The sequence below is a fragment of the Manihot esculenta genome, chromosome 8 (genome assembly GCF_001659605.2).
Source record: "Manihot esculenta cultivar AM560-2 chromosome 8, M.esculenta_v8, whole genome shotgun sequence".
Classification (NCBI taxonomy): domain Eukaryota; kingdom Viridiplantae; phylum Streptophyta; class Magnoliopsida; order Malpighiales; family Euphorbiaceae; genus Manihot; species Manihot esculenta.
This window is the reverse complement of record NC_035168.2, coordinates 11,704,372-11,776,460: the sequence shown is the minus strand read 5'-3', so window position 1 is coordinate 11,776,460 and position 72,089 is coordinate 11,704,372. Positions and strand designations below refer to the sequence as shown.

At 32.1% G+C, this 72,089-nt stretch overlaps 5 protein-coding genes and 1 pseudogene across 5 annotated transcripts; 3 read left to right on the top strand and 3 right to left on the bottom strand.

The window, feature by feature from the left end:
- Positions 1-7,118: 7,118 nt before the first annotated feature.
- LOC110621363 (CASP-like protein 2B1) lies at positions 7,119-8,909 on the top strand. The gene is made up of 3 exons (XM_021765622.2): positions 7,119-7,433; positions 7,531-7,663; positions 8,564-8,909. The coding sequence occupies exons 1-3, from the start codon at positions 7,210-7,212 to the stop codon at positions 8,813-8,815; spliced, it is 609 nt and encodes a 202-aa protein (XP_021621314.1). The 5' UTR covers positions 7,119-7,209; the 3' UTR covers positions 8,816-8,909.
- A 12,748-nt stretch (positions 8,910-21,657) lies between these two features.
- On the bottom strand, positions 21,658-22,275 carry LOC110621456. The gene has a single exon (XM_021765738.2). The coding sequence runs from the start codon at positions 22,225-22,227 to the stop codon at positions 21,898-21,900; it is 330 nt and encodes a 109-aa protein (XP_021621430.1). The 5' UTR covers positions 22,228-22,275; the 3' UTR covers positions 21,658-21,897.
- Positions 22,276-28,864: 6,589 nt separating this feature from the next.
- LOC110621288 lies at positions 28,865-29,537 on the bottom strand. The gene has a single exon (XM_021765514.2). It carries the CDS (start codon positions 29,432-29,434, stop codon positions 28,883-28,885), a length of 552 nt encoding a protein of 183 aa, XP_021621206.1. The 5' UTR covers positions 29,435-29,537; the 3' UTR covers positions 28,865-28,882.
- Positions 29,538-33,385: 3,848 nt separating this feature from the next.
- Positions 33,386-34,889, top strand: LOC110621715 (two-pore potassium channel 1). Its single transcript, XM_021766002.2, has 2 exons — positions 33,386-34,395; positions 34,504-34,889. Exons 1-2 carry the CDS (start codon positions 33,491-33,493, stop codon positions 34,658-34,660), a joined length of 1,062 nt encoding a protein of 353 aa, XP_021621694.1. The 5' UTR covers positions 33,386-33,490; the 3' UTR covers positions 34,661-34,889.
- An 11,010-nt stretch (positions 34,890-45,899) lies between these two features.
- On the top strand, positions 45,900-49,717 carry LOC110621454 (annotated as a pseudogene).
- Positions 49,718-59,545: 9,828 nt separating this feature from the next.
- Positions 59,546-61,940, bottom strand: LOC110621164 (pentatricopeptide repeat-containing protein At4g16390, chloroplastic). The gene has a single exon (XM_021765291.2). It carries the CDS (start codon positions 61,856-61,858, stop codon positions 59,759-59,761), a length of 2,100 nt encoding a protein of 699 aa, XP_021620983.1. The 5' UTR covers positions 61,859-61,940; the 3' UTR covers positions 59,546-59,758.
- Positions 61,941-72,089: the final 10,149 nt, after the last annotated feature.

The following is a 72,089-nucleotide window of genomic DNA, read 5'->3' as shown; positions in this document are numbered from 1 at the left end:
TATTTTCCCTAGCATAGTCGTAGTTCGGATGGTCTTCCCAACCTGGACTGTATGCGTTAAGGTAGGGATCATGTCTTGGCTGTCCATAGAATCCTCCAAATGCATGTACTTGTTGGTCATCCTCATAAAGTGTAGGACATTGATCAGTTGGGTGTCCTACATATACGCAAATCCCACATGGTCTGATTCGTTGAAGTTATTGGACTTATTGAGCTCGACCTATGACAAAACATTTCATAACAAAGGTTAGTTCAGAAATCTGAGCAGTGAGAATAGATGTACTTACCTCATCCATGAATCAGTTTCTTGAGTTCAGATCTGGTCATGAAAGAAAAAAAATAAGTTAAATCAATTCCCCGGCAACGGCGTCAATTTTTGACTCGAGGTTGTCGAATCCGGTCAAAAATAACTTTTTCAGTTATCAAAAATTTTACAACTGCAAATAGTGGTGAAAGGATCGAATCCACAAGGAATTGATACTTACCTATCTTTCTTATCAAGACCAAGAAAATAAACTGAAAGCGAATAAACTGAAAGCGAAATAAACTGACAATAAAAGTAAAAGGGGATCTTGAGATTGATTTAGTTAAACTAATAAAGAAAGCAATATAGTAAGCGAATAATAAAAGTAAAGAGAAATCAATAATAAGAAAGCTCTAGTTGAAGAATTGGATCCACTTCAGTTGTTGGGATTGATCATTGACACTTAGGTTCCTTTGTTTGATTCAATAAATTAGTTATGGAGATGGAAGACGCTTCTCACCACCATATCTCTCCTTAGGCATAAATCAATTAGGGAATGTCCTCTAATTAATCACTAATCAACAAGTTGCTAAGGAGCGTCCTTGGGCCTTTGGCATCAAAACAACTGTCAATTGCATTAAGAGATAGAGAGACCTAATTCTAGCTACTCAAATGCATGGTGATATTGCTAGATTATGCAATCTCCTTAGTTTTTACACCAAGTGTTCTTATGTTTGAATAATCCAAGCAATTACGAACTTAAACTACTCAAACTAACAAATTATTAGTTTGCAATCAAGAATCAACATAGATCTAAACAACAAAGCAATAATGAAATCAAGTATGAAATTGCATAAATATTGAATAACCAAAAGATGAACAATGTATGATCAAGACTCCCAATCCATAAAACAACCAAAGTTTTACCTAATCTTCAACTAGAATTAAAGGTTTCAGCCACTCATGGCTGAAACAAAATAAAGAATAAAGAAAGAGATGAAGAAGAGATGTGGCCACTTGTAATCCCGTATATGCGTCCAAGGGGTGTAGAAAAAGCATGGGGAGACTCCTTATGTGTCTTTTTATAGTTGAAAGTGTTGCCCTAGGTCTCCTTGCTGCCCAAGTTGGTCTTCGTTGCTGCCCAAGTTGCTGCCCTTGCTGCCCAAGTGTACATTAGTGAGGTGGAGCCTCTTTTTGAATTTTGAATTTTGAATGTGCAAGACTTGGGGGGCAAGTATGTCTTCTTTGACTTTCTTGACAAGCTGAATTTTGAATTTCAAATTTTGAATGTGCATCTTCTTGAGATTTGGCTTCCTCAATAAGGAAAGAGATTCTTGAAGATTTGAATTTCAAAATGCTCTGCTGACTGCACTTTCCTTATTTGCCACTTTCCTTATTTGGCACTTTCCTTATAAGCTGAATCTTGAATTTCGAATTTTGAATGCTCTTGAAGATTTAAAATTTGAATTTCAAGTTACTTTCCTTGTTTATCTCATCTTCAGTTGCAACTTGGTATGCTTGCTCTCTTTTGTTCCATTTTAGGCAGTTTTAAGGGCATTTTTTGCAAATTACCTCTTTACACCATCTTCTGCAAAATAAGATCAAAATCACAAAACTGAACAGAAAAAGTGTAAATTAACATTAATAACATAATAATAAAATGGTCTAAATTTAGACTGATCAGGTATCTGTCAGGCTGTAATCCGGGTGTTAGTCTTATTTCAAAAAAAGTTTCCAAGGTATTTTATTCCCAGACCACAAAACGGGTATCCGCTAGGCCGAGCAACAAGTTGTTAGTCCCGTTTCATAAAAAAAGTTTTCAAGGCATTTTATGCCCAGGCCATAAGGCGAATATCTGTCAGGCCACAAGGTGGGTATCTTCCAGGCCACACGACCGAGTGATTAGCCCTGTTAACAAAAGTAAAGTTTTTCTACCGAAAAGTGCCACAAGGCAAGTAATCGCTAGGCTAGTCTTTGGGCTTCAATCCCAAAAGACAAAGGCAAGTTTTCTGTCAAAATCAACACAAGGTCGGTAACCGTTAGGTGACTTTTCAGGCATTAGTCCCAAAAGATAAAGGTGAGTTTCTACCAAAAATCGCCACAAGGCGGGTATTTGCCAGACCACATGACCAGATATTTTCCCCACTTATAAATTTCTCCCAGGCACATGCCCAGTCCACAAGGCAGGTGTCCGCCAGGCTACATGTCCAGGTGTTAATTTCCCAAGTCACTCATTTTATGACCACCAGTTAGGCCAATGACCAGGTGTTCTGTCTATTTGCGAAAGCCTGTTTTAGTCATTTTTTGGCGAAGGCAATGATTACCAAGTTCTTTTTAGCCGGATATTATCTCTCCTTAGCAATTTTTTAGAGATTGTTTAAAGTCTTTTTTGGTTGGACTTATGTTATGGTTGAGTACCAATCATACAAGTACTTGGTAAAAAATAGTAGCAAGACACGAGAGGAGATGCTTTTATTACATTATAAAAGATTACATGGGAGGAGGAATATCTTCAATTTCCTCCTCTTGAGTCTCTGTTACATTTACATTCTCTACATCTATTACATTTTCTGCAGAGACTTGGTCAATGTCTTCAATCCTCTCTTCCTCTCGCTCATCCTCGCCCTCCTTCTCTGGGAATATGTCATCTATCTAAGCAAAGTCCTCAGAAGGAAACCGCTTCAATAACTCCTTGACCGAATCTTGGCCCTCGATGAACATCTCCCCTCCCCGGGCCACTATCTCTTGAAGTTCTACTTCTAATTCAGCGATCCTAGTAGAGGTGGCTCGGTTCTCCTCAACTTGAGATTGGAACTCCTGGACTTTGCATCTGAGAGTAGCCACTTGGTCCTCAGTAGTTTTAGCCCAATTCTCAGAGGCCAATTTTAAATTATTAGCCTCATCCAGGTCTACTTGGAGTTTGTCAACAGACTCCAATGTCCCCTTCATCGTACCCTCCACTTCCTTAACCCGCGCCTTCATCCTCGAGCATTCCTCTTGCAAGAGACCTTTGTCTATCTCTTGGGCCCCAAATTCTCACCTCAGAGCCTTATTCCGCTCCTTAGCCATATATGAATAGAGAGCACTCTTCATGGTAGAGTCCTTGATGTTGTTGAAGAGGTCGTCCAGCTCAACTGCGTTCAGGCAATGATAGTCCCTAGGCCTCAAAGCATTCTTGGCTATGAGGACTGACAGGTGGGGTTCCTTAATAAGAGAGGTCATCTGAGTCAGCGCCAATACTAGGTGTTGGATGTTATGAGGCCATAGGGATTTGACACTAGCATTCTTGGTTGACAGCTCAACAGAGACAAGAATTGTTGCAGAGTCGCCCCTTGTAGAAGATTCGAGCTGAATAGGGGTCGATTCTTCTATTACAGGAGGGGATGGAGGAGGAGGAAGCATGTTAATCTCCTCAGTAAGATGAGCCCGTTTAAGAGGTGGACCGGTCATTTCAACAACTACTTTGCCCTTACGAGCGGTGCGTGCTACCTCGAAAAACTTGTTCCTCAATCTGACCTCTGCATAAAATAAAAATTAAGGCAGTTATTTTCAAAAATAAAGGGGTCAAAAAGAAAAATATCCTGCATACTAGCATGTGATGTGCTTTCCCGAATGTTCGAAAGGCTGGGCGAGTGAGAAGCCCAAGCCTGGTCAACCTGAGTAGAGCATTGCCAAGACATAAGGGCATTTCTCGTCGCGACAATGATATCAATCCTCTGTGTTGAGGCCATCCTTTGGAGGAAGTCTAAAAACTCCTCCTCATCCCATTGTGGCTAGACTCCATCCTTTTGAAGCTCCACATATATGTTCCAGTCAGTTTGGAGCCACCCAAAACCCCCGGATGCTTAGTGATGTAGGATGAAAAACTTATTTTTCTAGCGTTTGAGGGATGAGGGTATCCAGTCGAAAAGAGTTTGACGTTTTCTCCCACTAAAGTACTAGAACTCTTCGTTCTTTTGGGTTCCTAGCTGGTACAATTGGGAGAATAGAGCAACACTTGGCTCGATGTTGTTATTAAAACAAATGAATCAAAAGGCCACCAAGATCCTCCAACTGTTAGAGTGTAGTTAGGCAACTAAAAGCTTATGGAATCGAAGGAACTCAATAAAAAATGGGTCCATGGGAAACCGAAAATCCGCCTTCAGTTGCTCTTCATACACCATGATGATATCCTCCGCAGGGATTTGGTTATTTATGTGAATGCTCGGAGATGGAGCGAAGGCACGAAAGATATCTCAAGAGATATGATATTTGTCATGAAGGCATCCTATGTCTTTCTCAGTTAATATGGAAGGGATGCCGCTATTTAGGCTACCTTCAATTTCATGGACTGCCTTTAGCGGAATGATGGGAGCCGGAGCACGAATGGGATCGTCGGAGGAGGAGCTTGAGATAGAACTTCCTTCAGAGGAAGAGAAAGAAGTGTTTCTATTCATTACTATGAGAGAAAAAAGCGAACATGAGTTACCTTAAGTAAAGGAGTCTGTAAATAGAAAAAAGGAGTGGTCGAGTTTTTTTTAAAAGCATAAAAGTCAGTTGTAAGCAGAAGTGGTTTTTCGAGGAGAAGAAGAGTCTTTATATGATAGTTTCGATGGCAGGTTTTGCATGTGAGTTAAAGAACAAGATAATCATCACTTATGATTAGGGGCAGGTAAAGCAATGCAAGTGTGGAAAGCTAATATAGATATGCCACGTGTCCAAAATTGTGAAGACAATTGTCACCTTCGAATTTGAAGAATCAAAGACCAGCAGCGGACCTTTAATGTAACATGACAATCGCCCAAAGTAAGCCATGAGCTGTTACTATAAGACAGGGCCACGTTGCAAGGGTTTGATAAGCCGATACTCGGTCCCACTCGTGAAAAGGAAGATCTAGACACCATGGCACTTTGGCACCTACTTCTTCATCAAGACTCGCACTCTCCTGAATAGGTCGAGTTTTCACATAAAGTTACTGTTAATAGATACAATTCAGCAAATCCCCATTACACTTATAATTATGGGATCCTCTATCAATTAGCCGGTGATCCCACCGAATTATTAGGAAATGCGATAATTAACTCCATCTTCTTACGATATAAAAACTAATAATCGCAAAGACCAAGTTTATTGATTTAATCGATGGAATTTTTCTTACTGATTAGTCAACTGCGATACAATTTCGTTTCTGCAACATCAATATAAAAATAATAGCTAAACCAAATTGTGGAAAAATTAATAATAATTTTTATATAATTAAGAAAATGTAATTAATATAATTAAACTAATAAATTTTACATTCTCTTTTTCTAATATGCTCAAATTATTATCATAATTAATAAAATTATTTTTAATGCATATAAATAGGATATGTGATCACTCATTATGATGTATAATTTGAAATTAATGAAAAAACAAAAGGTAAATACATAATTATATTACTGAACTTTATTTAAAAAATGTTGTGATACTTGAAACTTTAATGACACATTTAAATTATTCAAAAGTGACAATCTTAATATAGTGTGGTATGAACTATAATTTTATTGATATATATCTATAAAGCTTAAATTATTATCTAATTTCAATATTAATAGTTAAGAGTCTAATAATAACAATTGAATAATGTATAAAAATTTAAAATTAAAACTCATTATATTTTTTCTATGCTCAGGTGAATTTCTTTTTAATTAAAATTAATTTAAAAATATTATACAAATTTCACGCTACTTGCTGATTGAGATTCGAGGCCATCTTAATTTCAATTTTAATTAGTTTACATATGTTACGAATACTATTAAAATTGAGGGGCGAGCAGTATTCAGTTCAAATCGAAAAAATTGATCGAATCGAATCGATTTAAAAATTTGATTAAGTTTTTTATATATTTCGGTTCGGTTTAGTTTTTAATTTCAAAAATTTCGATTATTTCGGTTTGCTTTGATTTTGATCAGAAAAAAATCAAAAAAACTGAACCGAACCGATTAGCGATAATAATACGTTTTTTCAATAATATAGAGAAATTAAATCATATTAAAATTAAAATATTTTAATTAAATTTTAAAATATTAAAAATAAAGTGTAAAAAATAAAAAAATTATTAAAAATCAAAATCGATCAAATCGAATCGAATCGAACCGAATCAGATCGGTTCAGTTCGATTAGATTTTTTACCAAAATCAATTCGGTTTGATTTTTATAAACACTAAAATTTCAATTTATAATTTATTCGATTCGGTTTGATTTTAAACCGAACCAACGGAATGATCACCCCTAATTATAATATTTTTCTAATAAAATTAAAGATGTAAATATATATTACTTAAAAAAACAAAATAACCTCAATTAATTACATTTAAAATTTCAAGAAAAATTTATGTTATTGGTGTTGGATAAATAATTAGAAAAAAGAATCGCAGTCAAAACAATCTAGCACCACCTCCTTCATTCAATTTTTCCGTAGACAAGACCTCAAATGGCCTCACCTTATCCGAGCCTTGCCTTGGGGCAAGCAACTGTTGCATCTTCCAGACAAACAAGAACGAGCTCTAAATCTAAACAACACTGGACCAGCGAGCGTCCCCCTTTTCCCTCGTCCCCAATGGGCTTTAATGCAAGATCAGACTTGCATTTAATATGCCTTGTGGTGTTCTACACGGGTCATGCTTTTGACCGTCTCATAGCAGCCTATCAATCTTCCACCAATATTTACTAAAAAATTATTGACGTGAATATAAAATTATTAATAAAAATTAAATATTTTTCCATCATTTCATAATTGCAAAACTAACACCAAAAACTGAAAACCCCAAAATGCCCAATAAAGCGAAAATGCAACACTTTTGTGGGTCGCCTATTTAAGTGGTCTGGTGGCTTGCGGTTATGTAGGCGTGAGGCTTCGTGGGTTCTAGTCTTTGAGATTTTTTGTCGCTTTTGGGGTGTTGCCCTCTTTTTTCAAGCTTTGGTTAATTTTGGGCGTGATCAAAGATGAGTTATTTGGGTGTTGGTGTTAGTCCTGGGAATGTGCCTGTGTATCACGGTACCAATTTGAAGGTTATTGATAGGAGGGTGAGGCTTGCAGAGCTGATTTTAAGGTGTTTGATATGTGGCTTAGGAATCCTTGCTGCTGTTCTTGTTGGAACAGATACTCAGGTTAAAGAAATATTTTCAATTCAAAAGAAAGCTAGATTCACCGACATGAAGGCTCTTGTGTATGATCATCAACTTCAAATTACTGGTTCCAGTATTCATATTTTAGTAAACTATGTTAGTTGATTTTCTTAAGTTTGGGTATATGGTTTTTTTCAGCTTTTTGGTGATAGCAAATGGGATAGCTGCTGCCTATTCCTTGCTTCAAGGAGTGCGTTGTGTTGTGGGTATGGTTAGAGGAAGTGTGCTCTTCAGCAAGCTCTTAGCATGGGCAATCTTCTCTGGAGATCAGGTATTGACCACTTGATCTCCTCCATGTGCTTCTTCTTTTGCTTCTTTTTCTTCTCTGGAGATCAGGGAACTTGCATACAAGCCTTGCCACTGCGGTAGGCAATTTGAGCACTTGACTTCAGGTTTTTAATAGTTTAAAATTAAATAAATCCTTGTGGTCTTGCGCTTCTTTGGAGGGAGCTGTTTGTAGATTAGGAGAACGGGTGATCGGTGCCAACCTGACCAGTATCATTAATGCCTGAAGCCTGTGTCATTCCCATTGACTGCTTTAGTCACTATTAAGTTGTGTCAGTAACTGGCCAACTACTAAGTACTTTTTAGGTGTACGTGTCAACACTAATTTTGTCATTTTTGCTGACTATATTTTAGTCATTTTTCAACATTTATTACACTAATTTTTTTTAAATGACTAATTAATTCTTCTACTATAAAAAAATTTTTTAATTAATTTTTTAATTTTAAAATCCTATATGAAATAGCGGTGAGCATATAATTTTCCTTTGGTGGGAAAGCTATGATGTTTGGTCATGATCATTAATAATTCTTTGTATTCCTTTTGGAACTATTTTGCAGCGATTTCAAATAAATTACAATTAAAATTAGAAAGTTTAAATAATTGTTTGTTTATTTACGTACAATTCTATGCGAGAGGAAAAAGATGATAAGTCGAGAAAATAAAACGAGAAAGGTGAAAAGAGAAATACAAAAGAAGAAAACCAGTGAAAATAAAATTTTTTCTGTTTCATACATTATGATAAGAAAGTGTGAAAATAGAGGCTAACCCACTCTCGAACAGTAGCTCAATGGAAGAGAAGTATCCCCCTATTTACAAGGGTCATGTTACCCACATGCCTAACTGATGCAGGATACTTGATTCTTACACAATAACCCACTTATGCAGGTGATGGCTTATCTGACAGTAGCTGCTGTTGCAGCTGCTGCACAGTCTGCAGCATTTGCGAAATTGGGAGAACCAGAGCTACAATGGATGAAGATATGCAATATGTATGGAAAATTCTGTAACCAAGTTGGGGAGGGAATAGCAAGTGCATTTTTGGTTAGTCTGAGCATGGTGGTTCTTTCATGCATCTCTGCTTTCAGCCTCTTCCGCTTGTATGGGGCCAACAAGGGCAAAGGCAGCTCAAGGTGGTAGACTTTTGTACCTTTAATCTCTACCAATTATTTCAACTATCTTGCTCTGTGTACTATCCTATGAGGTTGTGGAGGATGGTGGCTTTGTTTTGGGTGAGATGTTGAAGAAAAATTAGAGTACTTTATGACTGCCACGTTCACAATAAAATCAAGGCTTTTTTTTTGTACTGCATCTCTATATATTTAATTTTTTATTTTTTCGGTATATTTTAATTTTTAATTTTAAAAATTTTAATTATTTTAATTTAATTTTAAAAATTTTAATTATTTTAATTTAATTTTAATTTTATTAAAAGTAATTATCAAATTGAATTAAAGGGATTTGATTTAAATTAATTTTTAATTAAAATTAATTTGATTTAATTTTCACAAACTCTTGATTTAGTTTGATTTAAAATCGAATCAATCGAATGGTAGATGAAATTGAAATGAAAAATCGAATGATGTTTATAATATATTGAAATTTAAGGTTGATAAATTAATTGTGAACCTAGATTAGAATCTCTGAACCACTCTCTCAATTTTTTTTCTTTTCAAATAGGATTTTTTTAATTTAAAAAATTGAATATAAAATTATTATAATTTATGTCTATTTAAATTATTATTATTATATTATTTAAAATATTAATTAATTAAGAAAATCTAAGAACACTTAGTACTTTTTAAACTTAAACTTAGTTTTTTTTATAGCACTTTGGCTCCAAAATCCTAAATTAAAGAGTTGCTCTAATATATGTTAACCTTTTGATAGGAGAACAAATTTAACAATATAAGATATTTATATCATTATTTATGAAAAATTAAATTAAAATATAAATAATGAATGAATAAATTAATATACAAATATTTAATTTAGTGGCTGTTAAGCTAATTCTCACATAAGATTGAGCTTACCATTACTACATTTAAATTTAAAAAAAAAATTATCTCCTAAGCCACAACTGAAAAAATACTAAAATAAATGTTATTATAATTTATGGATTTCTAGTTCATTTAAATTCTTTTGAGAATCATAGTTCATTTAAATCGACAATATATATAATTTACAAAAGACTAATGTTAATTATTATTTAATAAAAGTGTGATTTATAAATTTTATGAATTATAATTGCATTATTTAAATTTTAACCACTTTATGTTTAATTATGTGTCTGCCCTTATTTAGTTTAAAGTTTTTGTTCTTATTTATTTTGAAGGCGAAATGAGTTAAATTATAAGTATATATATAATTTTAATAATTATAGTCTATTAGTATAAACTGTATTATTGTAGAGATAGTGTGTGACTCGCGGTTGTCGAAACCGGTCAAAAATAACCTTTCCAGTTATCAACAATTTTACAACTGCAGATAGTGGTAAAAGATCGAATCCACAGAAAATTGAAAACTTATCTATTTTTCTCAACAAGACCAAGAGATTCAACTGAATGAGTAACTGAAAGCAAGTAACTGAAAGCGGAACAAAAGTAAAGTGCAATAAAAGTAAAAAGGGGGAGTTTTGAGATTGGTTTGATTAGCAAACTACTGAAAGCAATTAAATGAGCAAGTAATTAAAATAAAAGAGAAATTCAATATGAGAAAGGTCTAGTTGAAGAAATGGATCCACTTTGGTTGTTTGGATTGATCATTGAAACTTATGTTCTCTTGACTGATTCAATAGATTAGTTATGGAGATGGAAAACGCTTCTCACCACCATGTCTCTCCTTATGATTAAATCAATTAGGGAATGTCCTCTAATCAATTACTAATTAACAAATTGCCAAGTAACGTCCTTGGGCCTTAGGCATCAAAACAATTGTCAATTGCATGAAGAAATAGAGAGATTCAATCCTAGCTACCCAAACGCATGGAGATGTTGCTAGATCATACAATTCCTTAGTTATTACACCAAATTGTTTTTGCAAATTAGCTTCATGCTTCCAGTTTTTGCAATCCTTTTGGTCAATCTGTGGGTGATTTGCTCAAATTGCTCTTGTCAAATTAATCTTCATCCTTTTTAAGCTATTTTTAACGAAATCTTCATTTTTCATTATTTTCTGCAAAGTATGGTTAAAATCACAAAATTAATTAGAAAATACATAATTTATTATCAATACTAATAGGAAAAATGTGCCTAATTTATACTTGATCAATAGCTTAGGTGGACCTTCAAACTCCACATAGTACTTATTGGAAGCAAGTTCATTAAACTTTTGTGTGACTTGTTCTTGAATGAATAAGCACATGGCTGCCCAAACTTCTTTGCATGGCTCCTTGTGATAGGTCTACTAGGAAGTGCCAATGGATTTTCCATGCTCCATTGAGCTCCATGAATGAGTGATGGTTAATCCGTATTATTTAAAAGAAAAAAATAAACTAAATTATATTATTAATCTTTGAGTTAGTAATAGATTTATTAATGGATTTAAAAAGAAAAATGTAGAATTCCAGAAATGAAAAGGCAACATTTTTTCCCAAAATTTAATAACGAATATAACTTGTTACTAATTTAGTTATGAATTTCAAAATCTGTTATTAAATTGCAAATAATTTTATTTTGTACAATTCAATAGTGGATTATGAAATACATTACTAAATAATAAATTTAGTAATAAATTTTGAAATTATAGACCTTCCCTCTTATCTATAAGTGATGTGAGGATTATTGTAGCGATTATATTGATGCGACTATATAATTATTATTTTACCTTTAGAATAAAAGAAGTAGATTGTTCGTATTCAATTCTTATCCCTCATGATTCTTGTGAGGCTTATAAATATATGCTACATGTTTGTAATACCCGGCTAGAATCCGGCATCGGGATTCCTGCCTTCCGGCGGAATCTAGGGTGTTGGATCTCTCTAGAAGGGGTAAAATGTGTTTTCTCAAATGTCTTTACTGATTTCATGGTTTTAAATGAAAAAGAAATGAGTTTTGAAAAGAAAAAGACCAAGGAGGCGTTTGCCAGGTTCGGCCGCCAAAAGTGAAGTTCGGCCGCCGAACATGGAAAGACTTCGGGAGTGCCTTTGGCCTCCGAAAGTCTTGTTTAAACGAGCCAAGGTTCGGCCGCCGAAAGTCAAGTTCGGCCGCCGAACATGCATGAGTTTAGGGGGCACATTAGGCTGCCGAAGGTCTTCGACCAGGCCACCTATAAAGGGCCCTCAGATCGGAAATGGGTGAGTTTTCTCCCATTCTCGAGCTCAGGTGAGTTTATGCCTTCCTTTGGTCGTTTTCGTGTTTTCTCTACCCATCTCTCAAGTTTTTCATGATTTCTACCCTTGTGTTTGAAGATTTAAAGCTTAAAAGGAGTTTTGGGAGCTTGGAGCTTTTGGAGCTTGGATTCTCCACACCTCCGAGTTAGGGGTCACACCACCCTCGATCTTCAAGAGGTAAGTGTAGATCCTTGCTTCCCTAGTGTTTTCATGAAGTTTTATGAAGTTTCTGATGGTTGAGTATGGGTAGATATGCATGTTTAGGTTTATGTGGGTTTTATACCCAATGTATGTTATGTGATGTTTGTGTTGAGGAGTTTATGTTAGTTTATGCTCCTTTATGCTTGTGGGAGTGAGTATGCATGATTTGGGAGAGAGTATGTGAGGATTTGGGTATATTTGAGTTTGGTTTTTGGCTTGGCAGAATCGGACCTGTCGTCCAGAGGGGACCAGGTTCGGCCGCCGAAAGGAGTTTCGGCCGCCGAACCTGCATGGGAGGCAGTCTTTAGGCTGCCGAATGTGCCCCCGAAGGAGGGACTTTCGTTTCTGTCCTAGGGTTTCGGCCGCCGAACCTGCCGCCGAACCTACCCGAGTTTCGTCTCTGGAAGGGACTTTCGGCCGCCGAAGGTGCCGCCGAAAGTGCCCTGTCCAGCCGTTTCTTGGGCGTTTTCCATGCATGTTTAAGTGATGTTTAGAGGGGTTTTTGGGGAGTTGTTTATGAGTTGTTAGAATGTGTTTGGCACCTCATTCGAGTCCACCTGTGTAGGATCGGACCCGAGAGACCGAGGAGGCCATCAGTGTTAGCAGTTGCAGAGTCAGTCAGCGTCTGCTAGGAGGTGAGTAGAACTAAACTTAATCTTTTATGCACAAAATCTAATGCCTAAAGCATGTTCATGCATCATGATTATATGTAGTAGGTTGATTGCACTAGTTTCACGAATATGACGCATTGCATTATTTGATGTTGATGGAGGAAGGGTGGACCGAGGCGACTTCAATAGCCCATATCTGTCACGAGTCTTGTCTTAGTCCTTTGAGAGCCGGACAAGTACATGTAGGAAAGTCCATGTGAGCTCTCTGTGGACCAGACACCATGTCATGTATGTTACAGGCCTTTGTGAGCTCCTATGGGGGAGCCGGGCACCGACAGAGGGATTTTTGATGTCATGTCCATCCTCTGAGAGGAAAGATGCATGCAAAAAGACAGACTCTCAGAAACCAGGGTCCGTGGGGAATAAATATTGCATAAGCCCCGAGGCGGACAAGATTATGTGATTTCTCTGTGTTATGATGCATTTCATGAAAGCATGTAATTAATGAACTGTTTTCTATGTTTCTACTCACTGGGCTTTTTAGCTCACCCCTCTCCCCTAACCCCAGTGTTGCAGGTTTAAGTCAGAGCTCAGAAGTCATCAGGGTAAAGATAGAGTGACGTGTGTTTTATGTAATAGTTTATGTTTATGTTCCAGCTTAGTACTTTTAGAGTGGACATGTAATATAAGTTGATGTAATGTACATTGAGATAATGTATGTAACAGCTAGTAGAGTTATGTTTATTGGATTAGTACTGTGCTTGGCCCTGAGACTTGGTTAGTCCCTGTTTAATACATGATGTATGTTATGCTAAATGTTGAGTTATGTTTGAACTAATCTTGTGGCATGTGTTGTTTACCACGTTATGTAATGGATGAGGACCCTAGAGGAGGTCTGATGTTTGTGGTTTGAGGCATGCACAGGTTAGGTTCTAGTTCTTTGGATGTAATCCCAGCTTGATGTATGTTATGTTGACCCAGCTAGAGTTTTGATGAGGGCTCTAGTAGGGGGGGTCCTTTTATGTTTCAGTTATGCTGCATACAGGTCGAGCTCGGTATTTACATCATATGTTTCAGTTTTCATGTTAAAGTTTTGATCATGTATGGGATTTGACCAGGTGATAGGAGGTATGTTTGGCTTGCTACGGGTCCCGGCGGCCTTAAGCCGATCTGGATCCTAGCGCCGGTGGCGGTTCGGGCCGTTACAGAGGGGTATCGGTTTCCGGGCTGTTACAATGTTGGCTTCATTATTGGCTTGTGTAATCTTGACTAATAGTTTGTGATCACATATTACTGAATGATTCTTAAGACTGACTTGGCTTAAGAACATTCAAAACAAGTTTCACATGGATACAGATGAATGCCTAAAACATATGTCTATGATGGTATTAAATCCAACTTAGTCTTAAAAATTACTTGATAACTTGCAATCACAAATAATCCTGTTAATCAAGATTACACAAGACAATAACAAAGTCAAGATACAACATACATTCATAAACCTCACAAGAATCACCAGGGATAGAAATTAAATATTAGAATTCACGTATAGGCTACTTCTTTTATTCTATAAATAAAATAGTAATTATATAGTCGCATTAATATAATTATTATAATAATCTTCACACCATCTATCAAATATAATTATTATAATAATCTTCACACCATTTATAGATAGAGGGATGATCTATAAGGAGTGTAGATGCAACACAATAACGTAATAGACCTACAGTTAGAGGTAAGCAGTATTCGGTTTAAATTGAAAAAATCGATCGAATCGAATTAACTTAGAAATTTGATTAGGTTTTTTATTCTTTTCAGTTCGGTTTTGGTCAAAAAAATTTGATAAAACCGAACCGATTAATGATAATAATATATTATTTTTGATAATATAGAGAGATTAGATTATAACTAAAGTTGAAATACTTCAATTAAATTTTAAAATACTAAAAATAATGTGTAAAAATAAAAAGTCTATTAAAAAATTCAACCGATCAAACCAAATCGAATTTAACTGAATTAGATCGGTAAGATTCAAATCAGTTTCTGTCCAAAATTGGTTTAACTTTCACAAATACTAAACTTTTGCTTTTCAATTTATTCAGTTCGGTTCAATTTTAAACTAAACGACCAAATACTCACCCCTATTTATAGTAGCCAGCTGGGCTTAGTTCTCGTTAGTAGCCAACTAGTCACCTCGTAAAAAATTTTAAAAACAAAATGACTTAGGTAGAAGGAGAAATCAATATGTTTCAAGAGAACTCATCCTCCAAAACAAATAAAGAAAAAAGGAATTACAAATAACTGATATGATAACTACTGAGTATCCTCCAAAATAAATAAAGAAAAAAGGAATTACAAATAACTGATATGGTAACTATTGGGGACTAGTTTTTATTGTATGATCTCTAAAAATTATATTATAAATAAAATTATAATTTTAATCCCTAAAATTTCAAATCCCTAAAGCATGAATTCTTTTTTTTTGAAAGGAGCTGCATGAATTGACTCAATTACTGCATGAAATATGTAATATCAGGACTTATAAGATATAAGTATAATACTTTATTTTTTTTAAATTTTTATCTCAACCAATTTATTTATTCTTTTAAAAAACAAAAACTGTTTCCAATGAAAATTTATTTTAAAGTTATATTTTGTTGAATATTTATAATTTTAAATAAATTGTAACTAAAATTGTATATTTATGATTATGTATCGTCAAAAGTAATTATATTAGATTATATAAATTTTATTTTTCTACTCTTCAAAAGTAATTATTCATTTAAAATGCGTTATTATAAATATATATTTTTTTTTATAAAAGTATAGACTATAATGTAAAATAATTTTTAAATAATTTTTTTTATTAATACAATACAATATGTTAACAATTAAATTATTTCGAGTTTTAGATTATATGTATTGTGCAGATCTTGGCCTAAGTTAATTTGAAACTAATTATTAAGTTTTATTAGATATTTTAATAAAATAATTAGAAAGACGAAATTGTATTAAATTGAAAACAAGTCAATAGTAAAGACCAATTTATTAACAAAACCAAATATTATACAGTAAGTTATTATAAATTAAAAAATGAGAATGATTAATTAATGGTTTTATTATATTTTGAGAGGCTGATTAGGGGTGAGCATTCGGTCGGTTCGGTTTAAAATCGAACCGAATCGAATAAATAAAAAACTGAAATTTTAGTGTTTATAAAAATCGAACCGAACTGATTTTGGTCAGAAACCTAATCGAATCGGTCTGATTCGGTTCGATTCAGTTCGGTTTGATCGATTTTAATTTTTAATAATTTTTTTACACTTTATTTTTAATATTTTAAAATTTAATTAAAATATTTTAATTTTAATATGATTTAATTTCTCTATATTATTGAAAAAACATATTATTATCACTAATCGGTTCGGTTCGGTTTTTTCGATTTTTTTCTGATCAAAACCGAACCGAACCAAAATAACTAAAATTTTTAAAATTAAAAATCGAACTGAACTGAAATATATAAAAAATAAATTAAATTTTTAAATCAGTTCAATTTGATCGATTTTTTTAATTTGAACCGAATATTGCTCATTCCTATTGTATCATGAAATTGTGGGCGTTAATTGGCGCCGCCGCAGCAATTCTCATTCTTTAAGCAATTTTTTGGCTTATAAGAATAATAACTCCTTCCCTAAGGAATCTCTGCATTTAATTTTATTAATATTTTCTTTAATCACACGTAATTACGATACAAAGCGAATTCCACAAATAAATAATATATATATATATGTATTTTTTTTACGAAAAAAAAATTAAAAGTTCATACACAAGAGGTAAAAAATAAATATAAAATATTTTTTCCAATAAAAAAATACAAATATAAAAAAAAATTAAAAATTTCTACTCAAATTTGATTTGAGGGAAACAAATAAAAATTTTCTATTTATATGTACATTTTATAGAAAATTTAATAGTTCATTCACAAGTTAGTAAAAAATAAATACAACACAATTCTTTTCAATAATGAGACAATATCAGCATAGACAATTGTCTACTTCTGTTCAAAGATGATATGAATGAATAAGAATAATTTTTTTGCGAAAATAAAATTCTGCAAAGAAAAGAAAATAAAACCCAAATTATCATGGATTTTTTTATAAGTAATTTAATAAAAATTCATTTGTAATAAATTTGTAAACAAATTTTGATCATTGACATAAAGCTCATTGACTTCCTTTTCCGCACTTTTAACATATTTAGTAAAGTTTTCGTATAAACTTTTAATAAATTTTATTTTTTAAATTAAAATTAAATAATAAAAAATAAGTTAATTCATTTTGAAAATATTTTTTATAAAAAATATTTTTTTAAAATAGTTTTTATGAAAAATATTTTTTAAATATAAATTATTTGTCATGAAACAAATAGAAATTAAATTTATTATTAAATATACTAATGAATTTGAAATTCACTGGTATTAAAATTGATTGGTAAATTAGAAATTAAATAATTAAAATATTTAATTTATTAATAAAATTATTAAAAATTCAAATCGTTGCTAAATCAGTAGATAGATTTAAAAAAATAAGATAATAAATTTTATTGTTATCTTTCAGATGAATTTAGTAAGATTAAAAATTATTTTTTATTATAAAACGTTTCTAATTTTATGTTTTGAAATACATTACACTGAATTAAAATTGTAATACCCGGCTAGACTCCGGTATCAAAATTCCTACCATCCGGTGGAATCTCGGATGTCGGAGACCTCTAGAAGGGTAAAACCATGTTTTCATGAGATGTTTTAATGTTTTTGATGATTTTGAATAAAAAGGAAATGAGTTTTTGAATAAAAACAACCTTGGAGGAAAGCTCAGGTTCGGCCGCCGAACCTCAAGTTCGGCCGCCGAACATGCATGTGTTTCGGGTGAGCCTTAGGCCCCCGAAGGCATAAGTGAGGGAAGTCCAGGTTCGGCCGCCGAACCTCAAGTTCGGCCGTCGAACATGGCATGCATGCGGAGGCACATTCGGCCCCCGAACGTGGCCTGGCCAGCCACTATAAAAGGGTCCCTTAGCAAAAAACGGGCGAGTTTTTCCCCATTTTCGGCCAAGGTGAGCTCTCCGCCGCCCCTCACCGATCTTTGATGCTTTTCCTCTACATCCTTCAAGTTTTTCACTTGTTTTAACTTTGTTTTGAAGATTTGAGCTTTTGAGCAAAGTTTTGGAGCTTTGAGGTTCAAGAACTCAAATCTCTCCCAACCCCAAGTTTGGTCGCCTCTACTCTCGATCTTTAAGAGGTAAGAGTCGATCTCTAGCTTATAGTATGTTTTAAGCAAGTTTTATGAAGTTCATGGGGGTAGAATGCATGTTTAGGTTTTAGTTATGTTTATGGGTATATATGTATGTTCATGAACAATGTGGCTTGCAAATGCTTGTGTATGTGTGTTGTAGTTGGGGTTTAAGTTAGTTTGAGACCCCTAGGAGCTTGTGTGCATGTTTTGGTTGAGCTAAATGCATGATGGTATGAGTTTGAGGCTTTTGTGCATGTTTGAACCAAGTTTCTGCCCTTTGGGAGAAACCAGGTTCGGCAGCCGAAGGGACTTTCGGCCGCCGAACCCTCTTGTGGAGGCAGCCTTCGGCTGCCAAAGCTTGCCCCCGAAAGGAGACTTTCATCTCTGTCTGGGAGTTTCGGCCGCCGAAAGTGCCGCCGAACATGCATGAGTTTCGCCTCTGTCTGGGAGTTTCGGCCGCCGAAGGTGCCGCCGAACCTGCCTGACTTTCGGCTCTGAAGGGACTTTCGGCCGCCGAACCTGCCGCCGAAAGTGCCCTGTCCAGCCTTTCCTTGCATGTTTTGCATGGATGTTTTGAGATGTTTTAGGGGGTTTTTGGGGGATGTTTTTAGAGTTATGTTCTAGTATGTTGGTCCCTCATTTGAGTCCACCTGTGTAGGTTTGGACCCGAGGAACCGAGGACCCCAGTAGTGAGTCAGCTGCTTCAGTCAGTGTCAGAGCTAGCCAGAGGTGAGTGGAATAACTCTTATGCTTTTAAATAAATAAATCAGTTTAGCATGATTCACGCATCATGAATGCCATGAGATAATAGGGTTTTGCATTAGACTCACGAATATGTTGCATTGCATATTACGTTTGATGATGTGGATGGATGTTGAATGATCCATTAGTCCCCCTATGCTATGATGATGATGATACGGTACGGAAGACCAGTGAGGCCCATTCTACGCCCCTGGCACTATGTAAGAGAAAGACCAGTGAGGCCCATTCTACGCCCCTGGCACAGTTGGACCATGCTATGTTATGTTATGTAAGAGAAAGACCAGTGAGGCTCATTCTACGCCCCTGGCACAGTTGGTCCATGTAGGAGACTATTGGTGACAAATTCATCCTTGATGTGATTAGCTGTGATGTGATGCATTTCATGTTATCATATGTTTTAAATGTTTTACTATTCTGCTCACTGGGCTCTTGTAGCTCACCCCTCTCCCTTAACCCCCAGGCTTGCAGGTACAGGGTAGACCAGAAGGTCAGCAAGAGTAAAGAAGTCCTTGTTTTGTAATAGATAGAAAGTGGACATGACAAATTATGTAATGATTTAATGTTATGTTTAGCCATGTTATGTAATGATGGTATTAAGGTTTAGAAGTGTGCTTGACCATAGTCTGTTGTAATCCCTTTTGTTGTATACATGATCTTGATGTCTATTGATGTTTATGTTTTACCAACTCAACTTCTGATGTATCGCCCATTAGGGCAAATGATGAGATCCCACTGAGGAATTAATGTTTAAGTTATGCTATGTTTAGTGCATGCACAGGTTGAGTATGGTGTATGATGAAAAGGAAGGTTTTAATTTTTATGTATGATTGTTGATCATGTATGGGATTAAACAGGTTTACAGGTTTCATGTTAGGCTTGTTACGGGTTCCGGCGGCCTTAAGTCGACCCGGATCCTAGCGCCGGTAGCGGTCCGATTTTCGGTTCGTTACAAAAATGAACTATAATTAAATGAAATGAGAAGGATATAAAATGAGAGAAAAAAAATAAATGAGAGAAAATGAAAAAAATAAAAAAAAATAATATAAAATAAAAAGGCAGGGAACATATAAAAATGAGAGAAGAAAATAAAATGGATAAAAAGAGATAGAGAAAATAATAAAATGAAAGAAGGCGGAAGAAAATAATAGAAAGAAAAAGAAAATAAGGGAAAAGTGAAAGAAAATGAGAGGACAAGAAATAAAAGAAAAAAATGATAAGAGAAACAAAAGAAAATAATAAAAAATGAATTGAAAAAAATGAAAAAATAAATATAATCGGAGAAAAGAGAAGAAAATGGAGGAGAAGAAAAATGATAGAATAAATAAAAATTATCAATTAGAATCAATGGATTTAGATATATACTACTGAAAAATGAAGAGAGATTTTAAAATGAAAAAGCGAGATTACTTGTATTAAATTATCAATAAACTAAGAAATATATTGATAATCAGTTAATAATTAAAAGAGATAATTTTAAAATAAAAAAGTGATAATTCTTCGCGTGATGTTTATCAATAGATTTTGAAATGTATCGATAAATATAATTTGTCAATAGATTTTGAAATTCTTAGGTAACTATAAAGAGAAAATAGTGTTGAAATTATCAACAAATTTTAAAATTTATTAATAATTTATCAATGAATTTAGAAATTCAATAGTAATTTCACTACTTAATTTTATCTTTTGCTTTTATTATTAAATTATAAAAATTTTTTTATTTTCAAAAATCAGCTTTTTTAGGTATTTAAATATTTTTTAATAGTTCCAGATTTTGAAATTTATTATTAAATTACACGACTTTTTTTATTTTTAGAAATCAGCTTTTTTAGGCATTTAAATATTTTCGAACAGCTCTGGACCACGTAGTGTTATGTTTAACGTGTTACACAGGTAAATATTATATAATAATTAAATTTTTTATTATTTTTTATATTTTTCTAATAAAATAATTTAATATTAATTTGCAATCAATAACATTTTTCATGTCTAGAGATTATGAATTAAAGACCACCGTGCATTAATGATGGTAGGAACCCATATTAACTATCATAGACTCATGAATTTTAAAATTTGTTCGAATAAAAGTGCATAATCAAGCTTGGGGTTTCTACATATTTTATCTTGTGGTTTGTTAGATGAATATTAGACGATCCATTAGCCTTTATATTATATTTATGATGTGTTTATGATATGACGGATATGAAAGTTAAGGTCGATGACTATTTTACGCTCCTCGCATTATGTTAAGAAAAAGATTAGGTTGATTTATTTTATAACTTGACATTATGTAATATGTTTATAATTAAATAGTCTTTCAATAAACTTGAATAAGAAGACTTATACATTCTAAGTTCCCATAAACTATGATTAGTATTTAGTATAACATGTGTGGACTACCTAGATAACAATAATAAAAAAATAATTCTATTTGATCCAAATTATAATTATAAATCATCATACATTAGAATTTACTCGTTATAGAATCTCAATTCAAACTAGTGTCTCGATAAATATTAAATCCTAATGCTTTAGATATTATTCTTTTTTCACATATTAGTATTAAATGGCTTAAAGACTAGTAAGGGTACATACGGAAAATACAAGTTAATATTACCTTAAAATTGATCATGGAACAAAAAAAAATTCTCAATAACTTTTATTTTTTTTCTATGAATACAGTAAAAACAAAACTAAAGTTATTTTGAAAAAAATTACAAAACGAAAGTTATGATCTTGAACAAACTTGTTAAAATAATAATAATAATTATAGGGACCTTCTGAAGAAGTTTACTTCTGCAAACATTCTCTCTCTATGAATATTTATGTATATATATTTTTACATAAAGCCCAAGCAAAAACAACACAATTTCTAAAATAGGCTAACATGCAACTGATGTCTATCGAAGGAAATTGACAAACGGGAGACAGCATAATAGATTTACAGTAAAACTTAACTCAGCTCGCACATCAAATTTGAACATTATAATAATTTCAATCTCCATCTCAACTGCGGGTATTGGGTGATCAATATTGGTCAGGCCACAAGAAAGCACCCATTGCGAATGATCTCTTATCTTCAAGGGTGCCCATGAAGTTTAGGCCATATTCCCTAAGAAGCAAATCCAATCTCCACTCCTCCATCTTCTCGTAATCGGCCTTGGAGTATCTTGGGTAATGAAGAGGCATTTGGAACCCTACTGATGAAGTGATTGGCTTTGTGCTTTTGATGACTCCATTAATTTCTTGTTTGCAGGGATACCCTACAGCATGGCTGCCCTGTTGAATATTTGTACTGTCTTTGCTAGGGTACCCTACAATATGGCAAGCCGAATGAAGAAGCCACCTCAGTGCCATCTTCTTTATTTCTCTCTCTGCGTTTAGGGATGGAGAGATTTCTGAAATCTGGAGTTTGAAGCGAGTTGGACAATATGAAGCTGTATTTATAGACGTAAGCTCTAATTATTGACAGCCATGACGCGTACGAAGACAAAACTCTATATTACACATATTATTTAATAAATAATTACAAATATATAAATATGGGAATGGAGGGGAATAATTAAATTGTAAAAAATAATTCTTAATTTTTAAATATTATTTACAATTATATATTTTATTATTTAAATAAATTTATTTTATAATTTTATATGATTTTAATTTTTTAAAATTTATAATAAATGTGGTAGTATTTATGTGGGATTGTAAATTCAATATTTTTAAAATAGGTAGTTTTAGAAAAATAGAATTGATATTGTAAACAAATTTTTTAAAATGCACATCCATTTATTTTTAAAGAATATCCATTTTCATAAAAAATTAATTAAAAATTAAACATTTACTTTTTTTTAAAACTTTCATGGCTGGTTTATATATTAATGAATAAAATAATATATAACTTAATTTATTATTTATAAAACTAATAATTAAATCATAAAATTTATAATTTATTTTTTTAATATACTTTATTTAATTAATTTACATATAAAATCTATAACATGTTAACTTCTATTTTAATCCACTAAAAAATTTTATATATATATATATATATATATATTCTGACAATTATATATTTTTATCATTAAAAGTAAATTATTTTATTTTACACATATATCATGCTCTTTTCTCCTTAAGAATAAATATTTAAAAATTATTTTGGATATCTAACCTATTTATTTTAAATAAAGTTAGATTATATTTTTAAAACCATCATTTTTTTAATTAAATTATTAATGTCATTTAAAATTTCTCTAAATTTTATTTGAATATTAAAAATTAAAATATTATTATAATATTATAATATATAAAAATATATAGAATATAAAATCACGAGTTTAATAACAGGCAATACGTGTTAAACAATAATATTTTAGGTTTTGATAATTTTATTACTATCATCAATTTTCTATAAATACAGCATAGATTTTTTTTAAACATTAACAACAAATAATTATTAGTTTTTTTTAAAAAAATTTTTGTATATAAATTATTTTTTGTAAATGTTAACGATTAGATATTTTTTTACCATATGTATAATATTTTTTTAGATTTTTAATGAGTAGAATATTGCTTAATAGATTCATTAACTATTACTGATTTTGTACCAGTATGAAAAAGCTGCAACAATGCATATAGAATAAATAGGCTAAAAACGTTTTATTTTCAACTCAAATTTTCCTCGGTAGTATATTTGTAATTCGATATTCTCACCTTTTTCTTTTTCTTAAATCTATTTTTTTTTTCTCTTTCCATAGAAGATAATTTGCGTCAATTGACTATCGATGAAGGAGAAGATGTTGTCTCTATTAAGAATTCTAGAGATATTCCGATTATCACTTATAATTTCTGTATGGTAGGATATTTTTCACATACAATTCAATCAATTTTCAAAATATGCAGATCTTATTGGCAGATTTATGACATCTTTTAGAGAAAATATCTATTATGAAATTAGAGGAAAAAAGATATCTGTTTCGGTTTTTAAATAATATTGATTTTGAAAATATAGTGAATGGAGCCTTGGTTGTACAATCGATTTCCACTTATTTGGAAAAAAATATAAATCAATAGACAAGGATTGGGAGGAGATCTTTCGTTAATGTGGAAGAGTCATGTGTTTATTTTTGTAGTTGACTTTTCTCCAAATTTTATTGATTCGGTTATTTTGGAAGATAATGTTCAATGGAGGTTTACTAGTTATTATGAGTTTCTGAACGACAACGTCAGTCTTGAAACCTCATTCGAGTTTTATCTCGTAGAAACTCTCTTCTGTGGTTTTGTTCGGCAGATTTTAATGATTTATACTTGAGAGATGAGAAAGAAGGAGGAGCATTTTTATCAAATTATCTTGTGCAGGGATTTAGACAGACACTTGAGGAGTATGTTTACCAAATTATTTTATGCAGGATTTGATTTTGAATGATTGTAAATTTTTGTTAAACTCTATAACTAATATTTTTGTTAGATGAGTTCGCTGTAATGCTACTCTAACTACTCATATTTTGGTTAGAGAATCTACTAAGTATAATCGTCTCTTTATTTGAGATGGTATCTCTCTTTCTTTGATGAAATTTTATTAATACAATACGTAATTTGGATTTAAAAAAAGAAAACAATGCATATAGAATTTAAGTTTTTAATTATAAAATTATTGTATTAAGGTAATAATTGGATAATAATTTAAAATTAATATAAAAAATTTATCTTTTATTATGTATAATAGCATATTCTAATAAAAATTTATTTTATATTTAATAAAATTGTAAATTTAACTGTATTTTTTATTTATTTAAAAAAAATAATTATTGTAATGATTATGAAACTATAATTATTAACTTATAATTACGATTAAAATATATAAAATAATAAATTATAACCGTTGTATTAAACCTATTTTTACCTACAGATTCCAATATTTATTACATAAATTTTAATTCATTATGTATAATTAAATTTCAATGTAAATATTTAAGATTATACAGAATTTTTAGGAAAATTATATGAAATTAGTTTTCTGTACTGTACAGTAAACATATAAATATAAATAATTAATTTAATTATTATTAAATATTCTTTTTGTTCTATAATTTTTATTTAATTTTTTCAATTATTTCAAAATTATTATTTATTTTTTTAGATTATAATAATATATAAATTGATTATTATAATTTTATTTATTTTTTAAAATATTTTTTAATATTTAATAAAATTTAATGTATTTAAAATGAATATAATTAAAAAATTAATAAAAAAATATATTTTTAATATATATAAAAAAGAAAAGTCTGACAAAAATTTAAGGTGGAAGAAGAAGTATATTTTTATTGAAGAATTTAAAAATAAAATAGGATAAGAATAATCTCATAATATAGAAAAGGGGAAGGGTAGAGTAGGGTAGGGGTTAGGAGAAAATTAATGGGTACGTGTACATGGGGTTGAAAGCTACGACTAATTAAGAGGGGTGAGCTGGAGAGACAACAGAAGTCATATTATGATTGTACATCCCTTTTCGTAAATGACATAACAAGCTAAGCGTATAATTGAGTTGCGTGCTATTTATGCTCTTCTTCAACCTTCGCATCTTTAATTATTTTCTTTATCAACAAGTTTTATTAGATTATTCCTTAATTAAACCCCTAATACATGGCATTATTATATATAATTGTATATACATATATCAACATTCAATTCAATCAAATCAGTAGTTTGCTCATTAATTGCTTTTTGCATAATGAAAGAAATTAATAACTTAAATCTTGAATAATATCTTTCTTAATGAATTTTAAAATTTTAAAATATATAAAATATTTGCCACATTTAATTTATTGGAGCAAAAATATCTATTTTAGGCACTTAAAATTTGGCCAGTAGTAAAAAATATATATATTTTTAAATTAAATAAATTATTATTTAATTTCTGTAAAAAATTTATTTAAATGACCTTTAATTTTAATGGCATAAGTTTTAATACTAGGATATAAAAAAATGCGTTGTTGGTGACTAAAACTTCAATTGCGACATATCTTAGATGTAACTGCGAGGGTAATACCTTTGCAATTGAAAATTATAAATTTATATTCTTATGCAATTGTGACTAAAAATCTAATTGCTATAAACTTTTATCCCATGCTTTTCTAACCATATTAATATTATACAATAATCGTCTAAAGATGGCCATGTGTTGGCACTCGAAAAAAGGCAATGTGCTGGCATTTAAAAAAATAGTCACGTGGTAAGAGACTAATCAAATGATAATTAGTCCCACCGTGAGAAAAAAAACCCAAACATTTTAAGTCGGTTCAGTCCACGAGAACTCGCCCTCTCAACTATAAGGTGAGATACCATAAAAAGTTACCGTTAGTGGCTACAATCTAGCAGATCTCCTTTATGCCTATAATCACGGGATCTCCGATCAATTAACTGACGAGATCCCTCATCAACGAGGCAGCCACATTATTGTCGGATTTTCAAAAAGTACCATAATTAATTACACCTCCTTACAGTATAAAATCTAAGGATTACAAAGACAAAAATACGCTACTCTGTTATGCAACTACTCTTTGAATTCTAAGCATTACAATTCTCTCGCTTTTCTATTCAATTTACTAACTTAAGCGTCGAAATAGTTGTCGTAGGTGCCAACCACCTCATTTTCTCTCTCTTGCATGATTGATCAATCACAACACAGCTCTATTTGGTGAACCAATTATAGCACAACTCTATTTTCTGGTTACATCATTTGGTTCTGTTACCGAGAAATCTATTGAATTCTCTTTATTCATCTGGATTAAAACTAGTCTCTTATCCCTTTTCTCTTAAAAATAAATCTCTCTTTCCTCTCTCAAAATTGCCAGCGATTCACGAGTTGCTGATAAGGTTACTACCAATAACGACAATTGCGAACTTCACTAGGTGGCTAGAGGTGATAATGCAGAGGCCGATTTTCTGGCCAAAATGGCAGCGACAGAGTAAGGGGAATCATGGATGATACCCGTGTATAAGTTTTTAGTACAGGATGATCTATCGACCGATGAATGATCGGCTAAATAAGTAATAAAAAATTCCTCTAAATACGTATTAATTAATGGTCAGTTGTACAGGAGATTCTCAACTCAACGATGACTATGATACGTGATGAAAGATGAGAGCCGAGAAATCCTCAAAAACATTCATGAAGATAATTGTAGAAACCACGAAGGAGCTCGAATGATCGCTCAGAAAGTATTCAGACAGGGATAATAATGGCTAATGATAATAAAAGATGCAAAAGATCTTGTTCAGAAGTGTCATCGATGTCAAGCGCATGCAGGCACGCTAAGATTTTAGAAAATCCTAAAGAAATGCAATTCAATTTGAATCAAACTGAGTGTTTATGAGAAAAGGCTACAATCAGAATTGCGGTTTACAGAAGCAAAATATTCAGAATGTTCAACAGTAACGTCAAGCTACGTGCTTTTATTATGGGGGACTTAGTCTTTAAATGAACATATGCAGCAGATGCCGAGTCTGGTAAATTGGGCAAAAATTGAAAAAGAACATTTAAAGTGCCAAAGGTTATTTGTCCAAGGTCTTATAAGCTTGCCAAGCTAGATGGCTTGAGTTATTCTCCAGTCCTGAAATAATTATAATTTGAGAAAATTTTAACAATAACAATTAATGATAAATTTTTCATGTATTATTTAGTGACAAGGAACGATGGGGTTGCCTTCTTCAAAAGGATTAAAGAGCATTCATGCTAAGCCATAAGGTGGGAACCCGCCAAGCTAGAAAACCGAACGTTGGACCCATTAATCAAGGCACTCATGCCAATCTATAAGGCAAGAACCCACCAGGCCATAAGACCGAGCGTTGTACCCATTAATCAAGGCACTCATGCTAGACCATAAGGTGGAAATCCGCTAGGCCAGAAGACTGGGCGTTGGACCCACTAATCAAGGCACTCATGTCAGGTCACAAGGCGAGAACCCACTAGACTAGAAGACCGAGCGTTGGAGCTACTAATCAAGGCACTTATGTCAGGCCATAAGGCGAGAACCCACCAAGCCAGAAGACTAGGCATTGGACCCACTAATCAAGACATTTATGCCAGGCCACAAGGCGAAAATCCACAATCCGTCAGACTCAAAGACCAGGTGTTAATCCCACTAAATAAGGCATTTATTCCATGCCACAAGATAGGAATTCTTCAAGTTCGAAGACTAGATGTTAGTCCCACTAAAAAAGACATTTATGTCAGGCCACATGGCGGGAATCCATCAGGCTAAAAGACCGGGTGTTAGTCTCACTAAATAAGGCATTTATACCAAGTCACAAGGCGCGAAATCACCAGGCATACAATCAGACGTTAATCCGAATAAATAAAAGTTTTAAGGCCATAAGGTGGCCTTATGGTTCAAAAAACTTATATATGTATTCATTATCTTTATCATAGTTAACGTGACTGATTTTATTATAATCTAATGATTGTGATTATTTTATTGAGAGAAAAATAAAGGAAAGTAGATTATGTAAACTTATAGGCATCCTCAAAATAATGTCAGTTATAAAGATATGAGATATAAAATTTAAGGGTTTATATAATTATTGGCACATATGGTAAGCGCTAAAATATGATTTTGCCATTAAAAAAATTTAGTTAAAAAAATCAAGAATCTTAACTTTTTAAATTTTTATGTTTGAGTTAAATTGAACATAAATTGAAATGTATGGACTAATTTGAATAAAAAGTCAAAAATAAGTTAAATTAATCCATACTCGTGAAATTAAATATGTAACATTTTATAAATGAGAAATTGACATTTTTTATGAAATTAAAACATTAGTATTACGAAAAAAAAAAGATTTGGGGAAAAAAGAAATTAAAAGATTAGAGATTCTACTATATGTAGGACTAAACCCTTGATGGGCTAAGTCTATACTTGCAAATATTGCCCAGAATATGCATATGCTCGTATATATAGATTTATATATTAACAAACACACATCCACACTGATAAAGAAAGAAACTTTGAGCTTAATACCCATAATCATAAGTAAAATCAGTTACACCAACCATGGCAGATAGCACCTGAGAAATAAGAAAGATACTTCCCCCAAAAATAATAACAATGAGGACAGCAGAGATGGGATTCTTCAGCAATTCTACTATAGGCTGAAAGATTGTATAAAGTGCACCTGTACTTACTGTCAGTGCATAAAGTGCATATCTTCTTACATTGTCCCAAAACTCTTCCATCAGCGGCCCTTCAGGCCCCAATGCCAATGCCTTGGAGTGCTCATCCATGCCCATTACGAACAACACAAATCCCACTGATACAGCGCTCATTACCACAAACCTTGAAGAAATTCCATTTGCAGAAACCTTAGGAAGCTCCTGGTTTATTATGATTCCCTTTCTTGAATCCCTTGTTTTGACTAGAATTTTTCTCGGAAAATTTGGTTTTGTAGGTGTAGTTGTTGGATTTTTGAGATGGGATTTGGTTTTAATTGAGAAGTTTGCAGATGGGTTGGTGAGACTGGTGGATCCAATGAGGTAAAATTGGGATTTCAGAATACTGGTTTTCATTTTGTTGCTTCTTTGTTGAGCTCAGAGCACTTCCTTTACGCAGCAGCTCTTTACTGACTTCTTGTAGTTGGTTAAGTATTAGATAGGAGAGAGGGAGGGAGTGTGTGGCTGTTCTTGTTCTGGCCTATCTTATCTCTCTCTTTTAACTTTATAAATTTACAATTTAACCCCTGTAATTTATTGAAATTAACTATTTAATCATTCTACTTTTTAAAAATATATTAATTAATTCCTATATTTTTAAAATATTTTAGTTTCACTATTAAGGTAAGTTTTACCAACACATACAATGACTAAGATATCATTGTCACTAATTAGTATATATAACTTTAAAGCACAACTTTAGCCAAAAAATAAATAAATATATAATTTCACAATTATTTGATATTTACATACTTAATTCGGTGACAGTGTATTTGAATAAATATGAGAGATCTCAGATTTTACTCTTTCAATTCTCAATTCTCATTTAAAAAAAAACAAGAAAGGAAATAAATAATTAATTATCAGAAATACAAAAATTTATTAATGATTTTGTAAATAGAAAAATTAAATAATTAACTTTTGTCAATCATAGAAACTCAATAATAAATTTTACTTTAATTAATTACTTTAACTTTAACTTAATAATTAACTTTATATGCTTTAATTAATAGATATGGGTAAAAAAAAAACTAACTAGAAAGATTAGAAGAAAAAAAATCATTAATTTAAGTTTAATTTGTTTCCGACTTATAAATTGTATTTGAAATATATTTTTATTTTATGCAAAAAATATTTTCAGTAAAAAATATGTTTAACTAAATAACTTACTTTTTATAATTTGATTTTAAATTAAAAATAAAATATATTAATAAATTTATATATAAAGATTTTAATAAAATTTTAGAAAATTACTTTTACTTTTAAAACTTGAGGATATCATTTTTTTAAAAATTATTTATTTTTTTAATTATGAAAATATTTTTTCAAGAAAATTTATTTCAAACATTAAAAATTTAGATAAATTTTTATAAAATCATTCATGATTTTATTTTTATAAGTAATGAAAGTTTTTCAAGTTAAAATATTTTAAATTTTTTATTTAAAAAAATTCAATTGAATTAAATTCTTGATTTCAACTGAAAAAAAGTGAAAATAAATAAAAATACAAAATAATTTTTTTTATACTTTTCCCTATATTTTTTCCTTAATCCTTCATTGTAGTCCAAAATTTTCTCGCCTACTTTAATTTTTTGGTCTAAGCTTTTAGATGTTTGTCTTCTGTGCTTTAGTAAGCTTTATTTACCCTGTGGACGTCAAGCGTGCAGATCTTTCCTGCTCATTATAGCTGCTTAGGTGACCGGCATTTCCAAAAAAGAAAGAAGATTCTAAATTTAGCAGCTAAAGAGTCTTTTAGATTAAGTTTATGGGCTTTTTGAGTTGGACTAAAATTTTAATTTTATCTTTTTACCCTTAAAGGCCTGTTTTTCAATTGTTGCTAAAATAGAACTTGTCCATTGAATATTGGAGAATTCTTCTTTTGATTTTATGGGCAAGAGTGTAGCCACTTGGAAAGAATAGCGAGAGTTTGCTGTTAACTTATTTTCCAATTGTTCATGCAAATTAACTACTATTCTCTCATCTCTCATAATTTTCTATTGTAAGATGGATTAATAATTTCTCTCAACACCCATAGACAGCCGGTCTCTCCAATTCTCCAGGTAACCCAAATATTTTCTTGTCATTCATCTTTCTTATTGATTTTTCCAATGGAATATTTTTCTGATATTTAATTTAAAATGTAATGTATTTGTAAATCAAAACCTTTGTTAGATTCATGATCATTTAATTTATTGGAATTATTTATAATTAGAAACTAATTGAAATCAAAGTGTATAATGATTGTTTAGAATTTTATCTCCAGTTCAACTTCTGCTAACATAGAATTAGAATGTGAAATTATGGAGCAATTATAATAAAATCTATATAAAATCCAGTATTATTAATAATTAGATAAATTATACTTTAATTTTTGTGTTTTAACATAATTAATAAATTAATTTTTATACTTTTAAAATTAAATTCAAAATAATTTTATGAATACTTAAATCGCTGGTGGAACATTTTATTTTGGTTAAATTACACTTTAATCTCTAAATTTTATCATAATTAATATATCGGTTCTTATATTTTTAAAATCGAATTATTAAATTGAATTCAGTCGCTCGACATGAATTCAAAATTATTAGATGGTCAAACTTATGATGATATAACTTTTTTAAAAATACTTTTTTATTTTTAAAAAAATTTATAAGTTATTTAAATAGTCCTTAAATCACTTAAAAATAATTGAAATTATAAATATTTTCTAAAAATTAGATGAAAGCCATTTTAAAGTTATAGGGATTTAAGAGTTTTTTTAAATAAAAAAATAAAATATCAAAGTGTTTAAATTTTAATAGACAAGGAAAAATAAATAAATCCTAACTTTTTAATATTTTTAATTTAAAAAAATAAAGATATTTCTAAACTTTTAACCATAAATAATGAATGGAAGAATTAGAATTAAATAGAATGATTATTGAAAATTTTAATTATTTAATTTTAAAAAATATAAATAAGTAACAAATGAAAGAATTAGAATTAAACAGAATGATTATTGAAAAATTTAATTATTTAATTTTAAAAAATATAAAATCCAATCCGTTAATTATGTATTGCATATTTAATTCTTATGAGTAAAAACATATTATTTACTGTGTAAATTTATATTTAAATCATCATTTTTTTAATCTCTAAAAAAAGTAAAACAAAAACTATCCTTGGTACATTGTTTTCTTCCATAATTTATATTTAGAAAATATTTTAACGGAAACAGTGAGATAATTTATTTTTTATTATTTAATTTTATTTTAAAAAATTAATAAATTTATATATAAATATTTTGAAAAATAACTTTCTCATTTTAAAAAATAAAGTCATTTTCAAAATAATTTATTTTTTTATTTAATAAAAAAATATTTCTCATTCGATTAAAATTTTAAATGTCTCAAACGCCTTCCGTAAAATAAACCGATCCTTATACAACATATGGTTTAATAATAAAGTATATAAATATATACAAAAGGTAAAACTCAAATTATAGAATTAAAAATATAATATTCTAATTACTTACATACAACTGTAACATAATGAAACTTTTTTTTTTTTAGATATATTTATAGTTTTCATTAGGTTTTTATTTTTTAAAAAACTTTGTTGCATTTTTGTACTTGGGTTGATAGAAAATTTTTATTATTTTTTAATTTTATTAATTAATTAGTATAAAAAAAATTATAAATTTATATATAAAAATTATGAATAAATACACAAATACGAATACGGTGCAATACACATTAAATAAAACTAGTAATAATAATATATATTTATAAATTATGTATTATCAAACATGTAAATTGTACAAAATTTTAAATACAAGTTTAAATTAGCTTATACGAATTTTAAATAATTTATTTTATATTGTTTAATTTTAATTTTAAAAATAAAATTTATTAAAAATTTTTATATAACGATTTTAATAAAAATATTAAGTTGCAGAAAATAACTTTTTTTAAAAAAAAAAGAAGTCATTTTTTCTTAAAATGATTTATTTTTTTATTAAAAAAATATTTTTTATTAATTTAATTTTTTGAATTATCCAAGCGGTAGGTAACAGAGAAAGTCATGAAATAAATAGAGTCTAAATAAAAAAATTATGGAGATAAAGATTTGAATTTTGCATTATGGTATTGATATTTATTAAAAAATTAAAAATAAAATAAGATAAAATTGCTCAAATCATATTATAAAGGAAGAAAACAAATCAAATGCCAAAATTGCAAAACATGTGGTCCTGTATTTTTTTTTTTTTTTTTTTTATAACTTCTAAAATTGCTTTAATTTTCTTTTTATCATTGTGATGTGATGATACTTCAGGTAGCAGTGAAATGCCCATATAAGAAAATTTGATAATTCCATAATTTCCAATTTATTCAGGCAATTTGAGAAATAAATGCCCTTTGGCTTGGCATTTTAATGGCCAATGATGATAAACCTGATCAGCCTCTACTTTCAGATGCGAAAGATGCTTGTATAAATGCCCATGAGAAGAAGAGCCTTCAAAGAAAAAGACTTGTGCAGTCTAACAATGGTGATACATCAGATGTCAGACATCAAGAGAGAAATGGGATCCACTCACTTAAATGGCTTGAATCTTTCTTGGAGAAACAGAAGTTTAGTTTCAAGCAAGTACTCATTTTGTTTTCAGTCTATTTAGGTGTAGGCACTTCAGGTTTCTTCTTTACAATGAATCAGATTGATGGGAAGAAAACCCATGGATTTGTTGATGCTATGTACTTGTGTGTTGTGACAATGACCACCGTTGGATATGGAGACCTTGTGCCCCATAGCGTCCTAGCAAAGCTAATTGCTTCTGTTTATGTATTCTTTGGGATGGCTATGGTTGGGATTATTCTCAGCAAAGCAGCAGATTACATTGTAGAAAAGCAAGAGGTTCTCTTGGTTAGAGCCATAAACATTCGTGGGAAACTTGGCTCTACACAGATTCTTAAAGAGGTTGAAAACCATAAAGTCGAGTACAAGCTACTCTCTGCTGTTGCCATTCTCTTGGTGCTTATAGTTGTAGGAACTGCTTTCTTGTGTTTGATTGAAAATTTTGAAGTTGTTGATGCCTTTTATTGTGTTTGTTCCACAATGACTACTCTTGGGTATGGAGATGAAAGCTTCTCAACTACAACAGGTCGCTTATTTGCTGTTTTCTGGATACTGAGCAGTACCCTTTGCCTTGCTCAATTCTTCTGCTACCTCACTGAACTATACACAGAATTAAGGCAAAAATTGCTCGTTAAACGGGTACTAACTCGAAACATGACATCCTCAGATCTTGAATCAGCTGATCTTGATCATGATAAAGTTGTGAGGTAAGGATCAATATCATATATACTTAATTAAGATGCATTCTGATCTGGGTTTTCTGTAATTTGTCTTGTTTAAGTCATTTGATAGTAATTTGTCTTGTTGGTGACCAGTGCTGCAGAGTTCATTGTATATACACTGAAGGAAATGGGAAAGATTGATGACAATGATATTTCATTGGTGATGGAGAGGTTCAAGAAGCTTGATATTGATCATTCAGGAACCTTGACAGAATCTGATATAGTTCAATCTCATTCATCTCGATCATAAAGCTTTAATAAGGAACATAAATTTGTGCAACAGGTTGACTTTTTTCTCCACTTAGAAATGGACAATATCCTTGATAATATTAAGGATGTACAGTTTGTGAATATTACTTATCGGAATGCTCATTAATCTGTTTGCTGATGCCAAGAAACAAAAGGAATGTGTATGTCTCTGCAACAAAAGGAGCTTTTTGCTTTACTGAGATCTTTTGTTGCATTGTTTCCTTGTGTTTTGCTGGTTGTTACTCGGGTCTAATGCTCTTTTTATTTATGTACATGTGTTAAACTATAGAATTCTTTTTATTTTTTTTACATTTTTTTCGGTATATAAATATATAATATTCTCGTATTATATTCTGATCGAAAATTCATAAAAAAATAAAAGAAGACAAGACTCCGGTGAACGGCTTATTTACAATTTTGTTTTCAATTTACATCTTAATATTGATAAAGAGAATGAGAGAAATTGAGATTACAGACTTTATTATTTTTATTCCACATTCATGTAGGCTCTACTCATGTAAGAGGAGAGTTACAAGAAAGAACACGGACCTATCTAACCACAGAACAGAGCCTAAACTCGAATCAGAATTCGAACCCTCATCTGAACCAACCCGATCCGATCACAGTAACTGAGAATGAAACCCTTTTTCAGATTTTATTCATACTTTTGAGGCTCTGAAGTATGTTCTGCTTGCCCTGCAACATAATCAAGAATCCCTTCACCAGCTTGTGCACCATGGCTATAACTATCAGTAGCCAACTCTGCCTGTGAAACCCTACCAAATGCTATAATCAACACCAAGAACACAGTGGTTGAGGCAAAAAGAGGCCAAAAATAAGCAAGGATGGTGAGAAATCTGGGAGCTGCATATAATAGAATGGAAAGAACAAGTGAAGCTACGATTGCTAAGCCAAAATGATATCTATATTGCAAGAACTTTTCTGGGATATCCATGATCTTTTGGCCCTTGAATTTGGATCAAAAGTGGGTGAGGAATGTGGATGGTTTTTATTTCTGTTTAAGGAGTTGTACAATGGAGAAGCTTGTTTCAATAATGCTTTAAATTAATTAGTGTTTGCCTTCATTTGGTACTTGATTGTCAATGAGAGATTCCTTTTCTTTCTCCGGCTGATTCTTCTTCTATCCTAATAGTTTTGCTTCTGTATCTAATTACATAAACACCCTTTCTGCTTAAATTTTCATTTCCTAATATGCCCTTATACTTATTATGTATCAAGTATTAAGAGTGTGCTTTGTTGTTTAATTTACTCAAAAAAAAAAATTTAGACCTATAGACAAGGGGATAAAAAAATGTGAAGGTAAATAACTATAAAGTCCCTACATTTTGATGAAATTAACTTTTTAATCTTTATTTTTTTAGATACATAATTAAAATATTTGTATATTTATAGAATTAAACTTTTTAGTATTTTTGTTAAAAAGAATAATGAGTTAACTTGTTTTCACCTTGAATTTGTTTCTTATAATATTTAATTCTCACAATTCTAACTATATATTCTATTTAATTCTTATAATTTTAATTATACATATTATTTAATATGTATAATTAATATTAAAAAAAATTAACTAATATTTTTTTATGGAAGTACTTAAAAAAATTGATTTATGAAATATAAAAATATTTTAATTAAAATTTTTAAAAAATAAAAATAAATAAATAATTTCAAGTAAGGGAAAATGATAAGGAAGGCGAATATGGGCAACAAGGAAGGCGAGGGTGTTTGTGGAGTTCTGGTTTCTTCTTTGATTTTGTCATTAGGATTTATTTCTTCTAGTCTTTATTTGGTATTGTTTGGTGAATGCAGAGGAAGACTTGCATATTTTTTCATTTTGTTAGTTTGCTTCACATGTGTGAGCAGTATTCGGTTTAAATCGAAAAAACCGACCGAATTGAATCGATTTGAAAATTTGGTTCGATTTTTTATATATTTCTATTCGGTTCGGTTTTTAATTTCAAAAACTTTGGTTATTTCGGTTCGGTTCGATTTTGATCAGAAAAAAATCAAAAAAACCGAACTGAACCGATTAGTGATAATAATATATTTTTTCAATAATATAGAGAAATTAAATCATATTAAGATTAAAATATTTTAATTAAATTTTAAAATATTAAAAATAAAGTGTAAAAAATAAAAAAATTATTCAAAATCGAAACCGATCAAACCAAACCAAATCGAACCGAATCAAACTGGTTCGGTTCGATTCGGTTTTTGACCAAAATCGATTCGGTTCAATTTTCATAAACACTAAAATTTTGATTTTTGATTTATTCAGTTCGGTTCGATTTTAAACCGAACCGACCGAATGCCCACCCCTAATAGTTAGTACTTCCCTCACTTTTTCGGTGTGTTTGCTATGTTTGTTGTATTTGTTGCTGTGTATTCTTTTGTCTTTTTTCTTTGATACAACTTTTCTAGATTGGGAATATTTGACAAAAGGTATTTGTATTAAATTGAGGATATTTGATAGAAAGTATTTGGATTTGGCTGTTTCACTAGAGTCTTTAGAGGATTTGTAGTGGTTTCCATCAAAAAGGTCTTATATGCTTCAAATGGGTGTATTTGCAGAATTGAATCCCTACATCATCACTTCGTATTTTTCAAATTAAATTCTCCTTATCACTTTCCATTGGCTATATTTTTTTCAGTATTACTTTGATTAATTCTGTGTGATTTTGACTTTTAATTGCGATACATATTAAATTGGTTGGACTTAATGATACTTTTTGTTGGTGATCGTTGGATTAATTTCAGACAGTTTCTTTTGCTGTGGGTAATTCTGCCTATAGAATTCTTAACTCAAAATTGAGTTGAGTTGATGGTTTATTTGATTGTTGATTTAATTCACCTAAATTTAGGTTCATTGGTATTGGCCTTGTATCTTTCTTTTGTTTGTACTTTTTTTCTATTTAAACTTTGTAAATGTAATAAACAGTTGCATGTAAAAAAAAATCCAATAGTAATTTTCTCAAAAGGTAGATAGTTGATGCTAGGGGCAATAGGACGTAATAAGCAAGGAATCCAGAGTCCAACGGCGAGAGGGCAGATTAGTCATTAGAGGAAAACGAAAGAGTGACTTGGGTACGTGTCCATTGTCCACTTCCTACAATGGTCGGTTGCTTTATCAATTTTCAATTGGCTGCTTTCCCATTTGAAAGAAAGATTACTACTTAGGAAAAGCATAATCACTTTAATTTTTCCTCCAGTCAATCAAAACCTATGAGACTCATCTTGCCTCTCAACTCTTGAAAAAAGGATATCTTTGTGGTTGGATTTCTAAAACCCATTCAACTTATTTTAACCTTTACTTTGCAAATCAATCAAGTCATTATCTTTCAATTTCACAACTTAAATCTCCATCATTTTCAGATTCAATTAATTAAATTCAATTTGATAGAAAAGAGCAAAAAAGGAATCTTTAATATTTTTATTAAAATTTAAATAAATTTAATTTATTTTTTAGATAAATAAAACCGAGAAATTTATAATTCAATTCAAATAAATTATGACCAAATAAAATTTAAATATTAAAAATTTTACATTTTTAATTAAATTAAAAATTCAAAAGATTAAAGAGTAATTAAATTTAAATATTTTAAAACTATAGAAAAATAATTTCTCATTTGAAAATAAAGGAGAATTTTAGGGTTTTATTCAGCAAAACAAAAATTAAGGGAATTTTTTCTTTTTCTTATTTGCTCTGACTTGGTCTTAGCTTCCGGCTCACAATGTGTACTAATTACAAATGGAATGGAGTGTTAGTTTTTTTTTTTTTCTTTTCCATTTTTAGGTAAAAGCCATCCTACGATTTAATAAATTTATTAGTTCGTAATTACATATATTTTATTTAATAAAATTTAATCCTTTACACCATTTATTAAAAAATCAACAACCGCATTAAATATTTATAAATTAGGCGTATTCGATTTAAATCGAAAGAATTGAACGAACTGAATTAATTTAAAAATTCGGTTTGATTTTTTATTTATTTCGATTCGGTTCGATTTTTAAATTTAAAAATTTTGAATATTTCAATTTGATTTGATTTTGATAAAAAAAATCAAACCGAACCGATTAGTGATAATAATATATTATTTTTAATAATATAGAAAAATTAAATCATATTATAATTAAAATATTTTAATTAAATTTTCAAATACTAAAAAGATAAAAAATAAAAAATTTATTAAAAATTGAAATCAATCAAATCAAATCGAATCGAATCGAATTGAATCAGATCAATTTGATTTGATTCAATTTTTAATCAAAATCGATTCAGTTTGATTTTCATAAATACTAAAATTTTAATTTTCAATTTATTCAATTCCGTTCGATTTTAAACTGAACCGACCGAATACTCACTTTTATTTACAATATTTTATCATATAATTTAATTATAGGTATTGTTTAGTTTTATAATTTTAATTATAAATATTATTTAATTTTTATTATTTTAAATATTCATATTATTTAATTATTTTTTAATTAAAATAAAATAAATTGATTAATATTTTAAAAAAAATAAATAATTATTAAAAAATATTTTTAATTGAATAATTTTAAAATAAAAATTAATTATTAAATTTCTAAAACCTAAGAATTTCTTAAAAATTGAGATTTAATAGTAATTTTTTCTTCGATTTTCAGTAGAAAATGTTATTTAAATCATGCCCAAATAAAATTATCTATTTAAATATAAAACTCTTTAAAATAATCAATTAAACCGTTAAATTTTTAAAATGTCCACTTAAATTACTATTTTATTTTACCTCTAGACTTAAATAATTTAAATTTAAAATATTTTTTTTTTGACATGCAATTTATCATTGCATTAAAGCCTAGATGGGCAATTACAAAAGTAAGTTCAGGAACACAAGGGTTCACAAGCCAAGAAACAAACCCAAACCCGTAAACCCAGAAGCCCAATCTAACTATCAGAAAAGCTAACAAAGCTAGCATCTCGCCTCATTCTGCCGCCATCGCCCCTGTGCCACCAACACCGCTCACCGCTCACCGCTCACACCGCCAACCCACAGCTCCAATTGCAAAGAGTAGCATGACAACCACCACCATCAAATCCAAAGAAACCTAACAAGACACTATAAATTATAAATTTTTATTTAAATATATACATTGATTATAGTTTAATTAGATTTATATAAAATTTATATATATTTAAATTAAATTATATATATGTTAATTTTACTACATTAGTGGGCCCAGAAAGATAACCGTTATGATTTTTGAACGGTTGAATCCTATAAGGACGTTGAAATGGAATTGTTCAAAATTAATAATAATCTAAAATATAATTTTAAGATATAATAATAATAATAAGATATTATTAAAATATTAATATTATAAATAAACCTATTAAATAAAAAAATTTAAATATTTATCACTTTTCCATTTATATTCTAATTTTAAAATTTTGAATAATAAAATCAATATTTTTACATTTATCTCAATTTTAATTATTTTTTTAATTAATTTTAATTAAAAAATTTTTAAGAATATTATTCTTTAAAAAATTTATTAAATAAAAAAATCAAAATATTTAAATTGATACATATTTATATTCAAAATTTTAAATTTTAAATAATACAATTAAACTTTTCATTTTGTATTAATTATATTTAAAATAATTAAATTAAATCCGATAAGTTATAAAAAAAATTACAATATAATCTCTAAAATTTTATTATAAAATAATTTTTAAAATGCATATTTTTATTTTAACAATACTATTTTTTGTTAATCCTATTATTTATTTCTCATTTTTACATACATATTGTAAGTTTAATAAAAATTTAAAATATTAAAAAAATTATAATATAAAATATATAATATTTTATTTTATTTAATATTACTGATATAAAATACATTTTTTTATCGAATAAATAAAGAAATTAATATAAAATTTGTTATATAATTGAGAAAAAATATTAAAATATCTTAAATAACTTAAAAAAACATGATTAATATATCTAAGTTTTTATAAAAATTATAAAAAAATGACCTTACATACTAAAATATATAATATTTTATTTTATTTAATATTATTAATATAAAATATAATTTTTCATATGTTAAACATACATATATAATAATAATTTATAATAGTGAGTATAAACCTTTAATGAAATATTTTAATATATAATATTTATATGGGATATTTTATGTAGTGAAAATTTTATTGAAAATGAATGTTTATTTAATATTAAATATGATAAATATAAAATAAATGTACTTTTAATATAAAATTTAAATTAAATAACTATATGTTTATTTATATAAAATTTTAGACACTATATTATAATTTGTTACTAATTTTTTTACATTCAATTTAGTACTTTTGATTATAATCATAAAAAATTGAAAAAAAAAATTTAGTTTTATTATTTAAAATTTAAAATTTTGGATATAAATATAAACTAATGTAAATATTTGATTTTTTTTATCCAACAGATCTTTTGAGAAATAATCCTACGTGGCATTAGACTATACTATAAATCTTCTAATCAAAATTGATTAAGGCAAATGACTAAAATTAAAACAAATGTAAAATGATTGACTTTATTGTCCAAAATTTTAAACTTAGGATATAAATATGAAAAGTGGTAAACGGATTTTTTTGTCCAATAAATCTATAAAATATAATAAAAATTATCCTGCGGTTAACAAAAGTTCAGCACGTTAGGTGCCGAACATGCTTATGTAAAGGGACTATGTAGTTGTTAAACACTTTGAGTGTCGAATAACTAATTTGCTCAACATTCAAAGTGTCAAACATGCTTAGTCGATAGTTGTTGAACAAGCATGCTACACTCTTTGAATCCAAAAATATGTTTAAGGTATACATGATTTTCATTTTTTTTTCGGCATGATTTGAAAAATAAAAAGAAAATCTTTGATTGTAATATCCACAAGTAAAACAGAGATAAAGTTTTGCTATAATGAAAAAGTGTCATACATCTCTCAACACTCTCAACCCTTAACTCTAGTGTATTTCTCAAAGATTTCACATATTACACAAGGCAAGAAAAATATATTTATTTATATCTCCATGCCATCGGTCCTCATCCTTCCCTTCTAATATAGATTCCTATTTTTTTTTTCTCTAATTTGGATTGCAATACAGAACTTTTGGATCAGGTCACAATTCAATCCATAAAAAAAATATAAAAAATTCAAGCCACATAATTAATAGAAAGCAACTATAATGACTAAAGGACATGTCTTTGTTTAATCAAGATTGTATTGGAGAAGCAAAGTTTCTTACTTTGAGAATTTAATCTATTTATGCAACAAAATAATATAAAGAAATATGTTATGATTGTGAGTGATATTGGTTCATTTTGGAGCTATGAGAGTTGTACAACACAAGGGGTCAGTATGATATATGAATAAAATATGAATGCATGAATGCTTGTGATGATAGTTAGCCTTGAACCTTTGCTTGGAATAGAATTGTCTTGAACCAGGTAATTCGATAGAGTCGAAGAACTTATACTGAAAGCTCATTCCTTATCCCTCCAACACTCACATATAAAAGTTTAGGTTTCTTTGAACATCTAGCACTTCATATACCTATGGCTCATTGGTACAACTGGACTTACATCAATAAGGAATTATAGGTCAGGGCAATTCCTCTCCACTAAATAAATAATGACTATCGAACCTAAAAGTCGGATGTATAAATAGGCCTCCACTTGCCTGCTAGGAGATGTAATGAGTTTGGACTTTACCTTACAATGAGTTATATGACATTGATGTTCTACTATTGTGATTAAGCCCATTGCATAATCATTTGATCTTATAAATCTAATACATAGGGTAGATAGGCAACACATAACATGCAGAAGGGTCCTAAGGCACATGTTTTGAAGGTTTAGCATGGATTCCTACTTATACTTCGTCTCAGATCAATAGATGGCTCCTGCTGGTTAGGACATTTAATCGTTAGGCCCCCTTATTGCAAGCTCGAAGTACAAGCTACAAGCTGAATCCTTTTAATATACCCAATGGGTGATAGGCCAACAAGTTGTGATGCTTCAACGATCACATTAGTTCGATTAGAACTACAAACTCCTTGATCCACACTATAAGGCTAAAAGCTTAATGGTGCATCAATGTGAGTCAAGGTATCTATACAATGCATAAGTTTTCTAAAAAAAATAAAAATAGGATATAAAGATCATATGAGATCATATCCTCTATTCACAGTGGAGTAGCAAAATTGTAGGCGCACAAATTCTCCATAACTGGTTACGATCTCGTCTTTCTATAACACTAACATCGAACCCAAATATCTTAGCGCTCGGTGAAGTGTGTAAGAAAAGATTCACCACCCTAATGAAAGCAAGGAACAAACAGAAGGGCGTGATTGCAGGACCTACCCTTAGCAGGGTTCCATTATCTTCTTAATCCATAATCGAATGGTCTAGGTTCGGGATAATAGATACGAGAGAGGGAAGGTGTTAGGAACCCTTTTCGCTTAGACTTTATTTAAGAACTAGTACCAGCCCTCTACATTGATTCTTATATTCTATTTTTAAGTATTGATTGCAAATCCATTTCAAACAACATCCAGCTACTTGTTATACACACATAAGTCATACATAACACCAATTTCATACACATCCATTAGCCTAAAATGCCAAGTTTGTACTTTAACTTAATGTGAAGGAGTTACCAAGTTAATATGAAGGAGTTACCAAGTTACTCTAATTAATCATGCTTCTATACTCACTTCATGCGATTGACCAATTTGCACTCAAGAGGGAACCTAACCATGCATAATTCGTAAGTTCATAGTTAGAACATAAAAATAAAAAATGTCTCACTAGATTTCTAGTATATCTTTGAACTCCAATTTTATGGTCATCTTACCCTAAACTCATTACTACTTGGTCATTTTCATGCGAAATATGAATTATCCCTAAACATACATAACCATATCTCTATTATGTCAAAGTTATTTTTAAATTACCAAGCGAGTTACCTAACTTACTAATTTAATTACATGCATATTAGGTGAAGTGCATAAAATAAACCACACCAAGAAAGAGAAGGAGAAATGAATTAACCAAATTCAAATCCTAAACTAAAGAAAGAGGGAGGAAAATAGAATTAATTTCAATGGCTATAAGAAAGAAGGAAAGAGAAAAGAATTAATTTACTTATCCATAATAAAGATTAAAACTCACTAATTAAACCTAAGCTATTACAAGGCCTTAAGCCCATTACCCTTTGCAAATGGCCTTTAAAACGCTTCAATGGGTCTTTATGGCCAAATGAAATTTCACCATATGCTCCATAAATCCAATAAAGAAAGAAGTTTGTTCACCAAAAAGAGAAGCACTATTTGGCCAAGATAGAAAAACTAAAAGAATGAGATATTCTTTCTTTCTTCAAACTTTCTTACTATAATTTAACTTAACATAATTGAAAAAATAAAATAGAAAATAAATAAAGTAAAAAAAAAGAAAATAAATAAAAAAAAATCAAATATGAAAAGGAATAAATTCATTATGGAAAGAAATATTTTTAATTAAGCTAAGAAGTAGATTAAAAAAATGGTAAGAAATATTTTTATTTTTTTAATTTAAGTAAGAAATTTATTCTAATATTAAAAGAGATATTTGCAAACATAGTAAAAGAAATTATATAAAGATGGAAAGAAAATAAATCAATATAGCATGCAAAGAAATGAGAAATAAAATATGCCAAAAGATAATTAAAATATGGAAAAATTAAATTAAAGAAATTAAGAAATAATAAGAATTAAAAAAGTTACGACAATTAAATAACTTACTCAGATATGAATTTAAGAAAAATAAATCTAAGAGAATAAAAGGAAGCAAATCAAATCTTTCAATTATGGAGGAGAGGTTTGATCAATCTTAGCCACTAAAATTGAATCCTAGCTGCCTTCTATTACTTGTTCTAAGGCTCAAACATAAGTTATTAACATAAATTAAAAGATTAAAATACAAGAAAATAGAAATAAATAATCAAGAAAACAAAAACACAAAAATTGGACCTATCGAAAATTCTTACCTAATTGTCGATAATTCTAGCATAAAAAGTCAAATTCAACAAAAATAGTAAATATACTAAAAAAATATGAAATTTTATAAGAATTTCCTACGCATTTAGAATACAAGAAAGGAAAAAAAAAAAAAAAACTAAAAAGAGTTGCATGTTCTGAGTTATTCTAATCATAATAGGACTGTAAATGGAACTAATTAATTCTAAAAATGTCATGTTTTAAGAAACTTGTTATCGCTTGGTGAATATATAAGCAAAGGGGCGAGAGATGTAGAGAAGCCCAAGTTTCCTATGTTAAAGCCCAATGCATCCTTTTCTTTTCTTTACATTAAATTTTTTTATTAATCATGTGGTATTTTTACACATATATAAATAAAATTAATCCACTATCAATTAAGAAATTCTTAGAATCAAGTGAAACTTACCATCTATCGTAGCTACCCATCAACTAGAAGAAAATTCTCTATATTTAAATTTAGAGTTTTCTTTTAATTATATTTTTATTAGAGTTAATTTGTAGACAAGTAAAAAAGAGAGAGACCTTAGTACCCAACAGTTGGAAGCCAATTTTCTTCTTTTTAGGCTTTCAATCACAAAACCAATTTTTTTTTTTTTTGGGTATATTTCAATCACAGACATAAAATGTTTAATAAATATAACTGTTTTAATTAATTTAAAAAAAAAGAATTAATAGTTATCAATTTACAATTATAATTATACCAGTGAAATAATTTCTTAATATTTGATTTCTGATCTCCAATGATATCACAATACTAATTGTACATGAATTAAATTGTGCATATAATTTTCACTGAGAAAAGGAAAAATCAACAACATCAGTGAGAACCCATTAGAAAACTATGGAGTATCTAAGATTTGTACCAAGTGATAATGTTGTTAGCCTATCATTTATCCAAGGAAAAATGAAAGGAAGAAAGTGGAGAGAAAGGCAGGCTCTATCAAGATGTGATATTCGACATTTGCTAGAGAAAAAGGGAAGGTCCAACGTCCAACTCCTCTCTTTGTGATCATTTTCTGAAAGAGAAGGACTCTTTCATCTATGTCTTCAGTATCTTGTTTGGCTAATAAGGATTATAAATATCCATAGCAAACTGATTTGGTTACTTGGGCATTTCATTTCATTTCAAGAATCTCAACTAAACAATATGGTGGGTTGTGAGGATTATCAGCTTCTTTCAAGAGGAGATCATCAACAGCTCTCCCTTTCTCAACCTGACCTTCTTGTCTTTGAGCTCAATCGTCTGCAGAATCTTCTTACAGGTTTATGATAATTTCTTCTCCTTTTCTTTCCATCAAGCTATTTCCCACACAACATCAAAATTATTTAAACTTTAGCTCTCTGTAGGCCAATTCTTGAGCAAGCCTTTGTTTTTGCTTGGAAGTTTGAGGAAAGATATGCAGGATCATGGTGTTCATAATCTTTAGTGGATGATTCATCCATCTAACTTATTATTATTTTTTTAAAATAACTTGTTGCATAAAGAGAATTGTTATTTGTTTATTATAATTAACTTGATTTATACTTAAACCCTAAACAATTAATGAATGTGTAGTAGCTTTCTAAACGAATATTTAGGATTCTGAACCAAATCTAAAAATTGTACAGAAATTATTTTTATATTTAATATTATCTAATTACTCGTATAAATTAAATTGTTTATATAATTATAAATATCACTCTCTGTCTTAACTAATTAAATAATTATTAATAACATTATAAAATAATCCTATATTCTAATTAGTTATTAATTAAAATTTTAATTATAATTATATGATTTAAATAATTTAACTAATTAGTTATAATTAATTCTACCTAAATAGATTATATATATGTGCTAATGTTTATGTGTGTATTTATTATTTTAGCCTTAAATATATATTAATATTAATAGTATTATTGTTTAATTGTTATTATTATTTTTATTATTTTTACGTATTGTTTTGATGTTATTTATTTACTATTTTAAGATAAATGTAAGAATATTATAAATTTATATACAACAATTATTATTAAAATTAAAATTAAAATTAATATTCAAAAAAGAACTAAATAACAACCAAAACCATATTAAAATTATTTATAACTATATTAAAACTATTCTGAAATTTGATTTAAAATATAATTTAAAATAAATAAAACAACTATAAAATTTTATCAGTAAATAGTCAATAATCTTTTAAATTATAAAAAATAGTAAGTAAATTATTGGTAATTTACTTTACCGATCACTATTTTTATAATTTGCTATATAAATTTCATTACGTTTTTAGTTACATTTTTTTCTTTTATACTAATTAGTGAAAAAACCACCCAATTGGTGCATAGAGACTCACCACTAGGCCAAAAACTTAGTGACAAGTGTCCATGTTCATCTCAAAGATTGGAGTATCATTACAACAAAGTCTTCTTTCTTCCCCATTTCCTAGCTTATAGATCTTATTACCTAAACAATAAGCAGCAGTAACTTCACACATGTCATGCCATTCTTTCAGAGAAAGATAGAGAATTGGGAGCTGTTCAAGTGGAAGTTAAGGCTTTGAGAACAACAGAAGTTTCAAAGGATAAAGCTATAAAAGAGGTAATGGGAAATATAACTAACGACATAACATCCATATTCTTTGCCGTTCAGTTGCACTGTTACTTATCATTTTGCTATATTTTTCAGCTCAAAAATGAAGTTGAAAAACTGGATGAGAAGCTCTCAGTAACTGAAAATCTTGTAGAGCATAAGGTTTGTTAAGGACTTGATCAACTTTTTGTACAAGAGTTATATGGTTGACTTGCGGACTAAGATGACCCAATTCTGACTCCTTTGTAGAATCTTGAAATAAAAAAGCTCATAAATGAAAAGAAAGATGCATTAGCTGCCCAGTTTGCTGCAGAAGCAACTCTTAGAAGACTGCATGCAAATCTGAAGGATGATGATTCTGTTCCTATGGAGTCTTTCATTGCTCCTCTTGAGGCAGAGATAAAAATGTATAAACATAAGGTAAGTTTTTCAAAAAATAAGATTGATGTTAAAAGCTGGTATAAGGTTTATTGTTGTTTTGTTTACAAATCTAAATATTTTTTTCTTGACCAATTTGGCTTTTCCAGATTGCAATATTACAGGAGGACAAGAAGGCAATGGAACGTCTCACTAAGTCGAAAGAGTCGGCTCTTCTTGAAGCAGAACATATCCTGCGAAGTGCTCTAGAAAGGACTTTGATGGTAGATGATGTTCAAAATCAAAACCATGAGTTGAAGAGACAGATAGAAATATGTCAGGTGTGATTTCTTTAATGACAGGTTACTTCTTGCATGATCATGAAGATCCAGTAAAGAAACTCATAACGAGGATCTAGAAAATAAGCTAACATAAATATGCTAAAAATGCAGGAAGAGAACAGAATTCTCGAGAAAACGAATCGCCTAAAAGTTATGGAGGTTGAAAAACTTAGCCAGACCCTTAAAGAGCTTGAAGAGGCCATTCTAGCTGGTGAGGCTGCAGCCAATACTATCCGCGACTATAAGCGACAAATTTCTGAACTAAATGTAGGTTTCAGGCTCATTTGAGCTGATGCAACTCTTCAATTTTTTCTTAAGAAACTTTGCTTTTTCAGTTGCATGGATTGCAAAATATGGGGTAGAATAGAACAGCATAGATTTCTAGGTACCTGTTCTTGACTCAGATTTCACCTTTTAGGACGGAAAAAGGTTGCTGGAGAGGGAGATAGCCAGAATCAAAGTTTCAGCAAACCGAGTAGCAACTGTAGTAGCTAATGAGTGGAAGGATGAAAATGATAAGGTCATGCCTGTCAAGCAATGGCTGGAAGAGAGAAGGCTGCTGCAGGTATTTTTATCATAGCAAATTCTTGGACCAATTGAAGATCACAATAGAAGAAAGCATTATTTTCTATTGTGTCTAATCCCATTGCTGCATACGTAGGGAGAGATGCAACGGCTAAGAGACAAGTTAGTTGTAGCGGAGAGAACAGCTAAGGCAGAAGCACAGATCAAGGCAAATTTTATCTCCCAGTTTGGTTGATTCTGTATTTCATCCATCTGGTTAATCAGTTTAAGTTCTGTTTCTGAACCACTTAAATTTGCTCCAGGACAAGTTGAAGCTAAGGCTAAAGACACTTGAGGATGGCTTAAAGCATGTATCAAGTTTCTCTGTAAACTCCCCTAAACCAGCAAAAGCCAGTAACATTCTAGGATTTCTAACAAGTAATGGAGGATTAGGGAAGAGGTCCACTTCACAGCCAAGGGTTTCCATCATCTGTGAAACTATTCCTTTGCAGCAACCAAATACAGGAAATGCAAATTCCAATGCTGTTGGAAAGCTGAAACAAGCTGATAGCTTCAAAAGGAATTACTGTTCTGCAGAAAACAAATTGAGAAATAGTCTATTGGCATCTAGGAGAAAGGGTATTGATAGCAAAGGAAAGGAGAACACGGAAGTGAAGGCGAATGCAGATGCAAATATCAACAAGTACAAGAATGAGGATACAACAATTTCAATAGAACCAAAAGACAAAGCTTGTGGCAATGATGAGTTGCATTATAAGGGAAGTACCAGTCCTGTATGTGAAGACGTAGTCTCAGGATTTCTGTATGACAGACTTCAAAAGGAGGTAATAAATCTAAGGAAGACTTTGGAGGCTAAAGACAGTAGCTTGGATACTAAAGATAAAGAAATTCAGGTGAAGTAACATCAACTTACCTTTACCTCTTTGCCTTTTCTCTGTTAGAAGCATTCAATCTCGAGTTATTGACTTAAGAAGGTAAAAATAACTCAGATGCTTACGAAAAACGTTGATGCACTGAACAAGGCCATTGAAGTCAAATCAAAGAAAGTGAAGAGAGGAACTGCAGACAGAGAGAAAGAAGCTGTGTTAGCAAGAGTAGATCATACAAAAGTTTTGGAGTATGAACTCCACTAGAAGGCAAGTAAATTCAAACCTTTACCTTTTCGGATGATCTTCCATTTTAACTAGAAATGACTATAATGCTAAAATAGGAATCCTGGTGTTCAGATTTTTCACTGTAAATCTGGGACAACTTTACTGATGATAGATAATTGAAATAAAGTTCACATTTAATGTGAAAGGAGCTCTGACCTCGTTACCTGCTATGATGAAGCTGAACTGCGATCATTTCTGCTTTGAGATTTACATGGATGTTTCCAATTTGCTTTGGTTTGTGTAAAGGAATAAAGAGCAATGCTGATGATCTGAAAAATGGAAGAAACATGGTCTTCACAGCAAGAAATATGCATACAGAAACAGTTTTCACCCGAATAAAGGTCATGGAGATTCTGAAATTATATGTACATCTCCTTGCCTCCTCTAGTCTTGTCTTTTGCTCTGGATGCAGAATTAGTTGATTACTAATAATAACATTTTAATTTCCTTAAAGTCTTGTGGCAGTATTCTGTTGGCTTAATTAAATTCAGGCTTCATTAAGCAACTTCTCATTCAATGGTATGTCACATGGTATTCAAATCCTTGCCCTAAAGGCTAAGGAACAAAAACTAAAACAGAAAACCTTCAATATATAAAGTTTGAGCAAATAACCAATCGTTTACTTGTAATAATCTCAAATAAGGCTCTTTCACGTCATTTCAGTTTGTTTTCTTTGCATAGTTGTGATCACAATAATAATAATAATTTACTAGCAAGAAAACATCTAAATCTAAAATGTCTTTAAGGGTTTTCGGCTTAGCGAGCTCTTCCATTTTGTTCCCTCTTTTTCTTTCTTTACTTTCTTTTTTTCCTTTCTTTTTTTTTTTCTCTTTTTCTATCCTTGTTTTTTTTTCTTTTTTTTTTTTTTTTCTAGCTTTAAATTTTGTCTGAACTGCCTTTTGCTGGTTTTCAACTTGGCAAGCTTCTCTTTTTCCTTTACCTCTTTCTTTCTTTTCTTTCTTTTTGGTGCAAGAGAAGTGAATAATATTGGTTTTTCTCAACCTAAATTCCATGACTTATGATATGAGATGCCTAAATGCATAAGATGTAGAATAGAAAATGCATATTCATTTCTATCTAGTCATAAGATGTCTTTAGGAGCAAATACAAAGATTAATAAATAAATAAAATGCCACTTTTATGAATGCAATTGAATTATTCTCATTAATTCAAATACACCATTATACCTTTTTTAATTACATTTGGTTATAACTTAACTTTCAAAGTCTAATAGAACTCACAACATATCGAATATCATTTTAGGTTTTCCATTCGAATCTTCTCTGACTCCCCTTTAATCTAGAATGCCCTTTGCAGGTTTTCAGTCTAGCTGAATTCTTTATTTATGTTTTTTTTTATTCCCCTTAGTTTTTGCCTAGACTCCCCTTTACGGGTTACCTCTTTAATAAGGCACTTTTAATTTACTCAAATGAATTGATTCTTTGAAGCCATCATCATCCACGTGCACTATTCTTGATACTTATCTTAAGTAGAGTTTGTTGCATACTATAAGACTTGCCTTCGCTATGCTTGGATCTTACGAACTAATTCCATTCTAACATCTCATTTGACTCATTGCATGTACTATAGTAGCAATATCCTTGGGGAAATTACCCCCCAGACATAGGAAGCTCATTGGTCATATTCCACCTTATTATTGGTAATGGGAACCAATTATTTCTTATTAGATTATTAGATGCAGACTAAGTCCATCTTGATGAGTAGGTATATTTTCTTTTTTCTTCTTTTTCTTTTGTTACTTGATTTTTTCTTGTTTTTCTTCTACTTTTCCTCTTTTTATCTTTTGCTTTTTCTTTTCTTTATTGGGAAAGTTTTTTTTCATTTTTTTTTAATTTTTTTACCGATACCTTTTGGACTTCTACATCTCTTTTAAGTTGGACTTCTACATCTTTTTCAAGTCAGACTTTGCTTCTTTTGCTTGACAAGCTTCATTATTCAATATGCAGGCTTCTTCTTGAGGATATTGACTCCATCCATCTTGAATATATGTTGTTAAGATTAGGAGAGTGCTTTTAAGTGCCTCATTATATTCTAATGTTACGAGCTTTTCTCTTTCTTTTCAAGCTAAAATTGTAATCAAGCTTTATTTCTTAGAGCTCTTTAGTGTACCCAAGCTAGTAAAGATGGAATTCAATGCATGAACAAAAATGAATCTAAATGACTATGAATGACATGAATTTGACCATTGAAATAGAAATCAAACTAGTAAAGAAAAGAATAGTCTTTTAATGGTTGCATAAGAAACGTTAGACTTATTGAAAGGCAATGGCACTCAGTTTATTATGTAGGTCCATCTTCATTTTCTTTGGCCTCAAGATCTTTATGGGGGCCTTTAATCTGAGTCAACTAGTTTCTTTTGTATCAATCAGGTCTTGGATCTCATGACAAAGGTGCCTACACTTATTAGTATCGTGACTGAGAATTTGATGGAACTCATAAAATAATTATTCTTGCAATTCTTAGGCAATAGATTCGGCAGTGGACTATCCATCAAGGTTGAAGCAGCCTTTCATTCCCCAATCTAGCAAAGGTGGTCGCTATAGGTTCACTCAAATCAAAGAATCTCCTTACAACTTGAATGCTAGGCACTTTATCTTATGAAACTTGGCCATAGTGGAAGCTCTTTTCTACATAGATTTGCCTATTAGAAAGGTTGACTTCAAGGGCTCTATCATTCATCTTATCTTCCAATTAAATTCCAACATGAAACAAGTCCTCAAAATTAGAGATTAATAGATAATACGTCTTTTCATAATAAACTGATAATAAATTCTTGATCAACATTCTAATTTTTTCCTTCTCTATTGGTTGTCGCACCATGAGCGCAACTTTATTCCTCCATCTCACTAGGAACTCAACAAAGGACTCATTAGAGCATTGCTTGGTGTCTTCTAATTGACTTTGACTGACATCAAGCCCAATATTATATGAATAATATCAAACAAATGCCTTAATTAAATGGTCCAATTCTTTTCTAATTTTCCTTTTCAAATTGTAGTAGATGACACAATAGCTCCCTTTAACGACAGAGGCAAAAGGTGAGTGATTTGGTCATTTCCTAACTTTATAGTCTTCATGATGAGCAAATACGCTTTACGTGGATGGTTGGATCTCCAAGCCCATTAAACTTAGGCAAAGATGAAATCTTGAACTTACTTGACAATTGGACTTGCATATGGAGTCCCAAATCATCTATGTCACCTATTCTTTGAAGCTTGGATCGCATTTTAAGGTCAACTTCGAGCCTCTCCATCTTTTCCATGGAGGCATAGTAGGCCTCATTTGTCTGGCTTGTTTAGTAGAACTAACATTCGGTCTTCTGGCCTGATAGATTCTCAACTCATGACCTTTGTTTTAGTGGGACTAACACTCAATTTTTTGGCATGACGGATTCTCGACTTATGGCATTGTTTTAGTGGGACTAACACCCGCTCTTCTAACCTGACGGATTCTCGACTTATGATCTTATTTTTGTGGAACTAACACTTGGTCTTCTAGCCTAACGAATTTTCGAGTTACGGTCTTGTTTAGTGGGACTAATACACAGTTTCCTGGCTTGACGAATTCCCTACTTATGGCTTTGATGAATGCTCTTTAATTTTTTTTAAAGAAGGCAAGCCCAATGTTCCTTATCACTGAATCACAACACATGAAACAAATACCTCGTTAACTATTAAGGATAAAATTTTCTTAGATTACAAACATTTCATTACTGCCATCTAACTTGCCCAGCTTATAAGACTCTGGGCGAATAACCTTCGAGACCCTAAATAGTCCCTTCTGATTTTTGACTAGCTTACCAAACCGCCTGTTACATTTTCTGTGATTTGCTTATTTTCTCTGATAATCACTAGGTCCTTCTACAATTACATAATAATCCCCATAAGTTCCCTAACAGGGGTAGTTTCACGAGTTGTTGCCTCGGGTTCAAGTCTCCTCTCTTTCCTACCCTTTTTGGCAAATTTCTAGAGTGTGTCGTCTCGTATTAACCTCTCGATCTCGTCTTTCAGCTGTCGGCACTTCTCTGCCGTATGCCCATGGTCTTTATGAAAATGACAGTACTTGGTCCTATCTTACTTTTTGACTCTCTCTGGATTGAGCTTGGGAGGCCACTTGACCTCCTTATCATTCTTCCTGATCCACATTAGAATACGTGTTCGTGAGTCATTCAACGGAGTATAATTCTTATACTTACTTGGATCATCCCTCCTTCGGGAGATGGGATAACTTCTATGGTCTCTTTCATATCCTCACCTCTTTGACTTTTGGTTTTGCTTTTTACTCGTCCTTTTGTCCTCTTTCAATGCTCGGACTTCATCATTCAGCCTGATATATTTTCAGGCTTTGTCTATTAGCTATTAGTACGTAGCGGCTGGGTTCCTGATTAGGGAATCCATGTACTTGATATTGCGTGTTGCTTTCTTCAATGCTTCACATGCTATCTCATGATTTACTTTTTCCATCTATATTGCTTTTGCATTGAAATATGAGATAAAGCTCCTTAAAGACTCGCCCTCTCCTTAGCGAACCTTTCACATTTAGAGGAGAGCTTTTTTGGAGGTATGCAAGTGATAAACCTGGATTTAAATAATATAGCAAAGTGTGTAAAATTCTTAATTAAATCTGGACTCAGATGTTGGTACCATTTTTTGAGCTAAACTTGTGAGTGTTGATGGAAATACTCGGCACAACATGAAGTCGTTGACATCTTGAAGTTGCATGGTCATCCTAAAGATTGCCAAGTGACTTCTGGTATATGTTATTCCATCATATTTTTTCAAGATAGGCAAATTGAACTTGGTTAGGAAAGTTTCTACTAAGATTTCATCTAAAAGAGGCGAGGCACCATCTAGACCAAAGTCCTCTTCTTGCTCTATCTAGTACCTTTGAACAGCCTGTACCAACTTCTAGTAGACGTCTTTTAGAGTCTCGTCTGATTCATCTTATTTAAACTCGGCTTTCCCTTTGGACCACATCTTGATCGCCTCTGTTCGAATCCTTGGGGTGTTTACGGAGGCTTCCTCCCTTCCCTTGGTAGCCATGAATGATGTCTCCCTCCAAGCCTTGTATTGCTTGAGAGTAGCCTGCAACCTTTGGATGTATTGGAGCATTTGCTCATTGTCCATATTATTGAGATCTGCTTCATTAACCATAGAGGGTGTGTTTTTTTCACTGCCAGGAGTAGAAGAGATAATAGGCTCTCATTGGTAGCAACCTTAGCACTAACTCATGAATTGCTAGCCATTTCGAGAGAGATAAAAAAAGATTTTTTTTAAAGAAAAAGGGAGTAAGAAATCATTTTTAATCTAAATGAACGAAAAGAATTCAATGGATCTCCCGACAGCGGAACCAAATGATGTAATCGGAAATAGAGCTATGTTGTGATTGGTCCACCAAATAGAGTAGTGCTGTAATTGGTCAATTCTGCAAGAGAGAGAAAGTGAGATGGTTGGTGCCTACGGCAGCCATTCCGACGCTCAAGTCAGTAAGTTAAAGAGAAAGGCGAGAGTATTGTAATACTTAGAACTCAGGAATAGTTGTGCAAGAGAATAGTGTACATTCGTCTCTATAATCTTTAGCTTTTATACCGTAAAAAGGTGGGGTTAATTATAATATTTTCTGAAAATTCGGCTGGTGTTAACTAATTGATAAGAGATCCAACATGAATCAGGCATTTAAACTAGAACTTAGTAACTATAATGATGAAGTACCACTTAAAACACTAAAAAAGGAAACAAATATAAACACTTGATTATCAATAATGATTATAAGCTCTATTAAAATGTCTAGATTACGTAGGTCTTCAAATTATAATAAATTAACTAATACAAACTAGGAATCCTAAAATAAATAAACACTAAACCAAAACTAACTACGAATACTACACCAACTCAAACTTCTTAAATATAGTATTGTTACTTAATTTTCTTCCTATGACAGGTTCACCTAAAGTCCCTAGCAGAAGATCCTACATCCATGATCAATATGTATCACAAAGGTTTAGCGTCAAAAGAGACATAAATACAGTTGCAAAATCATCAAATGATTGATTGCGTTTTAGCCATAAATACTATATAAAGATAGTATTTTGATTGATTGATTGCAAAAACATCAAATGATTGATTGCGTTTAATGTAAAAAAAAAAGAAGAAAGAAATACTATATAAAGATAATATTTTGATGTACTACATCATCTTCTACTTTTGGTTACTTTTTCTTATTGAGTTTTAACCATAAATATATGTAGTTAAATTTTCTTTTCAGTCAAAAGATAATTTTAGTTTAAGTTCAGATGGTTGTGAGATCTAATTGATTTTATTGCTTTCTTATTAGTAATTATATTATTCCAATGACTAGTATTTATTATTATTCTATTGTTTGTTGCAATATGAATTTAGATTGATTAAATTCATAATTATTTAGTTTACCCTGAAATAGGTGGTAAATTAAGTTGTGTAAGACTTTTTTAAGGAATGACATAATATAGTTTAAATGAATTGAGTGTATCGCATTAATTAGTTACGGTTAAATCCTTTTAATTTTTAATGTGATAATTAGATTAAATTATAGGAGTGTCTCTTGTAATTCTTCAAGAGTTATAGTTAATTAATGAACGTTTTTTAACTAATTTAAAAATTAAGGAAAAATTTGGTTTATTAAGGAATAATTTGGAATTATCTTTACGATCAACCAATAAACTAAAACTGATATTAATTTTTTAGCTGAATTCATTTCATATTAATTATTCTCTTCTATATTTAATTCTTTCCTTCTTTGAATTAATTTAATTTATTTTTTCGTTGAATTAATTTTTATTTCTTTACATTTAAAATCCACCCATTTTTATTTTTATTATCCATTTAATAATTCAATAAAACTATTTTAAAAATTATTTTTAATGGTTTGGATACACATAAAAACATACATGATTGTAACAGATTTTAGCATTGAAAAATAAAATTATATATAAAATAGCAAACTAATCCAGAAAAATCATGATAGCCATCGCAAATTGTCTATTTTAGATATTAGCATATTCTAAATATCAGTATTATATGCAATATTGCACTAATTTAGAGGATTGAACATGGATAACTCAAATAATAAAGATTTTGATTCACTTCTTAAAATTGACTTTAAAATTGAGAATTACCTAATTTGCGATCAAAAGGTCTGAGTTAAGGTCATAGAATTTATGCCACGTGTTGAAATAGTCTAGTGTAATTTGATTGTCTTATTAGTTTTTGAAAAATTATAACTAATTCAAGAAAATTCAGAATTAAATAAATAATATATGAAAATTATAGAAACTTTTGTAAATAATATAATAAAAATATTTTAAGAGTCAAAATTTATCGTGTTCGAGATGAATAGTACGAGTAGAATAAATTATTTTAAAATATTCATGCATGTTATCTTCAAAATTCATATCAAGAATAATATGGGAAATGAGGTGAACAATACACTAAAATTAATAAAAGAACATGTAAAGAAGATATTTTTATGTCCTTAATTTAATAAAGGAGAGAAAAGAAGCAAGAATTGGGGGGGGGGGGGGGGCACAGAGGAGGTTTCTTTATTTTTTGTTTACTTGGGTCTCGAAGTAATTTTTCAGAAGTTGGAGAGGAGGGATTTGGCTGCCTAGGGAGATTTTCTGAGCATTTTTGAATGCCTTCTAGGGTTGGAGAAAGTGATAAATAGATGTGGAAACTCTAGCTCATAAGGAAGAGTTCTTCCTCCTATAAAATTTCTTTGGCTAACCACCTTTATTTTTGGATTGATTGAGTTGATTTTTGGTTCAATTACTTTAATTATAAAAATTATCTTTTGTTTTGCTAAATGGGTTAAAGGAAGTGGCCCATTGGGCCATCCTTTCTTTCTTAAGCATAACTCACTCTTCCCAAGTCTCAAATTGTCCTTAAACCTCATAGAAAAGGCTTAGAAGAAAAAGGTGGAGCACAATTTTTCCTTTTTTTAAACTTACCATAAATGAGATTAAACTTACGATAAATCCTTCGGCAGAAGCTTTTTGCAACGAGAAAAAGACCTTTTCTACTATGGAAATTTTCCATTGCAAAAGTCTTGATTTCTTATAGTGAGTAACTAATATTTTAATTATAAGTATAAATATTTAAATTTATAAATTAAAATAATATATATAAACAATCCATAAATGACAATAAAGAAATGATAAATATGGATGTAGACACTAATTTATTATTGTATTCGGTATTTGAGTTTCATTATTTCAATGTCAGCCGCACAAGAAAGGCATTTCACATTAAACTTATTATCTTGACTGATAATCGCTGGTCTATTTCCTTCTCAGATTGGGCCAGGATTCATGATAGTAAAGGTTGGCCCAGAGCTCGAAGCACTTCAAAGAAAGCCTGCCCACAGCAGTGGACCGGATCTGAACATATCAGCCGACTCGGACCATCTGCGAGCCCAGAACCTACTATGTTGAAGTCAGCCCCGTGATGGGACCCAAGGATGGGCAGTAGGCTCGATCTTTTTGCAGCTCTTCTTGCACGCGCTCTAGGGGGAATTAAATGGCCGCCTGACACGAGTAAAGGAAACTGACATCACTATACGTACGGAACTGAACGACAAAGACAAACGTCCCTGTAGCAAAAATGCCGTTAAACGTCGTTGACCAGCAAAAGGAAAAGGATAAAAAGGGAGGAAGAAGGAAAAAGAAAAAAAAAACTTATTATGGCAAATTTTATTTTCTCTAGATCTCAGAACATCACTAACTAACAAGATTCTTTTATCTTTGAATGCTTGTGAATCCGACCTGTGAGGCAAATATTTATTTTTTTGAAAATTTCTGTATTCTTTGAGGCTTTTCCACTAATCATTCGGTTCAAATAAAGATTGCAAGAATGGGCTCAATGAACTTGGCCTGAAAAAAAACAACCAAACAACTATCCCATCACAAAGCAGCCCAAACAATACAATCCGGTCTATCCCAAACTGAATCCTGAAGACCCATTTTTGCTGGAACTTTAACATCCTCGCTGCCTCATCTTCCCAATATCACCCAACTATTCAAGCAAGACAACTACATCAAGCTAGATGACGATTAATGTAAGGAGCACAAGCTCCCTCCAGAACAGTATCCAAAGGCAACAAACTGAGGAGGTAATGGACATTAACATGGCTGCAAATTCTTCAGCCAAAAAATAACATCGAGCACAGCTTTGGTAAGGCTACAGGCTCAAATCACTGACCATTATCTCTACAACCTAAGGGAAGCCAGACTTAAGAGCGGCCTAATTGTTCTCCTAACATTGCCGCTGTACGCATGCAAAGAAGCTCCCACCAACTACGAAGATAGAACCCATTCCAAAAGAACTCGAGCCACAAATGAAAGTAATAGTCTATCTAAGCTAGAAAAGCACCAATCTGCAACAGAAGTCAACAACTAAAGGAAAAGAAAGAACAAAACCACTATTAGATTTGGTGGTTCAGTACAAGAATAGAAGTTTTTGGTACTGAAGTCACTAAATTTAAAAATTAGTACAGTAATAAAGTAAATATTATTATAAAAATAAATGTATATTTAAATTGATGAATGCAAAACTTGCATGAGATGTAATATGACTAATTTTGTTTAATTGCATATATTTAATAAAAATATTTTTTTAATTTGAATGAGATAAAAAAGAAAAAGCAAAATGAGAGAAAAGCTTTAAAAAAATGAAAAAAAAAATATTTACCCATAAAAAGAGGGAGAGAAAAACAAAGAAAAAAATTAAAAAAATTAATTTGTAAATATAAAGATTGAATAATTAATTATACTTTTATTAACAACTAGATATTTTAAAATTTAAATTTAAATCATAATATAAAAAATTATAACTTACAAATTGTTAGAGGCTAACAAAAACTTTGTAAACTATGTAACCCTTCAACATGTATAACAATGCAATAGTCGCTACCAAGAGACAAGACCAACGGAGAAAACTGGAACATAGGGAAAACGTACAATTGTGGACACTAGAACTGCCAAAATCTGCAAGAGCGTATCAACCTAGGCAACACTTATATTTGATTTTCTAGATTCTAACCATGACTCAGCTGCGATCTTTGTAGTTAAGAACCAGCCAACTTTATCAGGATCTTCGTGAAATGGAGCATTTAGTTCCTTCAAATGTGATTCGAACACACCAGCCAAACCTTTGTCTGAATATTTGTGTTTTCCATGCCCAGTATTGATACCAAGCAATGCTGGAAGATTCTCTCCAGATTCTACTGCCTTGGACAAGTCATTTATCCAAACATGTAATGCTGTCAGAGCAGCTCCTAAAGAGAGACTCTTTAGATGTAGAGACCACTGGTTTGATGACTTGGACTGTAAATCCTTATAAATTTCAAGTTTTAGACCCAGGTCTAGTAAATCACATGCTCTCTCCAACATATCGAGGTTGACACAGAGGTCAATTAAGCAATTGCAGAAAGCCTTCTTTACATCTGAGCCAATAGAATCAAAAAGTTCGGCAGCCTCGTTCTTAAAATTTCCCTCAGAACCTTTCTCAGCTATCAGAAGTTTTACCACAAAACCAAGTTTTGAATTAGCTTTCTCAATACACTCAGCAAGTTTACTAAGCTCTTCCTTTGGTGTTTGAGTCATGACATTTAGAAGACACCCACAGAATCGATCATCAGGAGTTATGCCTAATTCTAAGAGCTGATTAAATGTTCTCACGACATCGTCAGTACGTTGCGATTTCCCATAGCACTGAATAAGTGATGTCAAAACAAATATATTAGGCTCAAAACCAGCTTCCAACATCTCATTCAACATGTTCTCTGCCTTGGATACTTCCGCACTACATGAAAATATTGTAATCAAAGATGAGAAAGTCCAACTATCAGGATTTGTCCCAGAACTCTTCATTTCCTCAAAAATCTCAACAGCTTCATTGACATAGCCAAGATCAGCACACATGGCCAATAGGGTATTGTAAAGAACCGCAGTCAAATCAATTCCCTTTTCCTTCATCTCTCTATACACAATAAGGGCATCCTCACCGTATCGAGCTCTACCATAAGCTCGCAAAAGTGATGCATATGTCCCAAAACTTGGAGTAAAACCATTGTTAATCATTTCTTTATATATTTTCTTTGCCTGCCAAGGTCTCTTGGCTCTTCCCATTGCGTCTAACAAAGTGTTATATGTAACCATATTAGGCTTAGCTCCAACAGCTTTCATTTCTTCATAAACATTTAAGCACCCATCAAAGTTTCCCGACATCCCATAAATTTTAATCAAAGTCGAGAATGTCACTGCATCAATACGCCATTTCTCTGTTCTAGCACGGTCATACAAACTCAGAGCTTTTTCAATATCACCTGCCCGGCCATAGGCATCAATCATAGCCGAGTAGGTAACATCATCAGGACTAAGCCCAAAACTCGGCATTTTCTCGAACCATTCCACAGCTTTATCAGGCAAATTAGACATCCTAGCACAGCTAAGTATAGTTGAAAACGTAGCATTATCAGGCTTAACCCCTCTCTCGAGCATTTCTTCAAATAGCTTCTCTGCTTTATCCAAATCCTTGCACTTCCGAAAAACCTTCATAGTCACATTATAAATTATAACCTCCTTATCAAAATTGAGTCTCTCTCCAAAATACCTAAGAGCAAGCAATGCAGTTTCTGGGTTGGACATGTTATTGATGATAACAACGGCATCCTGCTCTATCATTCTACCACCTAAACCACTCAAAATGTTACAGACATCTTCTTCACTTGGGTTACTTGAATCTAAAAGCTCTGCTACTTTAACAAGAGAAGCATACCTAGTATCATATGATCTTTTCTTAAGCTGTGACGCTCTGGGGCTGTTGGGATTGACCCAGACGTAGGATTTTGAAGAGGAAGTTCCCCTTTTTCCATCAGGGTATTGGACATTTGCATCTTGTGTAGCTTCTTGTGCTATTCGGTCTTGTAAAGAGACACGAGTGACTTGGAGAGATGTTCTTAATTGAAGTGGAAAAGTGGTTAGTCTACAAGAAAATTTGGAGTTTCTTGGTTTGATATCTCTAGAAGATGAGACAGAATTGCAGAGAGGTTGATAGAGAGAGGACGGAGAAGAGCAGAAATTGTAAGCCATCTCTCTCACCATAAGCGTCCTCGTAAAAGATTTTGGCTTTGGTTATTGAGGAGCAGAGAGAGACGGGAGAGAGGGAGGCGGAACCTTATCATATGCGCAAAGATCTTGCGATTTGAGTTTCTTAATTTTACGATATTAACCTTGGGCCCCAGTTAGGGGAAATAATTTTTTATAATATATTAATTAAAATATTTAGTGAAAAAAAAATAAACTTATTTCACATTTATATTCAAAATTTTAAATATAAAAAAATTAATATTATAGCAAAAATCTAAATAAAATCTAAAAAATTTTACCATAAATTACAATATATACTCTATTTCTATTAATAAAACATATAGCTTTGTAATTTAAGCTTTATATGGAGGGTGAATATATTTTTTATGTATTATATGTAATATTAAAATATATTATATTAAATAAATTTTTATTATAAATAATTTTTTTAATATATAAATCTTATATTTAAGGTATTTTATTAAATATTTATTTTCAATACTATAAATTATATGTATATTTTTCATATATGAAAAACTCTACTTTATATTGATGGTACATAACAATCATTCAAAATAAATTATAAATTATTTTTATGAGATAGGTTCACGTGACAAGAATCAAGTGAGTAGAAAATGCAGTCTATCTCGAGGGAAGAAAGATCTAGACACTACAACACCCGGTGCAACACGAAGTTACCATTAACAGGCATAATCTAGCGTATACCCATTATACTTATAATCACGAAATTGCCAACTTATTAGCTAGTAATATCTCTTATCAAGTAGCCGGTCATATTATCGCCGGATTATCGAAAAGTTCTACATTCATACCACATTCTTACGATATAAAAGGAAAAGGATCACAGAGACAAAGATATGCTATTCTCTAACATAAAAACTCTTAGCAATTCATCACCTTCTTTTTATTTTTCACTTGTGGCTGCTGTGGGCACTTACTACCGCCTCACATTTTCTTTCTTACAAACTTTAACCAATCACTGCACAGCTCCATTCCGACCATGTCATCAATCTAAAATTAGTAATATCATTTGGTTTCATTGCCGGGAATCCATTGAACTCTATCTAATTATTTGGATTAAAGTCAATCTCTTGTTCCTTTTCCTTCTAAAAAAAATGAACCTTTCCTCTCTAATATCTCAAAATAGTCGGAATCGTACATATCATTAAGGGAGAACCTGATAAGAGCTAAGGGAAAAATAAGCGCGTAGCAGAGAATGTCCTGTCTGTCCATTAGGAACCATGGGCCAAGCAAGAGGTAAAGTTTGATCCTACTGACAAAGTGGTTAGATTCTTTCAAAATGACCCACTGGTCGTTAAGATCCTCCTGAACCAGTAAGAGGTAAGGCGAGTACTTGTAGATATCTGTTAATCTCCTTATCTTTAATGTTTTTAACAAGTTAGGCTTAAATAAAAGCAGCCTTAGCAAAAATTGCTATCCTTTAGTGGAATTAGGAGATAAGATCATGGTAGTACTGGGTACCATCAAACTTTCCCTAGTATTAACTGATGAGAAATATAGGCGAGATTTGTATGTAGAGTTTGCAGTGGTAAATATCCCATTTCCGTATAATGTGATACTCGACCGTCTAGTCCTAAACTGCCACGATATCATTATTAACATGGGTGCTTTGTGTCTTAAGCTTCTAGCTTCAGGGAGAATAACAGTGGTTTGAGGCAATCCTAGGTTAGCTAAAGAAGGTTATAGACACCCAGCAGAAAGCCTTGGGAAAGCAACCATGTCTATCGGCTTGTTGGAAAAGCTAGAGTCTCACGTAAAACTAGAACTAGCAGACCTGGTAGAGGAGATCCAGATAGGGAAGGAGCAAAAGGTATGGTTTGGCACTGCGCTTGTAATACCTGGCTAGACTCCGGTATTGGAATTCCTACCGTCCGGTGGAATCCCGGATGTCGGAGACCTCTAGAAGGGGTAAAACCATATTTTCATAAAATGTTTTAATGTATTTGATGATTTTAAGTAAAAAGGAAAATGAGTTTTGAATGAAAGTAACCTTGGAGGAAAACCCAGGTTCGGCCGCCGAACCTCAAGTTCGGCCGCCGAACATGCATGCACTTCGGGTGTGCCTTAGGCCCCCAAAGGCATAGGGTGAGGAAAGTCCAGGTTCGGCAGCCGAACCTCAAGTTCAGCCGCCGAACATGGCATGCATGCGGAGGCACGTTCGGCCCCCGAATGTGGCCTGGCCAGCCACTATAAAAGGGTCCCTTAGCCGAAAACGGGCGAGTTTTTCTCCCCATTGTCGGCCAAGGTGAGCTCTCCGCCGTTCCTCACCAATCTTTGAGTTCTTCCTTCAAATCTTTCACGATTTTCACAAGTTTTCATCTTGTTTTGAAGATTTTCAAGTTTTGAGCAAGTTTTGAGCTTGGAGACCCAAGGAAGTTGAAAATCTCCCATCTCCAAGTTTAGGTCGTCCCTCTCTCGATCTTCAAGAGGTAAGGGCCGATCTTGAACTCATTTCATGTTTTAAGTAAGTTTTATGCTAGTTTATGGGGTAGAATGGCATGTATAGGTTTATATGAGTTTTTGAGTTAATTTTGTGATTTTGAACAATGTGGCTTGCAAATGCATGATTGATGTGTTGTAGATGGGGTTTAAGATAGTCTGAAGCCCCTAGGAGCTGGTATGCTTGAGTATGTGTGCTGTAGAATAGGATTATGCATGTTTGTAAGGTTTGGGAGGCATTGGAGGCAAGAGGAGCCAAGTTTCTGCCCTTTGGCAGAAACCAGGTTCGGCAGCCGAAGGAATTTCGGCCGCCGAACATGGCTGGGGAGGCAAGCCTTTCGGCTGCCGAAGCCTGCCCTTCGTCTCTGTCTGGGAGTTTCGGCCGCCGAAAGTGCCGCCGAACATGCATGAGTTTCGCCTCTGTCTGGGAGTTTCGGCCGCCGAAGGTGCCGCCGAACCTGCCTGACTTTCGGCTCTGGAGGGACTTTCGGCCGCCGAACCTACCGCCGAAAGTGCCCTGTTCAGCCTTCCTTTGCATGTTTTTGCATGATTGTTTTGAGGTATTTTAGGGGGGTTTTTGGGGGATGTTTATAGAATTATGTTCTAGTTGTTTGGTCCCTCATTTGAGTCCACCTGTGTAGGTTCGGACCCGAGGAACTGAGGACCCCAGCAGTGAGTTCAGCTGCTTCTGAGTCAGTAGAACTTCAGCCAGAGGTGAGTAGAATAAACCTTTACGATTTAAAGCAAATAAATTATAAAGTTTTTAGCATGTTCATGCATCATGAATGCCATGTGATGAACTAGGTTGTTTGCATTAGAACTCACGAATATGCTGCATTGCATTTATGATGTTGATGTGGATTGGTTATTGGATGATCCTTTAGTCCTCATATGATATGATGATGTCACGGCATGATACGGTATGGAAGTCCAGGTTGTACCCATTCTACGTCCCTGGCACGATGTAAGAGAAAGTCCAGGTTGTACCCATTCTACGTCCCTGGCACATTGGAATGCTATGTTATGTTATGTTATGTTAAGAGAAAGACCGGTTGACCCATTCTACGTCCCGACACTTTGGAATGCAGAGGATTATTGGTGACAATACCATCCGAGATGTGATTTGTTGTGATGTGTTGCATTGCATGATGGCATGAGAATTTAAATGTTGTTTTTCATTATTCTGCTCACTGGGCTCTAGTAGCTCACCCCTTCTCCCTAATCCCCCAGGTTTGCAGGTACGGGCTAGACAGAGAAGTCAAGGAGAGTAAAGTCATGTGTTTGTAATAGATAGGAAGTGGACATGATAAATTGTATAATGATGTAATGTTATGAATAGCCATGTTATGTATAATGATATTGAGGATTAGAAGTTGTGTTTGACCCTATGGGTATTGTTACCCCTTTTATTACATGATCTCAGATGTTTTATGATGTAGATGTAAACCAACTCAACACATGTTATTCCACCCATTGGGGGCATTGATGAGATCCCACAAAGGGGTCAATGTTATAGTTATGTTTATGTTTAGTGCATGTACAGGTTGAGTTTGGTGCATGAGAGAATGTATGAAAGAAAAGTTTTAAAATTTTTATGTATGATTGTTGATCATGTATAGGATTAAACATGTTTTCAGGTTATGTCAGGCTTGCTATGGGTCCCGGCGGCCTTAAGCCGATCTGGATCCTAGCGCCGGTAGCGGTTCGATTTTCGGGTCGTTACAGCGCTAACCGAGAGAATAAGGGCTGGTCTGGTAAAGTTTTTGAAGAGCCAAGTGTCAACTTTCACTTGGTCCCCAAAGGATGTAATGGGTACACTCGGCTCTTATCACCCATAAGTTATCCATTGATAAGAATGTCAAACCAGTCCAATAAAAGAAAAGAAAGTGCGTACCAGAAAAGCAGCAGGTGATCAAAGGGGAGTATGATAAGCTTTTGAGCGCAGGAATGATAAAAGAAGTACAGTATCCCACATAGCTAGCTACTGCGGTCTTGGTCTTCACTAACCTAAATAAAGCATGTCCGAAAGATCATTACCCATTATCGTCCATCGACAGATTAGTGGACTCGACCTCAGGTCATGCGGTGGTCTCCTTCCTTGACACCATCTCAGGATACCACCAAAACATGATGGATACTAAGGACGCAGAGAAGACTGCATTCATAATAGATGAATGAGTTTACTGCTATAAGGTAATGCCTTTTGGTTTAAAAAACGCAGGAGCCACGTACCAAAGGTTGGTGTCAAGAACCTTTAAAAATGTGATGGGATCAACTATTGAAGTATACGTAGACGACATGGTGGTAAAAAGCTGATCATTGGAAGAACACCCGGAGGATATCCGGAGAGTCTTTGATGTCCTAGACAAGTTGGGCATGAAGCTGAATCCAGAAAAGTGTACTTTCGGGGTAAAGGCTAAGAAGTTTCTAGGATATATCATCTTAGAAAGGGGCATAGAGGTGAATCCTAAGAAGATCAGCACTATCCAAAACATGAAAGCACCCAAAACTATCAAAAAAATACAGAGGTTAAATGAGCGAGTCACTGCTTTGGGCGATTCATATCATACTCGGCCAAAAGGTATCTCCCATTCCTCAAATCCTTAAAAGGCAAAGGCAAGTTTGAGTAAGGGGAAGAGTGTGCCGAGGTATTTGAAAGTCTAAAAACTTTTTTGTCATCTCCTCTACTGCTAAGCCCACCTGTCAAAGGCAAAGTTTTATTTTTATATTTATCTGTGACGCATGAAACAATTTGTTCGATGCTCATTTACAAAAATAATAGGGAACAAAGCCTAGTATATTACATCAAACAAGTTCTGAAAGGAGCAGAGTTGAATTACCCTTGTCTTAAAAAATTGGCATTTGCAGTACTCATATCGGCCATAAAGTTGCGACCTTACTTCGAGTCACACACTATAGAAGTCAGAACTGATTACCCTCTGTAAAAAGTTTTGCACAGGCCGGAGTTATCAAGACGGTTATCCAACTGGGCGGTAATTTTGTTGGCCTATGATATAAGGTATGTTCCAAACAAGGCCATGAAAGCTGACTCGCAGTTGTCAAAGCCGGTCAAAAATAACCTTTCCGGTTATCAACAATATTACTACTGCAGATAGTAGTAAAGGATCGAATCCACAGAGAATTGTAAACTTACCAACCTTCCTTATCAGGACCAAGAGAACGCATTGAGAACGAAGAAACTGAAAGCAAATAAAATAAAAGTGCATGTAAAGTAAAATGGGGGGGTTTTGAGATTGATTTGATTAGCAACTACTGAAAGCAATTAAATAAGCAGAATATAAAAAATAAAAGGGGAATTCAATATGAGAAAGGTCTAGTTGAAGAGATGGATCTACCTTAGTTGTTTGGATTGATCATTGAAACTTATGTTCTTTAGGTTGATTCAATAGATTAGTTATGGAGATGGAAAACGCTTCTCACCATCATGTCTCTCCTTATGATTAAACCAATTAGGGAACGTCCTCTAATTAATCACTAATTAACAAATTGCCAAGGAACGTCCTTGGATCTTAAGCATCAAACAATTGTTAATTGCATGAAGAAAAAGAGACATCCAACCCTAGCTACTTAAACGCATAAGATGTTGCTAGATCATACAATTCCTTAGTTGTTACACCAAGTGTTCTTATATTTGAATAATTCAAGCAATTACAGACTTAAAATTATCCAAACTAACAATTAATTACCTTGCAATCAAGAATCAAGTGGCCAATTTGATCAAAACAACAAAGTAATAATAGAATTCAAGCATGAACTGTATGAATATTGAACAAGCTAAAGGCAAACACTTTATGTTCAGATCTCACAATCCTTTAAACAACCTTAGTTTCAACCAATTTTCAACTAGAATAAAAGGTTTCGGCCACTCATACAAAACCAAAAATAAAAGAAAGGAAGAAGAAAAAGGGAGCCGAAGCTTGGAGAGGTGTGGTGGCCGAAGGTCCTTGTGTTCGGATGAGAAGAAGACTTGTCCAGAAGTGTCTTACGGGTGGATATGTGTTCCTTAAATAGGATTAGAGGCTGACCTTGCTGCCCTAGAGATGCTTGCTGCCCAAGTTGTGTCTGAAAAGGAAAGATTCACGTTGCAAACTCTCCGGAAGGAAGGAGGCGCGCGACATGCACTGAAGAGGGAAGGTGTGCGTGCGGCTTGGTTTCAGAAGAGGAAGGAGAGGCGTGGCTTGAGCTCAAAAGGAAATAGGCATGTACCAAGGGATTCAGAAAAGGAAGGAGAGGCGCCTTGGTCTTCAAAAGGCAGGTGGCGTGCGCATGGACTGCAGAAGAGGAAGTGGAGTGCAGTCATCAATGTGTAGAAATGGAAAGATATCTGTCCTGTCTTTCCTTTTTAGGTGGAACCTTCGTTTGAATTTTGAATGCTGAACGCAGAAGAGGCAAGTGCGTCTTCATGAAATCTTGCTGCCTAAATAGGAAGATATGACTGCTGCAGTGTGTGCACATCTTTGAACAAGGAAGGAAAGATCCGCGATTTGAATTTTCAATAATCTTCTGACTGAGCTTTCCTTATTTGCTTTTGCTTCTGCACTTCCCTTATTTGAAAACTTTCCTTTTTTGGCACTTTCCATATTTAGCACTTTTTGGCAGTTTTAAGAGTATTTTCTCCAGATTGTCTCTTTACACCTAATATCTGCAAAACATGATTAAAACCACCAAATTAAATAGAAAAGATGCAAATAAACATTAAGAACATAATGATAAAATGGACTAAAATATGCTCTATCAAATACCCCCACACCTAACCTTTTGCTTGTCCTCAAGCAAATAAACATTGTCAAATAAGCTTTCTTTGCTACTTGATCCTTATTTCCACTTAAGCTCTTACTCAAGACACCTATTTTGAATCATTGTAGTGAAGAATATATGCATGAAGATTACTCAACTTCTTTCCTTGTTTCCCTTTACTTACCATGGCTAGGATTTGTTTTACTCAAGAGAGAGATTATACATGCAAATATCATTTGTTCAATTAAGATTTTTTTTAGCTTTCAGAGTGATTTGCCCTTACCTTGAAGTACTATATTTAGCCTTTTGCACATTAATCTTGCTTGAAAAAGTCACCAACCTTTTAACGTGAAGGAACATATTGGTGATACCCACCCCCAGTTACTCAGTTGGTCACCTGTCCAAGTGGCTACTAGCTCTGTTCATAGTCTTTCAACCATTGGAACAGTTTTCAATTGTGCTTATGAAGTCTAAGCCTTTGCTGAATTTCTTTAATCAATGCATTGGACAAATCAACACCAATTGCTAAATCAAGTCATGTTAAGTTCATTCACACAATTTTCAATTCATCCTCTCTAATGAGTGTCATCAATACATTTTTCACCATGGCAAGCTCAAAGATTCAATTCAAAAGGCAATTCTCAAACATGAATATAACTCACTGCAATTGATTCAACATAAGTTTAAAGAGTCATTACATCAATGGGGTCATGGAAAGAGAAGCTCATCAACATAGTTCATCAGTTTGAGTAGAGCAAATAAAAAAGAAGAAGGTTGTGGTTGTGTGTTATTGAAAGCATAAATGAAAACAAACTAAAAAAACGCATAAACTGAAAGGAAAAAGAAAGAAAAATCACAAATCTGAAAGGAAAAAGAAAAATTTTCACAAAAACTGAAAGGAATTTCGCAGAACTGAAAGGGAAAAGAAGAAGAAGGAGAAGGAGAAGAAGAAAGGAAGATATGCACCCCCACACCTAAATCATGCATTGTCCTCAATGTATAAGAAAATGAAAAAGGAAAGGAAACTGAGTACTCCCCTGGAGTGTAGTGTGCATGGTGTGATCACTAGGTAGATTGAGATGGATGATGTAGTGGAATTTCTTCCACCACTTGTACTGCAAATCCTTCAAAGTATGGCTTCAGACGATGCCCATTCACCTTGAAGATTTTTTCAGTCTCTATACTTCGGATGTCTACAGCTCCATGGGGATAAGCATGCTCTACAATGAATGGTCTAATCCACCTAGACCGTAGCTTACCTGGAAACAATTTTAAACGAGAGTCAAAGAGTAAGACTTTATCACCAATCTCAAATTATTTTCTTGAAATCTGACTGTCATGGGAGGCTTTAGTTTTTGCTTTGTAGTTCCAAGAAGTCTCATATGCATCTCGTCTTATTTCCTCTAAGCAGTTGCAACTTGCGATGGTGTCCGGCTTCTTTAAGGTCCATGTTGCAATTTTTTACTGCCCCAATATGCCTTGTGTTCAAGTTCAACTGGAAGGTGACAAGCTTTTCCATAGACCAATCTGTAAGGAGACATACCTATGGGAGTCTTGTAGGCTGTTCTGTATGCCTATAAGGCATCTTCCAAACGTGCACTCCAGTCTTTTCGGTTGGGGGACACTGTCTTTTCTAGGATGACATTGATTTCTCTATTGGACACTTCAGCTTGTCCATTTGTTTGTGGATGGTAGGCTGTGGATGTTCTATGGATCACATTGTGCTTTTTGAGAAGGCTTTCTACTACCTTGTTGCAAAAATGGGTCCCTCTATCACTGATGATTGCCTTTGGCACTCCATGTCTGGCAAAGATGTTAGTCTTCACAAAGTCTACTAAAGCCTTTGCATCATTAGTATTGGTTGCTCTAGCTTCCACCCACTTGGATGATGTAGGTGTATCCAAAGGATGGTGGGAATGGTCCCATGAAGTCTATGCCTCATACATCAAACACCTCACAGACCATGATGGGGTTCTGTGGCATTTGATTTCTGTTGCTCAGATTTTTAGTCAGTTGACACCTAGCACATGATCTGCAAAATAGAAAAGCATCTCAAAAAATAGTGGGCCAAAACAGGCCACTTTTAAGTATTTTATGTGCGGTCTTTCTTGGACCAAAGTGTCCACCACAACTATATGAATGACAAAAAGTGAGAACTGAAGCTATTTCTTGGTCTGGAATACATCTCCTTATCATTTGGTCAGCACAATGTTTCCACAAATATGGCTCATCCCAAACTTAGTATTTGGCATCTTTCTTTATCTTGTCTCTGGTGTGCTTTGGCATGTCAGAAGGTAAGTTGCCTGTGGCTAGGTAGTTCACCATGTCTGCATACCATGGCTCATCAGAATTGGCATGGAAGATCTGTTCAAAGAGGCCATTCTCACATTCTTCAGATTCTGAAAGGTGTTGCAAGGGTGTCTGAGTTGACTGTCTAGCAGAACTGGTCTCAGGAACATCCTTCTGCACAGGACCTGGCTGAAAGGGAGGACTGGTCTGCATTGGAAGCTGAAAGGACACGCCTGAGAGGCTTTCAGATGCCATTTCTTGAGCTGGAATGGTCTGTACACCATTCTGAAGTGGTGTAACTGGTTTCTGTACTTTCTGTAGTTGTCTGCAGTTCACCTGCTGGATGCTGCAGACTGTTTCCTTCAGTTTTGGTTCTTCCTGACTCTCTATCTGGACCTGGTCAGTATCCCTGCAAAAATCATTGTTCAGAATATCATCTTGATTTTTATCAAAAATTTCCTGGCTCAAGCAGTCAATAATATCAAGACCATAAACAGGGGACATATCATGTGGATATTTCATAACATCATAGACACTAAATTTAATTACTTCCCCTTCAAACTCCATAGTCAATGTACCATCATGCACATCAATCTTAGTCCTAGCAGTACTCAAGAAAGGACGTCCAAGTAGGATGTCAGAACTAGCATTGCAACTGTCTTCCTTAGTATCAATCACATAAAAATCTGCAGGAAAGACAAGCTCATCTACTTGAACT

Bases quoted from the DNA above. Each gene is read 5' to 3' on its own strand.
- LOC110621288 (XM_021765514.2), bottom strand. From the start codon at position 29,434: ATGAAAACCAGTATTCTGAAATCCCAATTTTACCTCATTGGATCCACC.
- LOC110621456 (XM_021765738.2), bottom strand. From the start codon at position 22,227: ATGGCACTGAGGTGGCTTCTTCATTCGGCTTGCCATATTGTAGGGTAC.
- LOC110621363 (XM_021765622.2), top strand. From the start codon at position 7,210: ATGAGTTATTTGGGTGTTGGTGTTAGTCCTGGGAATGTGCCTGTGTAT. The intron at 7,434-7,530 runs GTATGATCATCA...GGTTTTTTTCAG, and splicing joins ACCGACATGAAGGCTCTTGT to CTTTTTGGTGATAGCAAATG. The intron at 7,664-8,563 runs GTATTGACCACT...CCACTTATGCAG, and splicing joins CAATCTTCTCTGGAGATCAG to GTGATGGCTTATCTGACAGT.
- LOC110621715 (XM_021766002.2), top strand. From the start codon at position 33,491: ATGGCCAATGATGATAAACCTGATCAGCCTCTACTTTCAGATGCGAAA. The intron at 34,396-34,503 runs GTAAGGATCAAT...GTTGGTGACCAG, and splicing joins GATCATGATAAAGTTGTGAG to TGCTGCAGAGTTCATTGTAT.
- LOC110621164 (XM_021765291.2), bottom strand. From the start codon at position 61,858: ATGGTGAGAGAGATGGCTTACAATTTCTGCTCTTCTCCGTCCTCTCTC.